General features: G+C 43.5%; 1 long non-coding RNA gene across 1 annotated transcript; it reads right to left on the bottom strand.

Moving 5' to 3' along the window:
- Window positions 1-26,412: 26,412 nt before the first annotated feature.
- LOC141130100 (uncharacterized) lies at window positions 26,413-47,085 on the bottom strand. Its single transcript, XR_012241993.1, has 2 exons — window positions 47,018-47,085; window positions 26,413-30,584 (listed from the first exon to the last, which is right to left on the bottom strand). It is a non-coding gene; the product is annotated as an uncharacterized lncRNA (long non-coding RNA).
- Window positions 47,086-72,089: the final 25,004 nt, after the last annotated feature.

Here is a 72,089-nt window from a genome sequence, read left to right as displayed (position 1 = left end):
AGGTTGGTACAATTTGCTGTTATGATAAAGATGGAATTTTCTTTATTATCTTCAAATTGTGCTCTGCCTCTCTAGAAGTAAATGCAGCAAAACGACATTCCAGTTTGTATTCTATTGTGCTAGTTTAGACTCGGTAACTCCATTCTGTACAATGGAACCATTCTAATAGGAACGACACAAGTCGATCCGACTTAGAAAAAGGTTCCTGTATTACTTTGGGGACGACTTCAGGCGACTTGCATTGACTTCTATACAGAAGTCGTTTTGCAAGTCGCCGCTGAAGTCGTGTGCAGGTCGCCTGAGGCAGTCGTGCTGCCCCAGTGTGAACCGACTCTTAGGTTAGAAGGGCTCATTCACACCAGGTGTGCTGGGACTGCACCAGGCCGCCTTGCATGGTCTAAGCTCATGACAAGGCAAAAAGGCTTAGGACTTAACCCCTCGCCGACCAGCCGCCACAGTTGTACTGCGGCAACATGGCTCGGCTGCCCAAATCGCCGTCATGTTACATCGGTAACATATTCGGCCACTAGGGAGCGCATGCGCGCCCCCTGCTCGCCCACGGAGCCATTGCGAGTGCTCGGCGTTCACGATCACCGCCTGGCTCCCGCAATCGCTCGGGGCACACAGAAAACCGGGATCTGTGTGTGTAAACACTAAGGATGAGCTCTGGCGTGTTCGCATGCTGCACGTGCCGATCCCGCCAGGAAGTCGGCATGGCGCAGCGCTAATCACATGCAGTGAGACATTTTCCCGATGTGCGGCTGCAGAGCTCGGGAAATGTCTCACTGCCTGTGATTAGCGATGTGCCGTGCCGACTTCCTGGCGGGATCAGCACGTGCAGTATGCGAACACGCCGGAGCTCATCCTTAGTAAACACACAGATCCCGGTTCTCTGAGGGCAGAACAGACAGATCGTCTGTTCATAACTAGTAAAAAAAATAAATAAATAAAAATTCCATAAAACTACCCCCAATTTTGTAGACACTATAACTTTTGCGCAAACCAATCAATATACGCTTATTGCGATTTTTTTTTTACCAAAAATATGTAGAATACATATCGGCCTAAACTGAGGAAAAAAATATTTTTTTAATATATTTTTTGGGGATATTTATTACAGCAAAAAGTAAAAAGCGTTTTGTTTTTTTTTTCAAAATTGTCGCTTTTTTTTATTTATAGCGCAAAAAAAAAAAACGCGGAGGTGATCAAATGCAACCAAAAGAAAGCTCTATTTGTGGGAAAAAAGGACGTCAATTTTGTTTGGGTGCAACATCGCACGACCGCGCAATTGTCAGTTAAAGCGACGCAGTGCCGAATCGCAAAAAGTGCTCTGGTCAGGAAGGGGGTAAAATCTTCTGGGGCTGAAGCGGTTAAATCACTAAAGGATTTCTCATGCAATATTTGGGTTATTTATCCAAATATCACATGCGATAATGAAAATGTTCACTGTATTACAGGTTTATGTGGTATTTACTAAAAAAAAATCTAACGTAAACAAAAACATTCTATTCAACCGCTTCAATACCGAGCTTGTTCACCCCCTTTCTGCCCAGGTCAATTTTCAGCTTTCAGCGCTGTCACATTTTGAATGACAATTGCACGGTCGTGCAACAGTGTACCCAAATGAAATTTTTAATTTTTTTTTTTTTACACAAATAGAGCTTTCTTTTGGTGGTATTTAATCATGAAGGGGCCAACCTGGCCCCCAACCCACTGATCCTGGGGCCCTTTACTCCCATCGTGATACCCTTTATTATGGTCCCGCAGCAGGCCACCTTCCTGTCGTCTTGGCGTCCCCCCACAGTGGCGGAGTGCCAGAGCCCAGTCATAAGTGCAACCCCGGTAGTTTTTTCTTTTTTTACCATTTATTTTATTTTTATTTATTTTTTAAAATGTTTTATTTATTATTATTTTGTTTACATTTTTTTGGGGGGGTGGGGGCTGGGGGCTTTGGTGAAATATCAGGGGTCTAAACAGACCCCTGATGTCTCACTTTTGAGACAGATAAAGGGACTGAGGACAGATTCATCAGTCCTTTTCTTTTCAGCCTCATCTGCACAGAATGAACAGGAATATCTCTGTACAGAGCTTCCCATTCATTCATAAACTCATGCACAGTGAACAGAGTTTACTATGCCCCAGCTATGAATAAATTAAAAAACAGAGTCAGTGATCGGTACCAATCACTGTCTCTTCATTAAAACAAGGGGCTGGTAAATGACACATTTACCGACTCCTTCCCCGCGCTCCATCCTGACAGTATCCCCCCCCCCCCAGCGGCCGGCGTGAGGTGGCAAGGGAAAACCCAGCAGCGCTGTGGTGGGGGGGCCAGGAAAAGACATAGGAGCCCCAAGGCAGAAGGACAGGCAAAGGAAGGTGGTGGGAGCGGCATATGGAGGAGCCGATGCCCTCCATTTCCCTCCTGCAGCTGCTGAATGTCTTTGGGAGGGAGAGGAAGGTTCAGCGGCTGCATGGAGGGATTTGTTCCTCTACATGCCACCATCCTCCTATCCAGGTGTACAGGGGGCGGGGTCACAATGGTGACCTCTGCAACCCCGTGACTCCTGTACGTACCCCCTCATGCATATGCATATCGAAGTACAATGCTGGATGCAGAAGTTTGCATCCAGAGCCATACAGCTGTACATATACGAGTGTTTATACAAGTACTTGCATTGCATTTTGGGATGTAGAAGCTTGCGTTTAGTTGACTGTCTAAAAAGTCAAGATTTATCAGGTGTAGTTCCCTAAAATGGCCACAAGGTGTCATCCTCGTTAGTTATGGAATAAAGCACAGGGTCCACTAGTTGTGAGGGGCAGTGTAATCATAGCCAATAGAGGTCCCCAGAGCAGTAGTGGGGTGTTATCCTTATGTTAGCCCTGCCCATGCCAGTGAAGAAGGACCCAAATATAAATAGTTCTGTAGGGAGCCCGCTTATAGTCATCATGGGAAGTGTTGGAAGGACCAAGCCACAGCAAAGATGTAATGTGTTTATTTCTATCTATTGGAGTTTCCCCTTAGGGGGAAGAAAAGGGAGGCAGGTGCAAGATTTTATTGGGACTACTCACATCCTCTTTACATAGGAAGCTGGACTCTGCCAAAAAAAACTAAAAGGTATGGGTTATTCGGCTTGGCTCTCCTCTTCCATATGTTCTCTCTATTGTCTGCAACAAACTGCTGGGATAAAGAAAGGCCCGAAATGCAGCATGGAATGCATAAAATGGAGGGCATACATGACAGTGGGAACAGTGGGGGGAAGGTATGTTTAAAATGGAGCCGAGGGGGAGGGACAGGAAGGGTGGGGTAGTATTTAAGGAGGTTAACCTGGGAGGGGTTAACAGAATTCCGGAGGAAAGTTCCCGCCCACCCGCCCCCTTTTTTGGATTAGGATCATGGTAGGCATGAAGGAAGTTGCTGTTATTTTCAACAGGTGGTGAAGGATGAATCGTCGTGGCAGTGGCGGGCGTTGGTCTGTAAAAAGGAAGGAAGATGGAAAAAGTAAGTGGGTGGATCTAACGGTGTTATAGATCCGGAGGTCTTTTGGTTCCCGGTTAACGGAGGTTAACCGGGAAGTGATAATGGGGCACTGCGGGAATTGTTAGTCTCTGAGCCAGCTTTTCGGCTTGAGGCATAGTTGAGATAGTTTGATAAGTACCGCAGTGCTGAGTGGGTGATGAACATCAGAAGGATTTTAAGTGATAGCGCAGACCAACGCTCTTTAGTTTAAAAAGTTTTCAGGGAATAACAGATGTTTTATTGTCGATTGTTTTTTGATAAAAGAGTTTTTTATAAAAAGTTAAAAAATATATATTGTTTTAATAAAGTAGGCTGTTACGGCCTTTTTTACTCCAAGTTTGGTGTGGTTTGATTTATTGGGAGTAGAAAGGTAAGAAGGGTATTAATATAAGTGTACAACATATGTTATCCATCAGTCATGAACTGCATTCAGTAAACAGTTGAAAGGCTTTTGTTGAGTGGACCCTTTCTGCTCCTAACCTGGAGATGGGAAAGTTATTTTGAAGCAGACAGAGATGGTTCTGTATGAGGCTTCTAATCAGGCCCATTGCCTTAAAGCCTGGAGCATCTATGGGATGGACTGCTAGGAAGGTGTTGGTTAGGCCAGTGGTTCTCAACCTCAGTCCTCAGGTACCCCCAACAAGCCATGTTTTCAGGTTTTACTTTACTTTGCACAGCTGCTTTAAATCAATATCAATGACATGGTATTGATAAGAGCTATTTTATCTAAGGGAAGTTCCCAAAGGATGTTGGGGGGCACTTGAGGACTGAGGTTGAGAACCACTGGGTTAGGCCAAGGGTGCCACCTCATCCCTTTAAAACTGAACACATATTAATTACACAGGTTCTGTGGCTGATTAGAGCCCTTTCACACTGGGGAGGGCGTCGGCGGTAAAGCGCTGCTATTGTAAGCAGCTCTTTACAGTCGGTATGCGGCCGCTAGCGGGGCGGTTTTACCCCCCGCTAGCGGCCGAGAAATGGTTAAAAACCACCGCAAAGCGCCTCTGCTGAGGCGCTTTGCTGGCGGTATAGCCGCGCCGTCCCATTGATTTCAATGGGCAGGAGCGGTGAAGGAGCGGTATACACTCCGCTCCTTCACCGCTCCGAAGATGCTGCTAGCAGGACTTTTTTTACCGTCCTGCCAGCGCATCGCTCGTGTGAAAGCCCTCGGGGCTTTCACACTGGAATGAAAGCAGCGGCACTTTCGGGTCGGTTTTCAGGCGCTATTATTAGCGCAGTAGCGCCTGCAAACCGCCCCAGTGTGAAAGGACCCTTAAGGAGGTGATAAACTCACTCGGTGCCTTATCTGCATGAAATTAGCCTCAGAACCTGTGTAATTAATATGTGTTCGGGTTTAAAGGGATGAGATGGCAACTCTAGGTTAGACCAAGCTGGAAGTCTCCCAGGGTGTACTCATGTATTTGCAGGTTCCAGTCGATACCCTGCAGAGGATCCTGTGTCCATAGTTCCCTGATAGACATAGGGAACCATCGTATATCTGGACGGGAATCAGTTAAGGAGTACTCGTGCTCTCCCACAACCAGGTTAGATGTATGTTTGGAAGACATGCAGCCCAGAATATAGCTCCCATTACATTACACTCCTAATGTACCAATGATTTAGAACACGGGACTCAAGGTAGGTGCCTGATATCACCATAAGCTTAGTTTACTACAGTAGTGCACAGCTGCATGTTTCCCCAAATGTTTGAGGTAATTGGTAAAAATGAAGTAGAACTGAAGAGTATAGATTTCCAGTTTTCAGCCTGCATGAGTTTTATGAAGGTTTCTTTCTCTTTATAATCTTTTGCTTAAGAATGTATACTTTTACAATGTTTAATACGTTGGGGTTTTTATCTTCTGGAGAGGAAGGGGAAAGAAGGTTGTAGAAAAGTCTAATTCCTTTTTTTCTTTTTCGGAACTTGTGGTACGTGAAATATTGCCATATATCTGTTGGAATGTCAAAGTCGTTAGAAAGGTTTATGTTTTTTAGATATGCACATTTACTGATTTTCCCCGATGTTCTTGAAGTGTGATGGTAGGTATTTATATCTATCATCCCTAGCAATTTGAATTCTAGGTAACCAGGTCCCGCTTACAGTGTGTTCCCACTTGGGGTAGGCGGTAGTAGGTTATCAAAACTCAGATAGTGTGTGGTACCTTAATCATTTTGTTAATATTCATTTCTTAATAACTGTTCTAGGCAACATGATAAGCAATACCAAATAATTGTAAACATTTGTTTTTGAAATTACTCTGTCAAAAACATAATATAAATTAAAAAAAAAATGCATACCTTAATTTGACCACAAAGTGGCAGTAGCTGGCTGGTGATGGAAATTGCTAACAAGCTTTCATATGGTCAGGGAAACATCTGCCCATCTTAATCAGAGGTCTTCACTCCCTTGTTGGAATTTTTCAGGAGAAAAAAATTAGAGCATGTGCAGTTAACACATTCTTCCCCTCTTCTAAATGAGGAGAGGGAAGAATAAGACTTCTTCCATGGAGATTTCCCAACTAATTGAAAATCTCTGTTGGCAATAACAAGCACTTCTGACAAACGGACTGGTTAGAGGCATCCATTCGTATCGAAAGCCAAAGACCAGGCAGGGGTTTAATTCTGAACATATTAGGACACTGATCAGGACGGGTCAATACTATCTGAGCCCATTTCACTACCTACAATCTCTCTCGTTCTCTTTTACTGGCTAACTTGATAGAACATTGTTTTCAGAAGCTCTGTCCTTACCAGTTAGGTATTATATTATATTATATATTATAAGTCATTTTTTGGGTTGGAGAAGGGAAAGCAAAACCTTAAAATCGTGATTTTTGTCCACAAGAATGGAGAGCCTTGGATGTTGAGTGAGAAGGCTCTCTACAGTTTGGGAAATGTGAAAATAACATTTCCTTTCTTTTTTCTCCTTTCTTTTATGGTGGTCTGTACAGTTGCAATGTAGCCAGAGGTGTAACTAGAACCTTCAGGGCTCTGGTGCAAGAAACCATAAAAGGCACCCTGACCCCCAGCCGTGGACCTTCCCACTGTTTCTGGTACCCTTTATGGTCCCACAACTAGACCCTTTCACACGTTCTGCAGCAGGCCCCCTTCCTGCCATCTTGGGGACCGCTCACGATGTAGGAAAGCCAGGGACTGGTCTCAAATGTGACCTTTGCAACCCTGGTAGTTCCGCCACTGGTGTCAGTAGATTTTTTGTTTGTTTATATTATTTTTTTATAATTTTTTACCATTTTATTTGTTTTATATATTTTTTTTACAAAATTATTTTTTTATTTTTTTTTACAATTTATTTGGAAGCCCGATGGGGGACTTTGGTGAAATATCAAGGATCTAAACCAGGGGTCTTCAAACTATGGCCCTCCAATTGTTCAGGAACTACAATTCCCATCATGCCTAGTTATGTCTGTGAATGTCAGAGTTTTACAATGCCTCATGGGATGTGTAGTTCCACAACAGCTGGAGGGCCGTAGTTTGAGGATCCCTGGTCTAAACAGACCTCTGATGTTCCACCTTTGAGACAGAGAAAGGAGATGGAGGGCACATCCCTCCATCTCTGCAGCCTCATCTGCACAGAATGAATGAACAGGTATAGCTCTGTACAGAGCTTACTGCGCATTCACAAACTGAAGCATAGTAAACTCGTCTACTATACCTTAGTTATGAATGGATAGAGTCAGTGATCGGTACAGATCACTGACTCTGTCCATTCAGAAAAAGAAGAGGCTGGTAAATGACACATTTACAGGCCCCTTCTTTCGCTCTCCAGCCTGACAGATCCCCCGCAGCACCTGCCAGAAGAAGGGAGGAGGACAGGAGAGCACACAAGGGCCCATGGGCAGCAGGACCTGGATAGGAGGGGTGGCATATAGAAGAACCAATCCCCTCTACTTTCTTTCTGCAGCCGCTGAATGCCTGCAGGAGAGAGACAAGGAGAAGCGGGCATTCAACAACTGCAGAGGGAAAATGAAGGGGATCTTTTTTTATATGCCACCGTTCCCTCTTATCCAGGTGTACAGGGGAACCAATGGGCCCCCGGCAACATGGGGCCGGGTTGCAATTGCGACCCATGTAGGTAAGCCCAGAATGTAGCGCTTCATCTAAAACAGACCATATGGTGCTTCCAATATACCTTAAAACTTTCTGAGATGGAAATGAGGGACACCTCTTAGCAAAAGTATGTAGGCATAGGACACACCACTGCCATGCCCCTGCCTTAAAGGAGAATTGTATTAAAAAATGATTGGTTAAACCCACGAGTGCTTTTTTACCACTACTATTCCCTATTATTGGCTTTTTGACATTTTCAAATGCAGCAATTTAGAAATCGGATGAAATGTTTAGCACTGGGAAACACTTTTTAAAAGATAGTGCATTTTATATACAACTATATAGATTAGACCAAACCGAGGGACAGATTTGGAGGAAACAGGGACTTTGTTCTGAATGAGGGACAGTCCCTCAAAATCGGGGACAGTTGGGAGCTATGCTCCAAGAGCAAAATCTGGCAGCAGTTTTTTTCTGGAAATTAGGTGCTTAGGACAGCATGAGGTCTAAGCATATCCTGGTACTTATTATTATTGGTATTTTTAAACCCCAATCATTACAATCGCATATAACATCTACCATGTAAATGTAATTTTAAAAGTTATTTCCAATATTTTTAAAATGGCAGCTGCACGCAAATATGTGGCCTCTCAGCAGGCGGGCTTTAGCACTGAAGTGCCACATACTTGCATGCAATAGTGCAAAAACAGCTGTGCTGAGAGCAGGCGCCCTGCGCCCTCCCAGGGTTAACGGTGGCTAATGGAAAGCTGCTTGCGATCGGGAGCTTTTCGATCATGTGACCGCCATGACAGCCAATCATGGCGGTCACATGACCATAAACCCCACCCTGCCTCCTGCTATTCTAAACCCCTTAAAGGGCCAGTAGGGGGCCGACTCCATAGTACCTGGTGATCCTGCCATAAGGGTATTTGAGAAGGTTCTGTTTCTGTCTCAGTTCTTCTCCCTTGGTCACCATGTCACTCCGATTTCTGATGGAGATTATAAGTGACTGTTTCAGAACACATTACAAAGGCATGGTGTATTATTGCCACCATAAAGACTCTGGGAAATGCCATGTATGTAGGACGTGTGTGCAAATAGGCTGCAGGAGATCAGTAACCCTGAGACGTAGTAAATCATGAAAGAATGGTGAAGACAATAATTTTATTTACAATAAAACATAGTAATTGTTTGTAATATACCATGTTTTAACAAACTAAATGTTGGCCAGGGTATGCATCTATTTTTAAAACTGAGGCATTTTGTGAACTGAATGGTATCCTTTCTCCAAATGGAGCTACCAATTCATGGTGTACACCACCCACAGAACTTGGAACTAGGCAGGGGTTTGCTTGGGAGGCACTGGAGAGACGCTCATCACTTTCCCAGCTTGGGGGTGACAACTTTTTTGAGGATGGCAAAATTGCCAATTTGCTTCTGTTGCACCAATCGGTTCTTTGGGATCAGGTTCACCTAGAAAACCTATAATTGGCAAACAGTAAAAAATAAATAATAAGGGAAAACTAAACCCTAAAAAAAAGTCCCTAAACTGTTGTGATGCATGAAGCTTCTTCTGAGGCTTGATCTGGTGCAGATGTTGGTCCCAATGCTGAATTCTTGTTCTTGGTTTTCTTTTTCACAAAACCAGGTGGATTTTTCCAAAATACTTTAATAGGCTTCTTTTTCCAGATTGACCGATAGTCTAAGTAATTTAGGATGGCTTCGTCTTTGGGGTCTACGTAGACCTGGTGCACCACCATGAAAGAGAGAATGATGAAGGCGAGGAACCCGATCACTACTACGATAAACACGTCAGCGTAGCTCTCGTCAGGGGTCCAGGGCTTGGTTGTTGTGTTGGTAATGACATTGATCGTCGTTTGTGAGACTGTGAGGCTTGAGCCCCAATCTGGTGTTACAGTCTGATCCATTGTGGTATTCCAGGGAGGCCCTGAAAACACAAATATGGGGACGATAATAGAAACATGTTTGAGTGTGTTAATATGGTAGGACACCATCACATACCTCCCAACATTTTGAGATGGGAATGAGGGACACCTACTAACAAATGTATGTAGGCATAGGACATGCCCCTTGCCACACCCCCTTAAAGGAGAATTAACCAAAAAAAAGGTTAATTAAATCCACAAGGACTTTCTTTTACCACTACCATTTCTTTACATGGCTTTTAAAATGTACAAATGCAGCAGTTTCGAAATTGGATGAAAGGTTTAGCACTGGGAAACAATTTTTGAAAGATAAAAAGTGCATTTTATATACAACTATATGGATCAGACCAGAATGAGGGACAGAGGGACATTGCTCCAAATCAGGGACAGTTGGGAGCTATGCCATCAGGATTTCAAAGTGTCACCACAGGACAAATGTTAGTGCGGGTGACAGATTCATGGACCTCTTGTAAACAAGTCCATGAATCTGAGGCACGCACTGCATGCAAAGGCGCAGCAAGACTGGAATGTCCATACTGAGCTTCTCGCGGCCCCTTCAGCTATCATGCAGACAGAGCATCAGGCAAGGATTTTTTAAGGCACCTTTCACACTAGTGGTGTGATTGGGTCCGCCTATCCGCCTGATCGGATCCTCCATTCTCCTCTATGGGCAGTCGGATGTAAACCGACTTGTATCCATTTACACCCAGCCACCTCCAATCTGATCCAGCAAAGGAAAAACAAACAGAAGGTAATCCGTTCCCCTCCGTCTGATCGGATCGGGTCAAAGTGAAGTTGGGTGTAAATGGACAGCCGGTCCTTGCCTCCTAAAACTGGGTCAGAGGAGCCTGATGGGGATTCACAGGTGCTTCTGTCAGTGGCGTTGCAAGGTGGGGGCGGGGGGTGCGGGCCACACCCGGGTGACACCCGCCAGAGGGGTGACACCCGTGTATAGCAGAACCGCAGCCGCTAACACCACCCTCTGTCTGTGCCCTTGTGATTGACAGCTTGCTATTGGCTATAGAATCTACCCACTGCCTTCTGTCAATCACAGAGGGAGCAACCTGATGGGGAACTAGTGTCTCTGCTTCTCCATCAGGCTACACTCACTGTCAGCATCATTAGTTGCTAGGAAGAGGTAGTGGGGACCAACATGCCGTCTACTACACAGTGTCCAGAGACAGGCACTCTATCTGTCTCTGTATGGCAACTTAGAGTTGGTCTTTATTACCTCTTTGTTATCTATGAATACAGCGCTACTTTACCGCTGACGCCTGGGGCGGCTCAGTGTGAAAGTGGTCTAAAAGGCCATACAGCCAGAAAAGTCGCTAGAACGTAACTGAATTCCCATGTATGACTTCTTTTAACATAATTTTTTCAGTAAATGTATTGCTAATTTAATTTAAAAAAAGTACTGATTTTTAAAGAAATTGTTTTCTAATTTGTGTCTGTGTTGCAATCGCCTTAGATTGAGGTAGTTGATTGCTTTAGCAAGGTAACATTTAGGGTCAGTACTTGTACACAGGGCCGTTTATAGTCGTTTCTAGGAGTTGAGTTTAGAAGCATTTTTTGGAAAGCAAAAAAATGCGTTCAGGGCGGATGTTCAGAGGCATTTGAAATGCCAAATGCCTGTAATAGCTTGTAAACGCAGTAACTCGCGTTTAGCTGTGTTTCGTTTACAGGCGTTTTTAATGAAGATGCATTTTTGACTATTTTGGAAAAAGAAAACCCGCTTCTATATGCAAACGCAGCTAAACGCGGCATGCAAACGTGTCAAAACGGAAGTTTTTAAACGTCAGTTACTATCTGTCAAGTTAGATCATTCAGGAGAGGTTTTAAAACGTCCCATGTACATGAAGCCTAAGGCTCGGTTCACACTGCAGCAATGCGGGACCCCTGCCAATCCACTGCGGGTTCCTGCATTGCATGTCTCCCGGCAGCAGTTCACACTGCCCTATGCGAACTGCTGGGAGTGTCAATTAAAAGTTAATGACACCCCTAAATCAGTTCGCATATCGCAGTGCGATCTGCAAATTCAGACAGGAATCGGATCCCATGGGTGTGAACACTCATGCGATCCGATTCTGCTGCGGACCACAAAAAGGGTCCTGTGTGAGTTTGGTAAAAAATGCGATGCAAATTCAGCCATACAACCTGTATGGCTGAATTTGCATCGCACAGACATCGCATGTGATTTGCACTGCAGTGTGGTGCGAATCAAATGTGATCTCGCACCACGCAGCAGTGTGAACCGGCCCTAAAGGTGAACTAACCCTATTTAAACCACAAGGCTTAGTCATAGGGCATACCAGGCCCATGGAGGTCGTGTTTACCATTCAACGTCAGACAAAGCTGCACAGTTTTTTTATCTGTATAGGCAGTTTTTTGGTAAAGGTGAACTAATCTTTAAGGCTCGATTCACATCTATGCATGTTGCTTTTGAGAGTTTCTGTAGTGCTTTTTGCTATGCTTTCTGCATTTTTTTTTATTTACCGCCATTTTGCCGCGATTTGTATTTTGCATTTTTTATGCTTTTTTTGGGAAAGTGGGGGGGGGGGATGGTATTGGGCAGATTTGAAAACGCAAACCAAAAAAATCAAAAAAGCGCCGTTTTGCGTTTAAAAAAGTCCCTGACCCTTTCCAAATAAGCAAAGGCACACAAATGCATTGATGTGAACCTGTTCCATAGGAACCCTATGTCCTGCATTTCTGCAAAAAGCATGAAAAAAACGCATTGGAGGCTAATGAAAGAGTGTAGATCATGGGTGCTCAGCCTGTGGACCTCCAGCTGTTGCGGAACTACAAGTCTCATAAGGCATTGCAAACCACTGACAGTTAACAAGTATGACTCCCAAAGGCATACCTCCCAACTTTTTGAGATGGGAACGAGGGACATCTTTTAGCAAAAGTATGTAGGCATAGGACACACCTCCTGCCACGCCCCCTTAAATGAGAATTATACAAATAAATGATTAGTTAAGCCCACAATGCTTTTTTTTTTTTTTTTTTTACCACTGCTATTACTTTATATTGGCTTTTGAAATTTACAGATGCAGCAATTTAGAAATTGTATGAAAGGTTTAGCACTGGGAAACACTTTTTGAAAGATAAAAAGTGCATTTTATATACAACTATATAGATCAGACCAAAATGAGGGACAAATGAGGAGAAAAGAGGGACAGAGGGACTTTGTTCCAAATCACGGACAGTCCCTCGAATGCAGGGAAAGTTGGGAGGTATGGCATAGGCATGATGGGACTTGCAGTTCCGCAACAGCTGGAGGGTTGACAGGTTGAGCACCCCTGGTGTAGATACTATTATCAAGTGAAAATTTAGGACATCGTTTAGATCGATGGTAATCTCTACCGCCCGAATGAAAAGCAATCTACGGTGGATTGGTTTTCATCAGATGGTAAAACAGCTGCCAGGCATATTTTTTAGCCAAAGAAGGATTTTGAATAAGAATGCCACTCAGCAATCGCTAGCTAAACATGTGGCTTGTGGTTGTGGTGCAGCCTCATTCACTGGAATAAAAGCACATTTTGGCTGCAGTACCGCCTGCCAAACGCAACCGCTTGTATCATTTTGGCGCTGCAACCGTGATCAGTGGCGTCACTAGGGTTGGTGTCACCTGGTGCGGCAAAACATGGTGTCACCCCCCCCCTTCTGTCTATCCTGCCTGGTGCCCTACAGGCAGCACACAGTCAGAGGGCACACCCCCAAACGTCCCCTGTAAATGATAGTATAGGGTGGTATAGGACAGGCTGTGGTGGCATAGGGCAGGTTGGGGTGGCATAGGGCAGGTTAGGACTCTATGTAGAGACCGTGTACAGTAACTTACAGCATGCCTGGAGATGAAGACACCCAGGGGCTGCTGTGTTGTCACCTTTTTTTCCTTCAGGCTCTAGTTACGGGATCAGCCAGAGTGATCGTTGCTTCCTATCTCGGCCACTAGGGGCACGTGCGCCCCCTGCTCGCCCACGGAGCCAATGCGAGTGCCCGGCGGTTGCGATCACCGCCAGGCTCCCGCGATCGCTTGGGGCACACTGAGAACCGGGATCTGTGTGTGTACAAAGTATGAACAGCGATCTGTCATCTCCCCTACACAGTCCCCTCCCCCTTCAGTTAGAACACACACTAGGGAACACAATGAACCCCTTGATCGCCCCCTAGTGTTAACCCCTTCCCTGCCAGTGACATTTTTACAGTAATCAATGCATTTTTATAGCACTGATCGCTGTATACATGCCAATGGTCCCAAAAATGTGTCAAAATTGTCCAACGTGTTCGCCATAATGTCACAGTCCCGATAAAAATCGCAGATCGCCGCCATTACTAGTAAAAAATAAAATTAATAATAAAAATTTCATAAAACTATCCCCTATATTGTAGATGCTATAACTTTTGCGTAAACCAATCAATATACCCTTATTGCGATTTTTTTTTTTTTTTACCAAAAATATGTAGAAGAATACATATCGGCCTAAACTGGGGAAAAAAATTGTTTTTTGTATATACTTTTGGGGGATATTTATTATAGCAACAAGTAAAAAATATTGCGTTTTTTTTCAAAATTGCTGCTCTTTTATAGCGCAAAAAAATAAAAAATGCAGAGGTGATCAAAATTTGTGGGAAAAAAAAGGACGTCAATTTTGTTTGGGTGCAACGTCGCACGACTGCGCAATTGTCAGTTAAAGCAACACAGTGCCAAATCGCAAAAAGTGCTCTGGTCAGGAAGGGGTTAGAATCTTCCGGGGCTGAAGCGGTTAAGATGGGGTAGTGTTACAGGCATTCTCCTCCGCACGGCTTGGTGCCTTGCTCACTCCGCTCTGCTGCAGCTCCGCAGCTCTGCAAGCAGAAGCAATATAGCACAGTGTGTAGCGCTGGGCAGCGGCCCTGGTGTCACCTCTCTGGCGGGTGTCACCCGGTGCGGCCCGCACCCCCATAGCAACACTACTGACTGTGATGATGTGTACTAACGTAGCCGCTGGCCATGTTAACTTGTGGCTCGGTGGTCGGGCAATAGAACCCTTGGCTCAACCGCCTACTGTTACCGCATCTTGGCCACCCTTGTAAACAAAGCCTAAGGCCAGCCATACACATTTGAATCTCGGCCGGTTCCTGCTGAAACCATTCAAACCATTAATAGGCAGGCTGAAAGTACCAAGTTGATGGATCAATCAACTTGGGTACAACCAGCCTGCAAGATTCGCTTACGATTATCGCAAGCGGCTGCTATAGCTATAGCCGCTAGTGATAATCCGTGTCTTCTCCCGGCGTGGACAGCTTCCCCTGCCCTCCCCTGCTGGGAGAAGACAATGGCCTGACAGGAGGGATTCCCGCATTAACACTGTCTGTGTTGATGGGGGAATTGAGCAAATTTCTCTCGAAATGCGCTCTGTGTGAGAGCGGACTTAGTAAAAAAATTAGAGACAAACCAGTAAAGTATTTTTGTAACTGGGAATGGTTATCTGGTTCTTCGCCATTGTGACTGTGGACGGCGTGATAGGGCCTTGTGGCCAGTCAGCCCTCACACTGGTCTAATAGAAAGGGTTAAAAAGGAACTAAACCCACCAATATAATTGCCCTCCTCCTGCCCAAAAAAAAAGAAAGTTCAGTAAATGTAATGAAATCCTTAATCAATCATACCAATGTCGTTGTCTGCAGTGTGTGCTATATTCAGGACAGTCTCTGGAGATAACGATCACAGTTGCCAGTGTGATGGCTCTCCACAAAATGGCCGCTGTCTAAGCTGATCACATGTTCAGCACCATGGCAACTGCAGTACCACAGGCTGAGGCCTCCTTCACACTGGCACTCCTGAATTCATCTTTTCTGAATGCAGGAGAAGTGATCTGAGGAGTAATAACAACTTTTATGTCTCCCAGATTACTTTTTCCTGCGGTTTATGTTCATGTTTAACCTCTTGACTGCCAGAAGATATACCCCCCCCCCTTCATGACCAGGCCATTTTTTGCGATACGGCACTGAGTTACATTGACAAATGCACCGTCATGCAACTCTGTACATAAATTTATGTCCTTATTTGTCCCACAAATAGAGCTTTATTTTGGTGGTCTGCTATAAAATATATCCAATAAAAAGATGTAAAAAAAAATCGAATTTCTTCATCAATTTAAGCCAATATATGTTCTGCTACATGTTTTTGGTGAAACAATCCCAATAAGTGTATATTGATTGGTTTTCGCAAAAGTTGTAGCTTCTACAAACTTTGTGATATATACTGGAGTTTTTATTTATTTATTTTTCTAGTGTTGGCAGATCAGCGACTTATAGCGGGACTGCGATATTGCAGCGGCCAATCAGACACTAACTGACACTGTTGACACTTTGTGGGAACCAGTGACACTAATACAGGCAGTCCCCGGGTTACAAACAAGTAGGTTTGTTCTTAAGTTGAATTTGTTTGTAAGTAGGAACAGGTACATTTTTTTAAGTGTAGCTCCAGCCAAAAACTATTTTTACGTTTTTTGGATAGGGAAGGGTTAACGCCTCTGTAGCATTTGTTTTGCTGTCTGTGCCTCTGTTCAGTAGATTTCACCTCACTTTCTGTCCCTGGGACAATTGAATTTTGAAATTTTTTGGTTGTTGTGGAAACAAGAATTGGCGGTGATAAAGATTTAGTGGAGACATATTTTTCCCCTGATAATTCTTACAGGAGAGAATTTCCCTTCCTAGGGGTAGATTTCCTCTCATTTCCTGTTGTCTCACTCCGTTTGTAAGTAGGAGTCATTTGTAAGTAGGATGCTTGTAACAGGGGACCACCTGTACAGTGATCAGTGCTAAAAATATGCACTGTCACTGTACTAATGACGCTGGGAAGAGGTTAAACAGCTAGGGTGATCAAAGGGTTAAATGTGTGCCTAGCCAGTGTTTTGGTGAACTGTATGTGCGGCTTTTACTAAGGGAAACGATGGATTTTATTCCCTGCTCTGCAGGGAAAGAAAATTCAGCACATCCCCGCTGACAGGATAGAGCTCTGCCACCCGGTGACCTAAACGGGGGACCCCGTACTCCTCTGACTCCACGGGGGCTTCAGAGGGGGCGTGGTCACCTGCCCTCAGTTATATAGGAACTGTCACCAAGAAGAAGCATCAGTTGGCGGGAGCCTCCCATGAAGGTGGAACGGTTGCAGCTCTTTTTTTTTTTTTCGGTCCGTCGGGCGGCGTGGATTTACATTGCGGGACATCTTTTTTTTTTTTTTTTTTTTTTTTTATTGAAGGACTTGTCCCAAGCTGCTTCTTGTCCTTTTTTTACCATTTTTTAACACTTTTTTTGTGAAATGGTAGGCCATTACCAATTCACATGGGGGGGGGGCGGGATCTGGAGGTTCCCTTGTTAAAGGTGGCTTCCTGATTCTGATAAGCCCCCCGCCTGCATACCCCCACAACCACCGGGCAAGGGTTGTGGGGATGAGGCCCTTGTCCCCATCAACATGGGGACAAGGTGCTTTGGGGTCAGACCCCAAAGCACACTCCCCATGTTGAGGGCATGTGGCCTGGTACGCTTCAGAAGGGGGGGGCGCTCTCTCGTCCCCCACTCTTTTCCTGCGGCCTGCCAGGTTGCGTGCGCGGATAAGGGTCTAGTATGGATTTTGGGGGGGACGCCATTTTTTTTTTTAATTTGGTGCAGGGTTCCCCTAAAATCCATACCAGACCCTACAGGTCTGGTATGGATTTTTGGGGGGACCCCATGCAATTTTTTTTTAATTTTTTGTTCGGGGTTCCCCTTAATATTCATACCAGACCTAAAGAGTCTGGTAATGGACTGGGGGGGAACCCTTGCCCTTTTTTTCAATGAGTTTTATCTATATTGCCGAGACCCGAAATTCATTACAGCCGCGATCAGTTTTAACTGACAATTTTGCCTTTAGAAATGTCATTTTGCTGTGGTACTGTTCTAAACACGGGAAAAATGCGCCACTTTACAGGCATACTATAGACACCCCCCAGGCACGATATTTAAAGGAATATTTCATTTTTATTGTTTCACTTTAAGCATTAAAAAAATGCTTAAAGCTCCCGAAAAAAAAAAAAATTGCATTGATACATGTTCCCTGGGGCAGGACCCGGGTCCCCAAACACTTTTTATGACAATAACTTGCATATAAGCCTTTAAAACATAGGCGTGCGCACAGGGTGTGCCAGGTGTGCCCAGGCACACCCTAATCACCCCATGCACATTAATGTTATCACTCTGTGTAGCAGCAGAAATAGGGGAAAGATCTCCCTCTTACTGGCTCTGCCATAAGAGAAGTGTTTATACTCTTCTCTTTCACTGTGCCGGCAGGGAGATTAATGTGCCGGGGTCATATATATGTAGACACCTGCACACGCATGTGTGTTTGAGTTTAAGGGTGCACACCCTAATGCAATAGGCTGCGCACACCTATGCTTTAAAATTAACACTTTTTTGATTTTTCATGTTAGTGTCCCATAGACTTTAATGGTGTTCCGACGGCTTTGGAATTTGCCCTGAACACCGCATATGCTCGGGCCGAATCGTTCGCCCATCCCTACTTTTCATCAAGCCAAAATCATACACTTTAGCTGCGCATAGCAATTTTTTTTTTTTGCAGTTTACACTATAGGATTGTAAAAGACCTGGGACACCTTTGGGTGCCTCAAGAAGAGTAGTATTGCATCGCATGTAGCGTCCCATGACGAACAGTGGGTGTGGCCAAATTGTGTTAATAATGGGAGAAGCTTAACCACTTCTATATCGGGCACTTCTATACCTTCATGCCCAGGACATTTTTCAGCTTTCAGCGCTGTCACACTTTGTACAAAAAAGGAGGGCACATTGAATCCTCTTCCCCCCTTTCTTGTAATATTTGAATTAGGGATGGAAGCACGCAGCAGCTCTAAGAGCCCTTGCACACTGGGGCGGGGGGCGGCGTCGGCGGTAAAACGCCGCTATTATTAGCGGCGTTTTACCGTCGGTATGCGGCCGCTAGCGGGGCGGTTTTACCCCCCGCAAGCGGCCGAGAAAGGGTAAAATATCACCGCAAACCTCTGCAGAGGCGCTTTGCCGGCGGTATAGCCGCGCCGTCCCATTGATTTCAATGGGCAGGAGCGGTAAAGGAGCGGTATACACACCGCTCCTTCACCGCTCCGAAGATGCTGCTGGCAGGACTTTTTTTACCGTCCTGCCAGCGCATCGCTCCAGTGTGCAAGCCCTCGGGGCTTTCACACTGGAATGAAAGCAGCGGCACTTTCGGGGTGGTTTGCAGGCGCTATTATTAGCGCAATAGCGCCTGCAAACCGCCCCAGTGTGCAAGGGCTCTAAGTTGATTTACCTTCTTTACCTCATGAATTCTGCAACCAGCTGGTCCCATGTTAGCCTTTCCCATGTACCTGTTTACTTTTTATAAGTTATTAGAGATATATATATATACCTCTAGCGATTTGTAATTTTCTTCTACTATTTTTCATTAGATACAACAACCAATTATCCAATCAATCAGTCTTGGTGGTCGTGCTGTGGTCTTGTCGGGCCGACTGTCTCTTATCATGTTCAGAGGCTGCGATGCGCACTGCAGGCCTCCTCCCTCCCTCCGCTGTTTATACTTGAGGGGGGGCGGATCCACCGTCACTGCGCATCAACGTCACGCCTCCCACTCGGGACTCATCCCCCACTGTGCACGCAGACGTGATGTTGGTGGGTTGTCTTTTTGTTGGCGCCTATATATACGGCCCCCCCTGGGTGGGCTAGGCACCCATGATTTCACACAATGGACTCCCTGCATCACCTTGGATTCTGTTCCTCCTCTCTTCCCAGTACCAGGTACTCTGGTTCTTAACAGTCACCCCCCTTTTGTTTCCTCACCTTCCTCTCTTGGATCCTTAGATGGTGTTTTTTTTTTTTTTCAGTGTCACCCTCACCTCATCCCTCTCCTCTCTCACTATTTGATGATTATTTTTTGGTTTCACCTTTGCACTTCCACTCTGCCCCACCAGGTAGGGCTCCATTCTAATCATCTCTCATCATTCGCTTACAGACACCCCAATCGGTTGGTTCACATACCATCCCCCATTGCACCATGGATGGGCCTAGACCCACAGCCACCCGGGGATGCTGTGTTTTGTTGGGCGCCTTCGCTGGACATGCCCCCACCACAGCTTCCCACCATGATATCTCTGGGTGGCCTGCAATTCCTAGCATTACACCACCAGCACATGATTTTCTGTATGTAACATGTGGTAGGGGGGTCCCCCCTCTCTCATATTGGTACATGACAGAATATTTAGACCCAGTCTTTTTCCAATTTATATATTTTTTATTATAGATCTACCACGTGCCTGCTCCTGACGAGTGGTTATACACCATGAAACTGAACTTTTATATAATCATGTTTATTTATATCTATCTTGACTGGGAATCGCAAGGCCATGGGCCATGCAGGCAATACCTTGTAATTATATTTGTATATATATACATTTTTGTGGATTCTGGTGAATTATTATGTTATGCAATTGATATCCATATTATTATCATGGTTACTGTGGGATTCACTACTTTCCTATATATATTATGTGTCTAAATCAGTGGTTTGTACCAATAAATATTTATCTATATGTCCATCTAATTACTCAGTTGCTGTTGCGTGCTTCATTCAAAGTCCCACCCTTTTGCCCTCCTTTTTTGTACCAATTGATAGGGATGGAAGCGCGCGGCCTTACCAGGCCATGGCTTCATTTAGTCCCATATTCCTCTTCCCCCCTCCCTTGTAATAGCTGTCACACTTTGAATGACAATTGCGCGGTCATGCTACACTGTACCCAAACTTAAATTTTTATCATTTTTTTCCCACAAATAGAGCTTTCTTTTGGTGGTATTTGATCACCACTGTGGTTTTTATTTTTTGCTAAACAAACTAAAAAAAACCAAAATTTTTTGGGGAAAAAAAAGTTTTTCTTAGTTTCTGTTTTAAAATGTTTTCTCCTTCACTGATGGGCACTGATGAGGCTGCACTAATGAGCAATGATAAGGTGGTACTGATGGGCACTGATGAGGCGGCACTGATATGCAGCACCAATGGGCACCGATAGGCGGCACTGATATGCAGCGCTGATAGGCAGAACTGATATGCAGCACTGATATGCAGCACTGATGGACACTGATAGACAGCACTGATGGGCACTGATAGGTGGCACTAATAGGCAGCACTGATGAGGAGGTACTGACAGGCATTACTGATGGGCATCTAAAGGACACTGACAGGCGTTACTGATGGGGCACTGATTGGCACTTTTATGGGCACTGATTGGCACTTTGGGCACTGACAGACGTTCCTGATGGGGCACTGACTGGCAGCTGATGGGCACTGATTGGCATTGTTGTGGCACATCTGATGGGGGCTGTCCTGATAATCAATGTGCTGATTATTAGCGCAGACCCCCCGACAGGGAGAGACTTGACAATCGGCTCTCCCTCTCAGCGCGAACTGAGGATAGCCGTTTACCAGCACTTCCTGGTTCACGCTGTGATCAGTTGTGTTTAGTCAGTCTGTACCTCAGTACACCCCCCCCCCCCAGGTCAGCATACCCCCCCCCCCCAGGTCAGTCTTTCCCCCAGTATAATCCCCCCAGGTCAGTCTTTCCCCCAGTATAATCCCCCAGGTCAGTCTGTACCCCAGTACATCCCCCCAGGTCAGTCTGTCCCCCATTACATCCCCCCGGTCAGTCTGTCCCCAAGTACATCCCCCCAGGTCAGTCTGTCCCCCTTTACATCCCCCCAGGTCAGTCTGTCCCCCATTACATCCCCCCAGGTCAGTCTGTCCCCCATTACATCCCCCCAGGTCAGTCTGTCCCCCATTACATCCCCCCAGGTCAGTCTGTCCCCCAGTACATCTCCCCAGGTCAGTCTGTCCCCTAGTACATCCCCCCTGCAGGTCAATCTGTCCCCCAGTATAATCCCCCCAAGTCAGTCTGTCCCCCAGTATAATCCCCCCAAGTCAGTCTGTCCCCCAGTATAATCACCCCAAGTCAGTCTGTCCCCCAGTACACCTCCCTCAGGTGAGTCTGTCCCCCAGTACACCCCCCAGGTCAGTCTTTCCCCCAGTATAATCCCCCCAGGCCAGTCTGTACCCAAGTTAAAGTGCCCTCCCCCCCCCCCCTCAATATAATTAAAAGCACTGGAAGCCGGCTTGGCGGAGAGGGGGATAGGAGGACTGGTACTGCAGGGCTGCTGCCAGGTGGACTGAAACCCGGACACAGGATCTAAAACCCAGGCTGTCCTGGTGAATCCCATACAGGTGACAACTCTGTTTGACTCAGTGTTTCAATACAAAATCTCCCTTGGCATTAAAAAAAAATACACATTTGGGAGGCAGTAGGAACCTGCTGTTGTACCGCAATCCACCGCAGATCACTTTTCAGAGGGCAGTAAAAACGGGCACTCATGTGAAAGAACCCTAAAGCTGGTTTAGTTTGGATATGTTTACGTGCATTTAGAATTTGTAATCAAATCCACAGAATTCTATTTGCTCTAAATGCTGCTAAACTATCCACAGCTAAACACAGGTAAACGCACAGTGTGAATGGCACCACTGAAAAAATCATTACATGCATTATTATGCCTTAAAAATTGCCTCTAAATGCAGTTTTGACGGTGTCAGTGTGAATGGGGCCTAGGATCGCTCCTTCTACTAGGGGGCAGGCGGGTAAGAGGGTATAGTTCCACTTTAAAGTATATATAAAGCTATTTTGTTCTTTTATTATTGGACAGAGTAGGGAAGGATTGAAACCCTGTCAGGTTTTTTCTTTCTTTTCTTTTTTTTTTTTTTTTTTTGTGCCATAGTATACAATTGGGGAGCTTTCCCTTGACTTCCTGTACACTCAACAGAAAATTCATATTCCACCTACAGAGACAACATCGAATGTTAGGGTCCTTTCACACTGAGGGCCAGTTTACACCTCATGCAGTCTAGTGTGTTTTTTTTTTTCTGCATCAAAAACTCATGGAAAGTAGGTTATATGGTTTCCAACACCAGTGCAGACAGTTCCAGGGTGTGCCAGAAAAAAACATGCTGTATTTTTCCTGCACTGTACTGGAACGCAGTAAAACGTAGCAAAAACGCACCGGAATGCACTGGAACCCAGTATAGTGTGGGGAAAAAATAAGAATGCATCAGGAATTGCATCAAAAACGCACTGGAACACGTCAAAAACTGGTTAAAAAAGCGCATGCAGAAACGAATCCAGAACAGATCTGGAGTGCGTTTTTGTGGTGCGAACCAGCTCTGATACGTTTTTCCCGCATTTTTACCTTGCAAGAAAAATGTAGGAAAAATGTTTCCCTTTTAAATTCTATGGAACTTTTCACACCATTGCACTGTGGGTGCAATGCGTTTTGAAAAGTTGTGCATGCTGCATCTTTGGTGCTGTTTTGAAAACTGCGCCAAAAATGCAGCTTTCCATTGAAATGAATTGAAATTGAGCTAAAACCGCACCTGCAATTATCATTTTTGGTGTGTTTTTGAGTCACGTCCATTTTTCACAGGTGTAGTTGGCCCAAAAATGCACCAGAAACGCAGAGGAAACGCATCTCAAACACAGAAAATTCTTGGTAAAAACACATATGCAGTTTTACCATGATTTTGCTTCAGAGCAGTGTGAAAGGGGCCTTAGATTTTCTCTCTGTGACAGTGGTGACCAGGACAATGAGGATGAGAAAGGATGAGTGGATTTAGGCTCCATTCATACTACTGCGTTTTTTTCATGCTTTTTGCAAAAACGCAGGACATTATTTCTAACATGGGTTCCTATGGAACACGTTCACATCAATGCATTTTTGTGACTCTGCGTTTTTGGAAATGGTCAGGAACTTTTTTTTCCCACAGCATGCAGCGTTTTTCTATGTAATAGACTTCAATGGACTTCAATTGACCCGTATCCAAAATGCAAGTACTGCGTTTTTACTGCATTTTTACTGTGATTTTGCCACGATTTGCCTTTTGCAATTTGTTTTTTTTTTTGCCTTTACAGTCACTGTATATAGCTGGTTGCTAAGGAGCGGACTGGGAAGCCGGCTACGTGTCCTTATCCCTTTCATGACCAAGCCTATTTCTGACATTTGTTGCTTACAAGTTAAAATCTGTATTTTTTGCTAGAAAATTACTTGTAACCCCCAAACATTCAACGATCGCGGCGATACCTCACATGTGTGATTTGAACACCATTTACATATGTGGGCACGACTTGTGTGTATGTTTTTTTGCTGCTTAAGGTCCAGGGGACGGGGGCTCTGCTTTAAAAAAAAAATGTCTTACTTATTTTATTTATTTTCATTTTGTTCACATTATCACTTTTAAAAAAATGTTTTATCACTTTTATTGCTGTCACAAGGAATGTAAACATCCCTTGTGACAATAATAGGTGGTGACAGGTACGTTTTATGGAGGGAACGGGGGTCTAAAAGACCCCAAATCTTTTCTTTGCACTTCAAAGTATTCAGATCACCAAAAACAGTGATTCTGAATACTGTATTTTTTTTTTAAATGGCGCCATTGGCAGCAGAGTAAACCAGAAGTGACATTGTGACTTCGCTTCCGCGTTTACACTAAGGAGACTGGATCAAGGCCGTTCCCGGCTTCCTTCAAGTCTCACTCTAGCCGGGGGAAGTGCCAGATCGCGGATCGGGTCTCCCGGTGGGACGGGAGGCCCAGGAAAAGCGGTGCATAGCAGCGGGGGCGGGGGAGTCCTCTCTCGCTCCTCGGGGATGCCAATCTGTGCCCACAAATGATGCCAATCAATGCCCATCACTAATGCCTTCCAGTGCCTGCTTATCAGTGATGCCCATCAGTGCCACCCATCAGTGTCCATCAGTGCCACCCATAAGTACCCATCGGTGCAGCCTTTCAGTACCACCTATGAGTGCCCATTAGTGCTGCCTATCACCGCCCATCAGTGTCACCTATCAGTGCTGCATATTAGTGCCCATTGGTGCCACATCATCAGTGCACATAAGTGAAGGAGAAAACATACTTGCACTTGTTTATAACAGAAACAAAGAAAAACTTTTTTTTTCAAAATTTTTGGTCGTTTTTTATTAGTTTAGCAAAAAATAAAAACCCCAGAGGTGATAGTTACATGGTTAGTAAGGTTGAATAAAGACCCCAGTCCATCCAGTTCAACCTGAGTGAATGTGGGTGCATGTCTACAATTGTCCCTATCCCTGAACATTGTGTCTCATTAGGATTGCTCATCTATTATTATTATTATTTTATTTGAGGTACCCATATAGCATTGTGAATTTACGCAGAACTCCACACATACATCGCACACTCACATCGGTCCCTACCCTCAAAGAGCCCACAATCCAAGGTCCCCAACTCCCATTCATATACTAGGGCCAATTTTTTTTTTAGACAGAAGCCAATTAACCTACTAGCATGTCTTTGGAAAGTGGGAGGAAACCGGAGTACCTGGAGAAACCCACGCAGGCACAGGGAGAACATGCAAACTCCAGGCAGGTAGTGTCGAGTGATCAAATACCACCAAAAGAAAGCTCTATTTGTGGGAACAAAATGAGAAAAATTTAATGTGGGTACAGTGTTACATAACCGCGCAATTGTCATTTAAAAAGGGACAGCACTGAAAGCTGAAAATTGGCTTGGGCAGGAAGGGGGGAAAGTGCCTGGTATTGAAGTGGTTAAAAATGTCTTCTTTCTCTGTCTTCTTCCTCCGGTCGTCTTCTTTTTTCTCCGGTCTTCTTCGTCTGGTGTTCTTCTTCCTCCGCCGCCGACCTGAGAATAAAAAAACGGCCCTCCCCCGACACTGCATCCCAACGATCTGTCCCCTCTGATGTCGCACATTTCTTATAAAACGATAGGGCCTGGCCATCGGGTGGCGTCAACCAGAGACCCCGCCAACTTGTGACATCACGGACCCATCATGCCCTGGGCAGTGACGTCACAAGGGGCGGGGTTTCTGAATGATGTAATTTGCCCGACAATTACATAAGAAATTTTTTGACGTCAAAGTGAACAAAGTGAGATTGGCGGGACTCAGCATCGGAGCAGGGTCGTTTTTTTATTTTCAGCACCAGATAAAGTAGACCGGAGGAATAAGCGCGGGGAAGAAGACATTTTTAATGAAGGACTGTCTCTTGTCTTTTGACACACTACAAGACTTTTTTTGGTGAGTGGTTAGGAGTACAATGTACCCCATCCACAATGTACCCCACCCCATACCGCAAATCGCAGTAAAAACGCGGTTAAAAAATGCGGAAAGCACAGCAAAAAGCCCTGCAAAAATGCTCAAAAGCAACATGCATAGATGTGAATCGAGCCTTACAAGGGAAATTTCTTGGGGGATGTTTATATTTTTTAATAAAGAACTTGCCAAACATTTGGGCATCTTTATTTCTAGGCTACAACTATTTTTGAATGAGTAGAAGTACTAGGTACCCCATACTCATTCACGTGGGGGGGATGTTTGAGGGCCCTCTTATTAAAAGCAGCTTCCAGTTTCCTATAAACACGACCCCCCAAAACACCCACAGAACCCCACAACCACAAGGCAAGTGTTGTGGAGAAGAGACCCTTGTTCTCATCTGCATGGGGACAAGTCACCCCCCCTCAAGTTGGGGAGGTATATGGCTTGGCATGGTTCGGGGGGGAAGAATAGGGACACATGCCTGTCCCCTCGCCCCTCCCTTGCCAGCCAATGTGGACCTCACACATTTTTTGTTGTGTTATGTTTTTTTTTTTTGTGTGTGTGTGTGTGTGTGAAGTACTCACTTAAAATCTATAGAAAAGAAGGAGACCTCTACCATGTCAGATCCAGAGTATGGTAGTCCCATCCCTGATGCACTTAAACAAAAAGAAATACCCCCTAAGTGGGACTTTCAAAGACTCTGATATAAAAATGAATGACTTTAATAATAATGCATATTCAATACAAATGGATAAAAAGACGTATAACGTCTGTACAGTACATACATAATACACAAAAACAGAACACAAAAAAGATCATAGTATACAAAGGAACATCAATACTCTCCAATGGGTAGTGTACCCTGATACCCGACGCATTTCCAGTCTTTAAAAAAACACCTTCATCAGAGTGAAGTATACTCAAATAAATGTTAATTCAATTTGAATGATTCCATGTTCAAAACAGGAGGCAACTGTTTCAGTAATCACAAAGGCGGACGCCAGAGCAGGATAACTGTCATGCATAAAATGTAATGCGTTTCCAAAGTATGTATAGCAGTAGGTGTGCTTGACAACGATCAGGCTCCACCCGAGGACGGTAGCAGCATATATAGTATCACCGGGATGGGACCGAGATGGGATATCACTAAAGCTACAAATGTAGTTCCTCCATAAGCCAATAGGATCCGTGAGTTCCTGGTCTCATATGTCCCGTGGAAGGCGAGATCCTGCGTGAAGCGTGGTGTCTCTGTGTCAGTGCCTGCATGTGTTGTGTTTTTTTTTGTGTGTGTGTGTGAGGTACTCACTTAAAATCTAATCTATACCAGACTCAATTTTTCTCTTTCATTCTTACTGTGCTACAGCAAAAAGGACATTTGAAAATTTTAGGAAATTAAACCATTTAAATTGCTGGCAAATGACTAAAACCAAAAAACGCACAAATCTCTCCAAAGAAGACTTTTAGTGGGGGGGGGTCTGTGTGATTTTTTTTTTTTTTTTTTTTAAAGCTGGCATTAACAGCTGTCAAAGCCATTTGCCGGCAATTTTAAACCGTTTTTCCTTTGTAAATGTCAGTGCTATAAAGAATCACTTCCCCCTAGCTTCATGGAATGTAAAAAAAAAATATTTTTGAATTGGTACATGTTCCCCAGGGCAGTGCCTACCTCCATACTAGTTTTTTGAAACTGGTAAATCGATGGGTATAATTCCGCTTTAACCCCCTCCGGTGAGCTCTAGCACTCATCTTCTCAGTTTGGCGCTCTGGTCTGTGGGCTGTCATTTAGCATCATCAAGTACAATGCAAGGCTAATAATCCTGAATTGTACATGAAAGAGGTTGAACTGTGAACACAGTCACGGCACCTCAGAGAGTTTGATTTGCAGGACTGGTTGCAGCACTAGAGGGACCTTGCCGGAACATCCAAGATAGAGGTGCTTTATGCACCATATTCTTGATCCCCTGGAATTAGAGGTTGAGCCTTGCAGTGCAGGTGAGCACCACTGGAAGAGCAGATGTCTAATTCTTGGAGTTGGACTTTAAAGTTTTTGTAGACCCCAATCATTACAATCCCACATAAGATTTACCATGTTAGTGTAATTTCAAAATTCATCCCCAATATTTTTAAATCAGTAGCTTTGGTTAAAATAATAACTGGTCATCCTACCATGATGGTCCTTGTGCAGGCTCTGTTCCTATCCCCCGGTTGTTCTTCTGTTGGGTCACACTGTCACACAGGCTTATGATGGAGACTATAACTGACTATTTCAGTACACATTACAAAGGCATTATCCATTGTCATCACCATAAAGAATCCCACCCTGACAAATGCCGTGTATGCAGAAATGTCTGCAAAGTGGCTGCAGGAGATCAGTTAACCTGAGGAAGCAACAGAACATGGAAAAAAAAGGCAAAGACGAGTATTGCATTTTAAAAATTGAAAATATTTATAAAACATAGTGGGGGTTATTTACTAAAGGAAAATCCACTTTGCACTGCAAGTGCACTTGGAAGTAAAGTCACTGTAGATCTGAGGGGGACATGCAAGGAAAATAAAAAACAGCATTTTAGCTTGCACATGATTGGATGATAAAATCAGCAGAGCTTCCCCTCATTTCAGATCTACCCCTTAGATTTAGAGTGACTGCACTTCCAAGTGCACTTGCAGTGCAAAGTGGATTTGCCTTTCCTAAATAACCCCCACTGTTTTAACAGGAGCTCGGATACATGCTTGTTTGTACAAAGCTGCTGACACATACAAGCATACCTCCCAACTTTTTGAGATGAGAATGAGGGACACCTATCAGCAAAAGTATGCAGGTATAGGACACACCCCTTGCAACGCCCCCTTAAAGGAGAATTGTACAAAAAAACAAAACAAGATTGGTTAAACCCACAAGTGCTTTTTTTTTACCACTACTATTATTTATGTTGGCTCTTGGAATTTACAAATGCAGCAATTTAGAAATCAGATGAAAGGATTAGGCTGGAAAACACTTTTTGATAGATAAAAAGTGCATTTTATATACAACTATATAGATCAGAACAAAATGAGGGACAAATGAGGAGGAATGAGGGACAGAGGGACATTGCTCCAAATCAGGGACAGTCCCTCGAAATCAGGGACAGTTGGGAGCAATGCATACAAGTTTGGAAGTCATTTGGAGAGGAATCCTATGCTTATTGCTTTTATAGTTTGGTGCGCTGGAAGCACCTAAAATGTGTGAGTACCCTGATGTTATGTTTTCTAAATACATTTTTAAACTAGCGATAATGCACTATCCAGCCTCTTTCTTGTTTTAAAATTGAGGACAACTTCTCTGGATTTTCCTGTGGGATCCTGCTGAGCCAGTTTCACTAAAGCCGCGCACAGACGGGTGGACTTTTCAACCGGACTGGTCTGACGGAACGAATCCGTCGGACAATCCGACCGTGTGTGGGCTTCATCGGACCTTCAGCGGACATTTTGTGTCGAAAATCAGACGAACTTTAGATTTGGAACATGTTTCAAATCTTTCCAATGGACTCGAGTCTGGTCGAAAAATCAGTTCGTCTGTATGCTAGTCCGACGGACAAAAAAAGATGCAAGGGCAGCTATTGGCTACTGGCTATGAACTTCCTCATTCTAGTCCCTTCGTACGTCATCAAGTTCAGTCCAATGGACTTTCAAACGGACTTTGTGTGTGGGCAAGTCCAGTCTCGTCCGAAAGTCGGTCGTAACTCAGTCGAAAGTCTGTCGGATGTTTGATACTGAAAAGTCCGCCCGTGTGTACACGGCATTAGAGCCCAAGAGTGGTTCAACTGCTTATGTGGACCAAACTTAAGTGTGCGGTCACACTGTTGGAGGTGAGCGCATTCACGCGGGGGGGGGAGCACGTGTGTGAAGTCACCCTCTTCTGATCAGGATTATCATCACTAGAGTCACTTTTTGGACAGTAATACGTATATACCCCAATTTGCACTTTTGTCTCTGTGGATTGATGAAAATTGGACACTTGATATTAAGGAATAATACTAATTTTTTTTCACTGTGAGCTTGCTTGTTACACATTTTTTTTTTTTTTTTATGTTCATGGTTACATTTTTTAGCAATATTGATTTTCATTGTTTATGGCACTATCTATGCATTTGTAAGGTTTAGCATCACACATCGCTGCATTTTTTTGTTTCATCGCAAGCTATAACTGGCAAAGAACAAAAACTGAAAATGGTGACCCTACTCAACAGTTAGATTACTTGTTGATTTTTCAGTTTATTTACATTATATAACGTTTCTGGCAAACCCTATTGACTGATGTCTTGATGGGGCAAAATAATTCTCTCATTTCTTTCCTGATATAGGTTGAGAGATAAATGTCATATTTAATTGTTTAAAAAAAACAGGGCTGTTTTAGTACTAGAGTCATGAGCATTTAGAATATTGTTGAGATGCATATAACTGCTTCTGAGGCTTGAACCGGCCCAGGTGCAGAATTTTCGGCATTCCTTTCCATTTTCTTTGGTTTCATCACAGGTCCTTTATGATGTTCACTATCTTGATTGCTCTTGGTTGTCTCAGAATAACCCTGGTTCACATAATGAAGTGGAAGAAATTTTTTCAAAGATTTTTTTTTCTTGCTTGACCGATTGTTAAAGAAATCTGTAAGGATTTCTTCCTCTTCTTCTGGTTCCGAGTAGATCTGGTTGATTACCATGGAGGAGATGATGATAATGGCGAAGAACGCAATCACTACTATTATAAACCAGCCTGCGTTGGTCTCGTCAGGGGTCCAGGTGTAGATTGTTGTCTGTGTAAGGAAGTCGATGTTCGTTGGTGAGACTTCAACGCTTGAGTCCCAGTCTGGTGTTACACTCTGATCCATTATGGCATTCCAGAGAGGTCCTGGAAAACACAAATATGAGGGAATTATTTGGAAAAATACTTGAATTTGTCAACATTGTTGGACACCATGACTTGCTTTACCAAAACAGTTTACTTATTGAAAGTATTCTTACATTTTTAAAGAATTTGTCACCTTAGATTGCAATATTACTGTAGAAAGGTCTTATTTTCTGTCATGGCCAGCCCAATATGGCAGTTTGGAGGGGGAAAGGGGGGGTAAATGAAATGTTCCGTCCCTATAGCAATTGTTACATTTTTCTTTAATTCTTATATAATCTTGTTGTGGGAGAATAACAGACCTAATCGAATCCAAATAAGTAAACAGCAAAATGGCCTGGTTTTTTGGTAGCCCGGAGTCAGGTTGTGTTCCAAGATACCAAAAGAGTGAGATGGTGGACTCGTTTTCTATCGGTTGGACCTGTGGTTGGACTTATTACTGATAAAATTACAAGTACATTTTTCTATATGGTAAGGCAAAACTCTAAATATAACATTTGGCCATTTTAATAACTCTGATGAGCGGCACTTTACCGCTAACGCGGAGCGGCCCCAGTGTGAGAATAGCCTACGTTTTCCTTAATATTAAGTTTGGCCTTGCTGGTTAATTTCTTAAGTATGCTGAACCCCCAGAGATCTTTAATAACTTTATTATTATTCAGGTAGGTCTCCACTCCTCAGAGGTTGTCTGCTCGGGATTACACCGTGTCAGTGGAGAAAAGTGCTCGCTATGTCACCTTGTGTAGGTAATTCAGTATACGCAGAGGCCCGCCAAGGCCCATCCTGGGCACTTTGACTGTCCAGTTTCACCTACACAGAGTGACAGGGCAAGCACGCTATAAAAGCGGCAGATGGTAATGGGGGGGGGGGGGGGGGGCAGGTCAGCTTTTGCAATGGGGCCAACAAGCTTCAAGCTACTCCTCTGAATGTAGGGCCCATTTTCCTAATGACCCCTGATGGCTTGGTTTTTAGAAGGGGTTCCCTGAGACCTGAAGATTATTTTAGGGGTTCCTCCAGGGTAGTAAGTTTGAGAAAGGCTGCTTTAGAGGAGGCCTCCACAAAACTGGTATATGCATTTTGGGTAGAATCGGCAACCAGCCTTTGTATCTTTTATGAAGCTACTTGCTGCTCCCATGGGCCTTCCCCTGCTATAATTATGAGGCTAATCCAGTCTTTCTGCTTCCGATACGTTCCCTATGAAGCAAAGTGAAGACATGAGGGTAAAACTGGCCATACACTGGTTGAAATTTGTCCAGTTCAACAAGGTGTGTGGGCTTCCCCACTTGACAGAAGTCGATAGTTTAATCGACTGGTCAAAGAGACTTATTGGAAAATTTTCCATTGATCCATCAGGTGTCCCTCTCAGAGTACAATATCCCATATATGGCCAGCTTTAGGCTGATAATTAGAGGCGTTTAGGTGAATCAGATGCTGGGGTTTCACCATAAGAATTCCCAAGAGCTACAAGAAGATTGTATGTGATTCCACCCACCAACATCCACTCAAAATTAAAGTATGAGTTATTTGGCCATTATCTTTAATTTGGTGTTACCATTATAAATTATGTCAGAGTATAAAGAAAATAATAGGATGGAAAAGGATCTGGGGGTCCTAGTAGATAATAAGCTCAGCAATGGCACGCAATGCCAAGCTGCTGCTAACAAAGCAAATATTGGCATGCATTAAAAAGGAGATTGACTCAAGAGATAAAGCAAGGATTCTCCCACTCTACAAGACTCTGGTCCGGCCTCACCTGGAGTATGCTGTCCAGTTCTTGGCACCAGTCCTCAGGAAGGATGTACTGGAAATGGAGCGAGTACAAAGAAGGGCAACAAAGCTAATAAAGGGTCTGGAGGATATTAGTTATGAGGAAAGGTTGCGAGCACTGAACTTATTCTCTCTGGAGAAGAGACGCTTAAGAGGGGATATGGTTTTAGTTTAAATGCCATACTGGTGACCCCACAATAGGGATAAAACTTTTCTGTGGAAGGGAGTTGAATAAGACACGTGGCCACTCATTAAGATTAGAAGAAAAGAAGTTTAACCTAAAACTACGTAGAGGGTTCTTTATGTCAGAGCAGCAAGGATGTGGAATTCCCTTCCACAGGCGGTGGTCTCAGCAGGGAGCATCGATAGTTTCAAAAAACTATTAGATAAGCACCTGAATAACCACAACATACAGGGATATACAATGTAATACTGACATATAATCACACACATAGGTGGGACTTGTGTCTTTTTTCAACCTCACCTACTATGTAATACACAGCAATATCATACCGATAAGTTTTCTAACCCTTCCTTGCTTTTTCAAAAACTTGCAAGAGAGTTTTGCGTTAAGATACACTTTAATCAGTTCCTGATCACCTGCCGCACATATACTGTGGCAAGGCGGTTCTATTGCGCAAATTCACATACCTGTACTTGATTTTGCCGCTGGAGGAGTGATCGCGTGCTGATTGGCCACAGGGGGAGTCAGTCAGTGGGCTCGGTGGACGCGATGTCCGCCGGCCACCCGAGATCGCTCCCCACGGAGACAGAACGGCGGTCTGCCGATGTAAACATGCAGACTGCCGTGCTGTCAGGCATGGACACTGTGATCTTGTGTTTCTGCTAATCAGGAACACGGATCACAGTGTCCATGCAGTGAGCCCCCCCCGCCACAGCAGGAAAGCACAATTAGGGAATACACTTAACCCTTTGATCGACCTTTATGTTAACCCCTTCCCTGCCAGTGTCATTTATACAGTGTCAGTGCATATTTTTAGCACTAATCGCTGTAATAAGGTCACTGGTTCCCAAAAAAGTGTCAAGTGCCAGCTAGGTGTCTGATCTATCCGCCGCAATGTCGCAGTCCTGCTAAAAATCACTGATCACTGCCATTACAAGTAAAAAAAATTAAAATGCCATAAATCTATCCCTTATTTTGTAGGCACTATAACTTTTGTGCAAACCAATCAATATACGCTTATTGGGATTTTTTTTTACCAAAAATATGTAGCAGAATACATATTGGCCTAAATGAAGAAATTAGATTTTTTACATTTTTTTTTTATTGGATAGGTTTTATAGTAGAAAGTAAAAATATTGTTTTTTTTTCAGAATTGTCGTTCTTTTTTTTGTTTATAGAGCAAAAAATAAAAGCCGCAGAAGTGATCAAATACCACCAAAAGAAAGCTCTATTTGTGGGAAAAAAAACACATCAATTTTATTTGGGTACAGCGGCGCACGACCACGCAATTGTCAGTTAAAATAACGCAGTGCCATATCACAAAAAATTGCGTGGTCATTAAGGGGGTAAAACCTTCTGGGGCTAAAGTGGTTAAAGTGTATGTAGCCAGAAGCTGGTTATTATGCCTGCAATTCAGAGACATTTTGCAGTGTTATTAATGTGGGGTTGGCGCCCTCTTGTGTTGGCTGGACTCTGTGTGTCATTTCCTTTTCTTTTGACAAAACTTAGTGCAGAGCAAAGCACTGTGGGATGTGTAGTTCAGAACGCTGAAGTTTCCATTCCAGCGAGAGTAGTTTGAACTACAACCACCAGATTGCTGGGAATAGAAGAACAGATTGTTGGGAGATCATATAAAAAGAGCTGGAGAGGCCTACATTGCTCTCTTGGGACCCTGGTTTGAATCTGTCAGCAGGAAGCTCTGTGTCATTGTGAGCTGCTGCTGAATTGTGGCCTACACATCAGGGAGCCGTTCAGCTGCACCCAGAGGGACCTCTGCGGACGGCATCGTTTCTATCCCCCAGCAGACCGGAGGCTGATCCAGGTTATCCAGCGACGTCTGCACTTCAGATCCCGGTAGGCCACGGCATAGTGTGGTGGACTCCAGACACCGTTTCCCAGAGCCGGGATCCAGAGGGAGTTCCTGAAAGATTCTCATTCATCGCCTGCATTGTTCCAGCAGTTTTTGTATCCAGTGTAGTGAGCGGGCATAGCCCATTTAGATTATTTAGAACACTGCATACAGACATCATTTACTCCGCCCAGTTTTCTGGTACTTGTGGTGCCACTGGAAGCCAGTTCATATATTCTTTAGAAGACTGTATGCAGACATCTATGCCCTGTTCACATCTTTGCTACTTGTGATCTGACCAGATACAACACAGTTAAAATCATACAGGAAGAGTTTAAAGTAAAATAAGAATACATAGCAGATCCACCAAATCTGTTATACACTATTGCTAAGGATCACCTTGATTACATTATTACAAAGCTAGCTGAAGACTTCCGGATTTCAAGGAATAGCACATTTTTACCCTCTCTTCATCTGCTCAAGTGACTAAAGTTGTTTTAGCACAGAGGGTCTGCTCTTATTTCTCTAGAACTTCATTTAAAGGAGCCAGCCAACTTGAACACAATAGTTGCATATTGTCTGTCATGTTGTAATATTGTTAATGGCCTGTAGGTTGTGGAAACATTGGAAATAAAGTGCTAGTTCCCTCCCCTTCTGCTGACCTGTTCACATAGGTTTCTGTGATTTGGGTAAGGTCAAATTGAATTTGAGTCATACTGTGTACTCGGTGTTTCCTTGCTACTGAAGGGTCTCAAGTCACTAAGTTTGCCTTGCCGTTTACATATCAGGAAATACAGTGCAGCACATCCATCCATGTCAGTAAATGCCTGAGAACTTGTGAATGTGAATGTGTGAGGAGCAATGCCTCATGGGACATGTAGTCCTGGGCAGGAAATGAGTGGTTCTAAAGACAGATGTTTTTTTTACCTTGCTATAGGGGCACCCTATATTACACATTGCAGCTTGCAGGCAAGAGGAGCCAGAAGTGTCGGTGGGGGACCCCAGAAGAGAAGGATCGGGGCTGCTCTGTGCAAAACCATTACAGAGCAGATACGTTTGTTGTTTTAAAAAAAATCACTTTAAAGACTCTGTGCAGGGAAGATCAGCATCTGAACCCAGAGAAAGTGGAAGTTTATAGACTGGAGGTTATAGAAGGCATTACAAATACATGTAAAGTAAACGTTTACCAGTATTGTGCATTATATTTTAAATGATTATATCCATAAAAAATGGCTTAGCTTTTAGTACTACTTTAATATAAAAGATTTAGATCTCCCTTCCACCCTTCATATAGGTTCATGTCTGACTCCTAGTGATAATGCCCATATATGCCACTTCTGGGTGTATTAACTAATTTATATATATGTGTGTGTATATATATATATATATATATATATATATAGATATATATAGATCTATCTATATATAGATCTATATATATCTATATATATATATAGATATATATATAGGGCTGCAACTAACGATTATTTTCATAATCGATTAGTTGCTCGATTATTGTTTCGATTAATCGATTAATAACCTTAAAAAAAAAAGTGTGGTGTTTATTTAGTTAATATTTAAAGTTTAAAAAAAAAAGCTATTTATTCTTAAATATCTCTATGCAGTGGTAAATATAAACAACGAACTATATGGTTAGGGAGCAAAATATTGAATCCACTCTGAGAATAACAGACAGAGATATACTGTATATACACTATTAGAGGAGATATACTGTATACACTATTAGAAGAGAAATACAGTTTTTTGGCCAATTTGTTGTTGGGCAGATTAAAAAATACAAATTGCTGCAAAAACGCATTACATGCTTTTCTGCAGCTTCTCCATTGAAGTATATTGAACCGAAAAAGCACCGTTTTGCGTTAAAAAAAAAAAAAAAAAAGTCCTTGACCCTTTTCAAATACGAAGCGGCTGAAAAAAAGCATAGATATGAACGTGTCCCATAAAAAACACAAAGATGTGAACCAGGTCTAAGACGTTTAGTAACATAATGGGGTTAAAAAAAACTAAAATGAGCCCTTTATAGTACAAAAAAAGCAAATCACTACTGTAAGGGGTTCATTTTTTTACTGTAGAACTGTGAAAGTAATATTTACAGTAGCGATTATTTGCTCTTTTTTGTACTATAAAGAGCTAATTTTATTATTTTTAACCCCATTATGTTACTGGCCGATTAATCGATTATGAAAATAGTAATCGATTAATTTCATAATCGATTAATCGATTAGTTGTTTCAGCCCTATATATATATGATAAAAGTAATATATATTATTACTTTCACTGTTTCACAGTATAAATGAACCGCAGCGATTATCTGCTCTTTTTGTACTATAAAAGGGATCATTTTATTTATTTTTTAACCCCACGTTGACAGGTAATACAAAAAAAATAAAAAAAAGTATGCTGCTGCTACTAAATGTGTTAGGCCTAGATCACACCTATGCATTTTTTGGTACTTTTTTGCAGAAACGCACTACAGTGTATTTAACATGGTTTCCTATGGGACACATTCACATACTATGCTTTTTTCAGCCACTGCGTATTTGGAAAGGGTCAAAGACTTTTTTCAACGCAAAACTGTGCTTTTTTTTGGTTCAATAGACTTCTATGGAGAAGCTGCAGAAAAGCATGTAGTGCGTTTTTGCAGCAATTTGCATTTGTTAATCTGCCCAAAAACAAATTGGCCAAAAAAAGCATAAAAAATGCAAAACGCAAAGCGCAGCAAAATTGCGTGTGCAAAAATGCATGAATGAAATAATGTCATTTGAAAATTTCACTTGGTTTTAACATTCAGTTTTAAAATGAATGTAATTTCTGAATGAAAACCACAAACACTGTCTGAAAATTCCTTTGACCAAGAAGTTTTCTATTCTGCTCCTTCAAATTTTCCCATTACTGTGGTCGAAAAGAATGTTAATTTGACCCCACTAACGATTAGAAAATAATTTTTTTGGAAGGAAGACGTTGTTTTTGTATGGCCAGCATATAATATATTACAGTTCTGTCTGAAAATCGGCAAAACAGTCTTTAATTTTTTATTTCTTTAAATAAAAAATTTGATCTCTGAGTCTGATGATATTTACCAGATTCAACCTCTAATATTATATACAGTATATCTCTTCTGTCTGTTCTTCTCAGAGTGGATTAGAGATTTTGCTCCCTAACCATATAGTTGGTTATTTATATTTACCAGTGCATATAGATATTTAAGAATAAATTGCCTTTTTTTTATACTTTACATATTAACTAAATTATACACCACACTTTTTTTAAGGTTATTATCCAATTAATCGATTAATCGAAACAATCGTCCAACTAATCGATTATGAAAATAAACGTTAGTTGCAGTCCTATAGCAGTTGGTAAGATGACTGAACCCAGGGTGTCAGAAGTGATGGAGGATTTGAAGAGTCGGGCAACCAGTGGAGTACAGAGTCTATTAGCAGCCCTTATGAGGGTAGTGTTACATGTACAGTGGATATAGTCTACACACCCCTTTTAAAATGTCAGGTTTCTGTGATGTAAAAAAAAGATTAATCATTTCAGAGCCATTTCCACCTTTAATGTGACCTATAAACCTCAATTGAAAAACAAACTGAAATCTTTTAGGGAAGAGAAGTAAAAATAAAAAAAAATAAAAAATAATGTGGTTGCATAAGTGTGCACACCCTCTTATAACTGGGGGTGTAGCTGTGTTCAGAATTAAGCAATCACATTCAAGCTCATGTTAAATAGGAGTCAGTACACACCTGCCATCATTTAAAGTGCCTCTGATTAACCCCAAATAAAGTTCAGCTGTTCTAGTAGGTCTTTCCTGACATTTTCTTAGTCGCATCCTACAGCAAAAGCCATGGTCCGCAGAGAGATTCCAAAGCATCAGAGGGATCTCATTGTTAAAAGATACCAGTCAGGAGAAGGGTACAAAAGAATTTCCAAGGCATTAGATATACCATGGAACACAGTGAAGACAGTCATCATCAAGTGGAGAAAATATGGCACAACGGGGACATTAGCATGAACTGGATGTCCCTCCAAAATTGATGAAAAGATGAGAAGTAAACTGGTCAGGGAGGCTGCCAAGAGGCCTACAACAACATTAAAGGAGCTGCAGGAATATCTGGCAAGTATGGCCTGTGTGATGACAACAATCTCCCGTATTCTTCATATGTCTGGGCTATGGGGTAGAGTGGCAAGACGGAAGCCTTTTCTTACCAATAAAAAAATCCAGGCCTGGCTAAATTTTGCAAAAACACATCTGAAGTCTCCCAAAAGCATGTGGGAAAATGTGTTCTGGTCTGATAAAACCAAGGTTGAACTTTTTGACCATAATTCCAAAAGATATGTTTGGTGCAAAAACAACACTGCACATCACCAAAAGAACACCATACCCACCTTGAAGTATGGTGGTGGCAGCATCATGCTTTGGGGCTCTTTTTCTTCTGCCGGAACGGGGCCTTAGTCAAGGTAGAGGGAATAATGAACGGTTCCACATACCAGTCAATATTGGCACAAAACCTTCAGGCTTCTGCTAGAAAGCTGAAAATGAAGAGGAAATTCATCTTTCAGCATGGCAACGACCCAAAGCATACATCCAAATCAACAAAGGAATGGCTTCACCAGGAGAAGATTAAAGTTTTTGAAAGGCCCAGCCAGAGCCCAGACCTGAACCCCTTTTGGAAATCTGTGGGGTGATCTGAAGAGGGCTGTGCACAGGAGATGCCCTTGCAATCTGACAGATTTGGAGTGTTTTTACAAAAAAGAGTGGACAAATATTGTCAAGCCAAGATGTGCCATGCTGATAGACTCATATCCCAAAAGACTGAGTGCTGTAATAAAATCAAAAGGTGCTTCAGCAAAGTATTAGTTTAAGGGTGTGCACACTTATTCAATCATATTATTTTATTTTTTTTATTTTTACTTCCTTCCACCTAAAAAATTTCAGTTTGTTGTTCAGCTGAGTTGTACAGTTTCTAGGTCACATTAAAGGTGGAAAAAGTTCTGAAATTATTTATCTTTGTCTCATTTTTTTACATCACAGAAACCTGACATTTTAACAGGGGTGTGTAGACTTTTTATATCCACTGTATGTATAGCCATTTTTAAATTTTGGATAGGGTAGAGAAAGGTTAAAACCCCAGCCAGATTATTTATTGTTGCTTGCATCCCATTTGGGGTGATATCCCTTCACTTCTTGTCCTAGAGGTACAGCCTTTCCATCCCTTGAAAATGTACTTACTGCAGACTTTTCACCTCCCCCCCTCCATTGCTGCCATTATGATGCTAGTCTAGTCTCTCTTCTGCTGTCGCATTTCCTATGAAGCAGAGTAAAGCATGAGGCTCCCTATGAAGAGAGTTAGAGAAGTTTAGATGGATCAGATGATCAGGGTTTACCTTGAGAATTCCCAAGATGCCCCCTTTTTTTTATCCCCCAAAGTAAACAAAAAAAGTACATGTGAGCACACACAAAGAGGTGCATTAGGTTGTATCATGGTCCCTGACTCTTCTGACAGGGGCTAGGCATACTCAGATCCACCTAGCTATAAAATCTGATGGACCCCGCTTCTCATGATCAGCCAAACCGACCAACGAGTACTGGGTGGGGGGCTCTCCCAAAGAGAGGCCTTTCAAGACAGGGGAGGAAGAAAGCTTGAGGCCACACAACCTCCCCCTAGACTTCAGGACATGTGATAAAAGGCCCACATCCTATCATTCATGAGTAGAAGGAAAAACACCAATAGAAAGTGCAACGACAAACAGGTGGAGAGTGACTAAGTAGGACTTGATGGAGAAACTCTACAAGATGAAGGTAAATATACATATATCAAATTTCAGCCAGTTCTGCAGGGGACGTCCAAATTTTGATCCATGTATGGGCAGGGTGGTTGTACAGTAGTCAACTTCAGTACAACTGCTCTGTTTAAAAATTTCAGCTTGATCAGCACCGCTGGTCAGTGTTCCGATCAGTGTATTCTGACAGCGGTGAAGTCTCCCCACTGTCAAAATACAAAGGCACAGTGGGAGGGTTTCCTCATCCACCTCAAATGTCTATGGGCTGTCTAACTCCCCTCTTACAGTTGTTATCAGATGTCCTTATTGGAAGGTTTACCCTTACCTCTTGTATTGGTGACAGCTCTAAAATTTTGGATTTCCCGTCACTTTCTCAGTGACAAAGGAAAATAGAGATGGTGATTATCTCCAACAGGGACACCAAAAAAAACCCCGACAGGGGTTCATACCCTTCCCTAAAACTTCTCGTATAAAACTTTTTTTAAAAATTGGATTTTGGATACACTGTAAAGATACATTAACATTTTTTCATTGATGTGCATTTTGGTACATGCTAATATATGTTAGCAGGTTGCAATGCCATTAATTTTTAATGACACCCCAATACACTAAGGCAAGGCTCGACAAATCCCAGGCGCCAGGTCGCAATTGCAACTAGCAATTGTGGCCTGGTGCCTGGGCTTTTGGCACCAGCCATGAGCATAGCATGCCAGAGCATAGGAGTTGCCAAGCGATTGGCTGCGACACACACCAATCGCAGGTAATCTTCTTACAAGTCCCTCCTCCTTTGACCCTATTGGCCGTCAACCTAAACTGGCCCTTAAATTGAGGAGTGAATCTGCAGTGACTGTGTATGGGGACAGCATGGGATGCCCGGAGATCGTACTGAAGCTGCAGTATACCTGCTCTCTGCACATCACAGCACGGCTATAGATAGGAGCCGGGAGTTACTGAGGAGGGTGAAGGTAACCGATGAGGGCCGGGGCCTCCACACCCTACAACTTCAAGCATGCTGTGCATGTGCTCGGGACATGGAAACACTGCACACCTGGGCACAATCAGTGGAGGCTCCTACACACGTGACTTCAGGGAGCCCTTCTAATTGGCACATTGTGTGTGGGGAGATGACAGCCTGGCAGCCATTCAGGGCTGAGCTGTGTGGCACTGGCACAGGAGTGGCAGTGTACTGTGTGTGATCAGGGGGAGTCACCTGGCAGGATCAGGCACTGGCAGGGAAGGGGTTCATGCTCCTTGTCTACCCTGTGAGGTCACTTGTCCTATCGTGTCCTACTCACAGGAGATAAGGGGCTGGTGTGAGAAGGCAGATGATTGATCCTTCATATGGGGACTTTACTTCCTCTCATCACCCTCCAACTCAGCTATATTATCTACACATCCAGCACTGCTGCCATCAGTCCCTAAATATGGTGGTCAGTGTAGCGCCCTGGTGCCCACATGTTGGCTCTTTGACACTTCTTGTGTGGCCCTTCAGGGCCCCTGCAGACAGTAGTCTGTGTTTTTTATGTGGATGCTTCATCAAACAAGTAAAGTCTTTGGGTATAGTAGTGACCTGTTTAGGTGGCTTTTTTTTACGTATCTTACTGTTTTTAGTGCTGGCCATCCCTCTCCTCTTTTAATGTTTATTTCCCTTGCTGTTCTCTTATAATGGATCTTACTGAGAGAAATCAAATGTGCTAGAAGTCATCTTGATTGAGGGCTTCTCTTGCCTGCTCTCACTGTCACTGCCCGCCCACCTCCGACATCATCTTCCTAGTTTGACAGCTGGGTGCTGGGGTTGCGGTTCTAGGGGCCTCTATTTTGCAGGCTTGATCTAGTGCAATTCCCTTACCACCGGTGAGTGGACAGGGAGTGTGGGGCTTTTGGCTGCATTGTCTTCAGTTTCTCCCTGTCCTACCACACAGACAAGAGTGGCATGAGAATGCGCATTGTGACCCCGGTCACCTGATCTCCCATCGCTCCCTCCTTGCTGCGCTGTCCCTCCCTAGCAAGCCACTGCCAGTTACATGCATATGGTGGCCAGGTGACGGTCAGGCTGGAATGCTGCCTTTCTGCCTTGGGCCTTTGTTCTACTCGGGATGGTCCGCGCACTTTCCACTGCGTTTGGACACCACTTCTGTATAGGTAGGACGCTGTCTATGGCAACAACCTTGTAAAATTTACTAACTGTAAATGTATCCAACTCCGCTTTCCCCACAATCACTCACTGTGGGTCTTCACTCAATGAGCTCCCAGTCTCGCTCACTAGACTTCAGATCCAATAGCCACTGGATCCCCTTCAGCTCTTCCACTTTTAGCACTCAGTATCTTCCTCAAGCGTCACCCCCGCTTCCCTGCTGGGTCCCTGGCTTGGCACTCACAGATACTGTTCAAGCGTCACCTCCGCTGACATGCTAGGTCCCTGACTTGGCACTCATTGATGCTCCGCAAGCATCACCTCTGCTGTCCCGCTGGATCCCTGACTTGGCACGTGCTGAAGTTTTCCCACTTCTTCGCCGTCCCTGGACGGTGAGAAGTCTGCTCTGGTACTTGCTTCAGCTTACTCAGTGGTCTCCGGTAGCAAGGTGGATGGTCCCTTAGTGGCGACAGTTTTTCCTCTACCTCTGACCACAGCTGGTTCCTCGGCTGGCGGAACCGTCACTTCTGGTTGGACTACAAGCCTGCAGTCCCATCCCTAAGCTGCTTTCCTGTTCTGGATAGGACAGCCCAGCAGCCAGGTGTCCCCGGGATAGGCCTCAGGCTTATGACCTAGCAGCCCGGGGCAGCATAACACACGTCTGTCCTTGCTATGCCCTTGTCTAGCCTAATGTCACCAGCTACAATGCCACCTGGTAGTGCAGCAATTTCAGAATTAGGGGGAAATCAATTGATCTCCTAACAATTTTCTAAGGCAACTATCGCCTGGCATTTTAATAGCAACCTTGCCTAAACTTCAGGGTGGGCTATATTACCCAATTCCCAAGACAGGCAGTTCCTGGCGTCAGAGAGGTGTGTTTTTTAATTAAGCCCTGCTTTGGGCAAGCAGCGATCTGGCACTTCGATCTGGCACTGAAAATTTGTCAAGCCCTGCACTAAGGCAATTCAGTTCCCATGCCCATGTGTTTAAGTGTACATTGACGCACTAGAGCTTCACTATAGCAGACAGAATCTGGAGCACATGGAGTTCATGCCAACCAGTTGGCCTCTATCTTTCATTTTCAATACTTAACTGAACAAGCCAAAGATAGAAGCTAACTGGTTGCCATGTACAGCTGCTTCAGATTCTTTAAGTTTTGATAAATCCCCCCATTGCATATATGGGGGATTGAGCTGAAAGCTGTTCACACACTTGGGTCATATCATGTTTTTTTTTTTTTTTATCTTCTACATTGTTGAGTATTCCAAGATGTGGATCACATAACATAAAAACGTCTTTATTGCCTTTTATCCTTTGCTGGGGCACAATGCATCTATCACCTGGATTGAGGCAGTTAGTTATCTAAACCTTTTAATACTATTATGATTCTTGCATAAGGGAATGTTGATTCTGTCATAGTATTACTAATCCCATTGCATTGAAATCTTCAGCTAAACCAGATCGGATGTCACTGAGGCTGAAAATCATGGGTACAATTTCACCACATGAACAGGCAAGTTAAAGGATTAATCTTAATGAGGAAATGCAATAAACACTGATCATTGCTATGCTACACACGCCATTTTATCATTTTTTGGTATATATAAATTAAGAAAAAAATAAAAAATACTTTTTGGTCGGACTTTAAAGGCAGATGGGACACTAAGATATTACTCGGTGTCCCATCTGCCTTTAAAGTCCGACCAAAAAGTATTTTTGTATCAAACAACTTTATTTACACAGATGTCGCCAGGAGCTGGCTAATGCTGCCTGCATTGTCAGGAGACACCGTGCAGCGTCGCTGCTGTGGAGCTGTTCTCTTCTAGTGTTCAGCTGGACTCTGTGTTGTTATATCCTGAATATAGAGTGGCTGAGTTCTATGAGAAAAAGCAAAGCATCTTGGGACGTGTAGTCCATGGAGCCAAGATCCGCATTCAGCTGGACTGGTTTGAGCTACAAATACCAGCCGGCTGAAGAGGAAGAACAGAATGCTGGGAGAGGTGATAAAAGGCCTGTGTGTGGGTGGGATCTCTCTCTTGGGACCCCAGCCTGGAAACTGGTAGCGAATGACTCTGTGTTGGTGTGTGCTGTGACCGAGTCGCAGCCTGTGCTGCGGAAAGAGGGAGAGTCACTACATGCGGGTGCAGGAGCATCCATTGCCAGCTACTGTACTTCTATCTGACCAGCGGCGACCCCGCTTCCACTACCCAGAGTCGTTGGGACTGGTGAGCGAGCACTTGCCCATTCCTTTACTACAGAGACACTGCATGCAGACATCACTGTTTGTTCCTTTGCTTAAAGTGGAGTTCCACCCACTTTTACAACTCTTCAGCATCCCTTACTAAACTGTGCACTGTAAATGAATTGGATATTTTCTTATTTTTTTTCTCAGCACCTACTGTATATCTGCTGTATTCATTTTTCACTTCCTCCTCCCTGGCCATGGCTCATCGCATCATTTCCTGCTTGCAATGCTTTCTGGAAAGGGGCAGCAACTTCCTCTGACACTTGCTATGGAAACCTGACCTGAAACCTATTACACTGCTTGTGCTGCACTGAGCATGTGCGAGATCTGCAAGGATGAGATCCAGGAAGAAATACAGTCTGGCTTCAGATGCCCACACTTAAGTTGGCCACGGCCTGCTGTAAGTTTATAAAATAACAAACTACTGCTATAAACTAACAAAACAGACCTTAGTTTACAGACTAACTTTACTAGAATACATTAAGCTTGTGTATTATAGGGGTATTTTTATTTAAAAAGTATAATTTTGGCTGGAACACCACTTAAGGCCTGTAGGACCTGTTACACAAACTCTTTGTGAAGCAACAGCGGCGCTCCTTTTCCACAGGACACCATAAATACCCTTTGCTACACATTGCCAGTTAAGGTGTCACCAGGCTATTTCACCTTCTCCTAATTACCAGGATATCTCAAGTACTCCATTTAAAGAGCTCGCTAAAGACCAAAGGCTTCTTTCTTCTCTGAGAGACTACAACATATCTTCCTTCCCACTAAGGGGCTGTTCAGTTAGTAACAGAAGTACAAGCACCTACACCCAGGACTCTATTTACTGGCTGAGCGGATTTAGGTATTCAAGGGTTAAGAGCTCTATTAATGTAAGGACATTGTTGTATTTTGCTGATCCATTTGGCCTGTAGTGTTGAGGCATAGAAGGGGGTGGTTTGAGACACAAGAGCGGTCACCCCTCTGCCCTCCTCCTGCCCGTTCACATAGGTTGAATAAAGTGTTGCCTTAAAAGTCTTTATTTTCTACAATCAGTTATTGCTTCTGTGTCACTGTTTTATATCATTGCCTTATTTCTTTGCTACTGTAAAACTTCCACGGGGGTTTAGTTTATACCACTGGGGATTAAAGCTTATAGCCTTTGTGTGTGTGTGTGTGTGTGTGTCTTTAACCACTTCAGCCCCGGAAGATTTTACCCTCTTCCTGACCAGAGCACTTTTTACAATTTGGCACTGCGTCGCTTTAACTGACAATTGCGCGGTCATGCAATGCTGTACCCAAACAAAATGTATGTCCTTTTTCCCCCACAAATAGAGCTTTCTTTTGGTGGTATTTGATCACCTCTGCGGTTTTTATTTTTTGCGCTATAAACAGTTTTGAAAAAAAACAATATTTTTTACTTTTTGCTATAATAGATATCCCCCATTTTTAATTTTTAGTTTTGTTTTTTTTTTTGGTTTGTTTTATACAAGTTTCTTCATCAGTTTAGGCCAATATATATTCTTCTACATATTTTTGGTAAAAAAAAATCACAATAAGCGTATATTGATTGGTTTGCGCAAAAGTTATAGTGTCTACAAACTATGGGAAAGATTTATAGCATTTGTATTTATTTACTAGTAATGTCGGTGATCTGTGATTTTTAGCGGTATTGCGACGGACAGATCAGACACTTTTGAATATATGGCTAAATATAGTAACCAAAATAAAGATAAAGTCAGCACTCACCACATCCAAACCAAAAGAAAGCATTGTTAAGATCTACTTGACAGTGATAGGAGGTCCCAACACTGATAGGAGGTCCCAATAGAGCCCGTCTAGAGCTTCACAGTCTTTAGAAATGAACATTGTAGGCAAATCTATCCAGCACCAGACCCTCAATGCCACAAGTTGTTTAGAGGGCATGGCCAATAGAGATACCATATAATAACTGAGTAAAGACAAAGCCAACAATCACCAAATGCAAACCCAAAGGTTTAATATATTTTCCAGTATGACCTCATTAAAAGTTTGAGGTTGGTTTTGGTGAGTGAGGGCTTTCTCTTTACAAATGGTCTGTCTGCTGCTCTGGACTTTAACTTTCAGTGTTCCCCAACACAGTACCCCCTGGGAAACATGTCCACCACACCCCCTTCTTCCACTATGTCCCTCAAAATGACTTGCCATGGGGGCAGCATACGAGTTGCCATGGCAGACATTTTTCTATAATTGTAAGGTATCCTCCTAATTTTTTTCCAGGAATTTTGCCCACTATGTGTAATCATTACTAACAACCAATCAAAATACCTTTTTCAGGGGGAAAGAATGGTATGAAATAGATTCTGGTTGCTATTAGTTATCTGCCCTTGACACATTGCTGCTTGACTAATTTATGAGTTTATTTGGCATAAATTAGATTTATAGAATAACCTATAGGATAGAAAGAAGAGGACACATGATAAATACTTACGGCTGAAGGAAGCTCAGCTGCTCTCTGTCACTCTGGTGCTTATTACATCCAGGCTTTTAGTATAATGCAGATATGCAGAAGGCAGCAAGGAGTGGCCATATAGCTATTTGTAAAGCAAATGAAAAAAAAAAACTACACAATTTTTTGTGTTAGGGTAATCTGATCCTTGTGAATTCTGCAAAACCACATATTTTACTAAAATGCCAAGCATCTCGTGTAGAGTCACTAACAAGTTTCTTAAAGTCTATGTAAATCCAAAACTTGCTAAATTTTGCTTTGGATAGAATGTGGAAGATTAGAACCTCTAGCAGTTTTCTTTTGACATTGGTTTCCTCACTAGGGAAGCTTACCCTCTAATTGTCCTCTTCTCCTTTGTCTCCAATAGAGAAAGTAATGGGAAATCCAAAAGAAAGAGGCAAGGGTAAATCTTACAAAGGAAACACCTCCATGTAATAGTGCTCAGCGCTGGTGATTGGCACTCAGTGCAGTACCATGGGAAAAAGTGGAGCCAACCACATCCATCCCATACCCAGAAGTATGAGGAATTTTGCTTTCTCCACCGGACAACTTTTTACTCTGCCCTGGATTAGACATGTGCGGTTCGTTTCGTCTGAATAAATATTCAGACAAATTTTTCATTATTTGGAAATTCAAATGTATCCGAATGCTCAAATTACAGTATAAACTGTCTACCAAATGCTCCGAATAACTAAACAAAATTCGCCCGAATTTTAGAAATTCAAATCAACTTCTAATAAAATTTTACGTCGAATTCCAGTCATATTCGACCTGTAAACATATTTCTAAAATCAAAGACTGTGTGTGTTATTAGAGTACCATTTTGAAATAATTCTGTTTTTGTTAAGCCAAAGGTGGTTGAAAGAGTCATTGTAATCATTTGATGAAGATTTTTCTGTTTGTTCACTTTGCCACATTCGAATCGAGAAAAAAAAAGTTTAGTTTCAACAGATTCAAAATGTATCGATTCGCATGTTCCAAATCGAAAAAAAAAGGTAAATTCGAAAAAGACATAAAAGGAATTTTGAACACGAATCCTGAATACAAATTGAATGAATCAACGGAACTTAACTAAACTAAATAACTAGATTAACTAATCTAAATGAAACAAAAAAATGTTTTCGTCATGCACATTTTTACCCTGGATAGCTTAAAGCTGAAGTTTAGGTATGGCAATTTTTGCATAGTTACATAGGTTCAGCTTAAATCAATGTATGTACCTATGCTCCATATCTATGGTATTCCTATGGGAGCTGGAAATCACCAGGGGCGGATCCAGAGTCCAGTCTCGGGAGGGGCACTGCCAGAAAATATTTTTTTTTTGCGGGCAATTTATTGGGAAATGCCTGGTGTTGGCGCTTCAATCATCACGGCACCATGGTTGTTATGGTGTCAGGATGATTGAAGAGCATTATTTATATTATTACATTGTAATATAAAATGAAATGGTTCAACTCACCATAATTCAGAATCAGTGGGAGCCCTGAGTGTGTCACTTGCCACGTCACCTGCCACATGTTGCGGATTGTCCACTTGCCACGTCACCTGCCACACGTTACGGATTGTCCACTCACCACTTCACCTGCCACATGTTGAGGATTGTCCACTTGCTATGTCACCTGCCACAAGCTGTGGATTGTCCACTTGCCACGTCACCTGCAACACGTTGCAGATTGTGCACTTGCCACGTCGACTGCCACACATTGCGGATTGTCACTTGCCACAAGTTGGGGGCGGAGAAGGAATAATGCTGGCATCTGCCACTGACAGTGGACGCTGGACATTTTAACTAGTCTGTCTAAACTATCTAAACTATATCTAACTCTATCTGTCTAAACTCTGGACTGCAGCAACAACTGTTCCCCTATTTGAGGCTCCAGCTCCTGTCACGTCGGCTCTGAGACTCGAGTCCGACATGACTCACTGATGTCACTTGTCTGAGACTCAAGTCCGCCATGACTCTGACGTCACTCGTTGCTAGACGCCAGGCAGCCCAGACGCTAGCAACGAGTGCAGGGAAGAGGCTCCACCCACCTCCTCCGGCTCCTGGTCAGTGCGGCCGCGCCGTAATAACACTAAACGAGTCTCTCTCTCGGCGCCGCTGATTGGCTGATGTGAGAGAGAGACTCGGGCAGAGCAAGTGCAAGACTTGTCAGTGTGGTATTTTGGTATTTTTTTGGGGGGGGGGATTGCCCTGTTGCCCCCCCCGGATCCACCCCTGGAAATCACTGAAGAAGACACCGCTACTCCAGTGATCTACACTAGCTTCGGGGTCCTGTGTTGAGCAGCTTTCCTGCTGCATTGTAAGCACAAGAGGTTGGCTTCTCTACACGGGCGCCTTTCAGGGAACACTTTTTACATTTCCTCAATCAAAGCCAAGCATTTCCTGATTGGACAAGGTGAAGAGACGGGGTGGTGACGTCACAAGTCCCACTTCGTTCAATCAGAGAACATTTTGCGGGGAATTTACTAAAACTGGAGCACACAGTCTGGTGCAGCTGTGCATAGTAACCAATCAGCTTCCATGTTTTATTGTCACAGCTTAATTGAACAAGCTGAAGTTGGAAGCTGATTGGTTACTGTGCGCAGCTGCACCAGATTCTGAGTGCTTCAGTTTTAGTAATTCTCCCCTTTGCATTCATAGAAAAAATGCAAAGTGTTCTCTGAATGGCACCCGAGTCGAGTGGGTGACCTCCTGTGTTCACAATGCAGCAGGGAAGCTGCTTGGCACAGAAGCTGGAATCTAGTGGAGATATCTGGAGTAGAGGTGCCTAATACATTGATTTCCAGCTTCCATGAGGAGCCCACAGGTATGGCACATACATACTTACATCGGTCCAATGTTACTATTTGAAAATTGCGATACCTAAACGTCATCTTTAAAGTGATTTGAAAGGCTCCGTTTTTTTTAAATTAAAATAATAAACATGTTAATTTTACTTGCCCTGTGCAATGATATTGCACAGAGTGGCCCGGAACCTCCTCTTCTGGGGTCCCTCTCCAGTGCTCTAGGCGTCTTCTCTATTATGTTTGCCCCCATAGCAAGCTGTTTGCTATGGGGCAGATGTGCGGTCCCGCTCCCAACCCGGGCTATGTGTCCATAGACACATACAGCGTGGCTTGGCCCCACCCTCTGCTCCTCCCTCATCTCTGTTACATCCTCTGAGTGCTCCCGGTCAGCTGTCTTACCACTGGGCTTGTTGTGTATTGCTGAGCTTCCATTTCAATACATTTCTGTTTCCTGCATCTGGACTCTGAGTGTTTTCTGCCCCACGCTGCACCTACCCACACTCTCTTGTCTTTCTGCTCTTATATATGTTTTTCTCTCCTCTCCTGTCCCCTAGGCTGTTTCTCATCCATCCCTCCCTCAGCCCCGCTCTGGGGTTAGGGGTACGTTAGATTTTATTTGATTGCAGGAGTCTTCATGAGGTGTTAGTTTCATTAAGGCTGCAGGGCTGACGATTTTGTATGTAACCCTTTTACACTATGTGACCCTTAAAGTGGCTGTAAATACAAAAAAACAAACTGGATGGGGGAAGAAACCTTAAGGGCACCAACAAACACTGTTAGATTTAGATAAATAAAAAAAAAAGGTTTTATTAAATACAAACATGTTTAAAATTCTAATTGGAGGTAAAACACCATGAACCTAGGAGTTCAAAGCTACAGAAACAAGTAGTGACATATCCTATTCAAATTCAACATAGCATCACATTGATACCCCAACGTTTCGACTACAGGAAGTCTTCTTCTTCAGGGGTTTCTTTGTGGAAGAATGCAATGAATAGGCACTAAAATACAAAGGTCAGTTAGTAACTCCTTTTCTAACAAAAGAAATAATGTATATTTTTAGAGACATATAAATCAAAAATCAAACACATGAATATTGCTTACAATGTTTATGTAGAAAGAGCAGATACGGATTCCAATAACAGCTCAATACAGAACCAAGAGTCAGGAGACAATTCAAGGGAAGATTTTCCTAGTATATAAGAAATTCTTAATTAGGGTAAACATTCATCCCACAGCTGACCAAAAAGGAGGTCCACACCCTGGGGAACAAATGGTACAGAACCTAGGGGTGGCAAGAAATAGCAGTGGGGTGCACAAAAAGGGTTTATTAATATTTATGTTTTCCAAACAAAAAGAAAACAAAATTAGTAAGTATACCCAAGGTACTCACTTGCTAGTCCTAAAAGGAGTTATACACAGCTCAATATAGAAAGCCCCAGAGGTATTCAGCACAGTGGACAAAGAGGCATGAGGGAAATATTCTACTTCCAATTTTCAACACTGGAAGTAGCCCCAGAGGTACCCTTGAAGGGGACAGCAGTGCAATCCCAAAGGGAAATAGTTGCCTGCATAGAGATGTTTACAAGTGGAAGCACTTATTTTTGGTTATCTGTAGCCTCTGTTTAACCATGTAACCCCCCCCCCCTTTTTTTTCTTCTTTCTTTTTCCTCTTTATTCATTATGGCGGACTCATATTTGAGTGACTGGGACACTGTCCAATCATGAAAAAACCTTTGATGACAAAATGAAACCTGAAACTGGTGAGAACACCCATGCGATCCGATTCCAATGCAGGAAAAAAAAGTCCCTGCACTATTTTCCTGCGAAGCCAATGCGAGTTCAGCCATACAACTGTATGGCTGAACTCGCATTGCACAGACATCGCATGCGATCGGCACCGCAGAGCAGGTGCGAATCACATGCGATGTCTGTGTTCTCACAACCCAGGCTTAAAGCGGAGTTCTACCCAAAAGTGAAACTTCCGTTCATTTGTCTCCTCCCCCCTCCGGTACCACATTTGGCACCTTTCGGGGGGGGGCAGATAGGTGTCCACTTCTGGGACACAGGGCCGCGGTGAATTGCGTCAGTGGCTCAGCTCCCTCCTTCTCCCTCTCTCCTTCGCCCGCCGCAGGGCCAGTAGGGGAGCGCAGCAGTGCCTCGCGTATGCGCAGTAGGGACCCGGTATGAAGCCGTAATGCTGCACTGCCGAGTTCCCGTACCCGCAATGGCGGCAGCAGCGCCCGACAGCTGATGGAAACATCAGCTGTGGTGCTGACATCGCTGGACTCCAGGACAGGTATGTGTCCTATTATTAAAAGTCATCAGCTGCAGTATGTGTAGCTGCTGGCTTTTAATTTTTGCAGGGGTGGGTGGACCTCCTCTTTAACCACTTAAGGACCAGCCACCGCAGTTATACTGTGGCAGGTGGACTCCCCTGGGCAAATCGCCATAGCTGTACGTCGGCCGCTTTAAGAGCTGTAGGGTGCGCGGCCTGACTCTGGTGCTGATGCACATGGCCGACGGGCGCAATGCCCGCCGGCCACCCGCGATTGCTCCTGACAGATGTAAATTGACAGTTCTGTCAGGGGAGGAGAGACAGTTCTCCTGTTCCTACTGTTTAGGAACAGCGATCAGTCTCCTCCTCCTCCAGGCAGTCCCAGGCCCCCACAGTCACCCCCTAATGTTAACACCTTCCGTGCCAGTGACATTTATACAGTAATCAGTGGCTATGTAGAAAATATATATCGGCCTAAACTGGTCCTTAAGTGGTTAAGGTTGACTTTACATTAGGGATACAGCGATACCGGTATCAATACAAAAGTTGTACTCGAGTACTCAAAACCAATACAAAATGAATGGATGCAAATTGTACTGCAAGGTATTGCATGCGATTTGAACAGGAATGCGGTAAAATTCCTGTCCGAATCACATGCAGTTTCCTGCACCGCTCCTGGTGAACCCAGGCTGAAGTCCCTATGACAACCCTGGATTCACACAGGAGTGGTGGAGAAACTGCAAGCAATTCGGACAGAAATCACACTGCATTCCTGTTCAAATCGCATGCAATTATTTGCAGTGCAATTTGAGCCCATTCATTTTGTATGGACGCAAATCGCACCACTTGACTGAAAGTATCGGTACTTGTACTTGTCATTTTTAAAAGTGTAAAAAAACAATAAAGAGGAAAAAAATGTATGCCTTTAGAACCACTTTAAGCATTTTAAAAAGCTTCATGAGAATCTTGAAGGCTTTTCCACTTGCTATTCCGTTGTCTCTAACCTGCCCCCATCTCTGCAGTATGGCGATAAGTTTCACAAAAAACACATTGTAGCATTTTTTTATGTTGTCATTCTACATAGCTCACATTCAGTCCTTCTGATGCAAATCTTTCAGTGCAGATTCCTTTTTCATAGAAGAAGATTATAGTTTTGCTGAGATTATGAATTTCAGAATGTCACAAAGTATGCCTGAATAAATCATTTCTATCTGATGTCCCCAAGCAGAGGTATTTTAAGCCACTATGATCATAGTTGTTTTTGCACTGCCTTAACACTGAGACTATCACTAGCAAAACCACTTCCTGACCACCTAACTAGGAATTTATGTCATTATTTTTACGTTAAATACCAGGGTTTTGGCTGCAGCTAGATGCCATGACCCCAGTATTTTCTTTACCCTTAGGGAGCCAGTTTTCAGTAAAAAGTGGTCCCTGCGGCGAATTCGGCGGGAGAAGGGGGGGGCACCTATCCCACCGTTTCCTGAGCTTACATTACCAATCGCTGAGCCCGGGAACCCTCCTGTGCCGACAGTGTCTTCCCATAGAGATAAGTGATGGCAAGATGGCCACCGCTCATCTCTTTGCCTTTGAAGGACCGGAGCGACGTCATGACTTTCGGTTCTCAGGCCATGTAAACAGGTTTTTTTTTTTTTCCTTAAAGCAAAAGATTATAAACATTTTTTTTTTTTGATCTTTTGTTTTTAAGGGTAGAGGAGAGATTTGGGATCTTTTAGACCCCAGATATCTCCATAAAGAGATGTCATGCTATATTGTCAATAAAAGTGACCACAATTTTTTTTTTCAAAGTGACAGTCTAAAAATAAAAAAAAGTAATAAAATAAATAATATATTTTTTTTTAAAGGGCTCCCGTCCCCGCATGCTCATGCACAGTACTGAAAGCATACCTAGGTCACGCCCATGTGATGTAAACTATGTTTGCACCACACATGTTGCCGCAAACGTCTAAGCGAGAACAATAATTCTAGCACTAGACCTCCTCTGTAACTCTAAACATGTGACCTGCAGAAATTTTTAAAGCGTCGCCTATGGAGATTTTTTAAGTACTGTAGTTTGGTGCCATTCCACGAACACACGCAATTTTAAAGCATGACATGCTAGCTATCTACTTACTCGGCGTAACATTATCTTTCTTTATACAAATAGATTGGGCTATAAATTATGTTTGTTTTTTTTTTTTAATCATTTTTTAATTCATTAAAATTTATTTTTTCCCCAAAAATGTGATAAAACCGCTGCGCAAAAACCGTGTGAAATAAAAAATTGCAACGACCGCCATTTTATTCTCTAGGGCAGAGATGAAGAACCTTGGCAACCCAGATGTTTTGGATGTTTTGGACTACATTTCCCATCATGCTCAACTACACTGCAGAGTGCATGAGCATTATGGGAAATTTAGCCCCAAAACTTCTGGAGTGCCAAAATTTGCTATCACTGCTCTAGGGTCTCTGCTAAAAAAAAAAATATATATAATGTTTGGGGGTTCTAAGTAATTTTCTAGAAAAAAATACAGATTTTTACTTGTAAACAACAAATGTCAGAAAAAGTCTGGGTCCTTAAAGTGATTGTAAACAATCACCTCGTAAAACAACCCATTCAGTTTAAAAAAGAAATGAAATGCAAAACATTTTTGTATAGATAGAAAAAAACATTATAAATACCTTTCTTTTTTCCCCTTTTTTATAAGTGATCACATTCCCTCTGTTCTCAGCTGCATAAGAGCTGGGGGGAGGAGAAGCAGCAGTACACTGAGCTTCCCAGTAAATGGCTGTGCAGCGGGGGGCATGTCTGTTAATTGGAGGAGAGTACACAGAGTTCCCAGCATAGCTAGAGAACTGACCACGGTGTGCTCTTCTGCTTACTGTGGTAAATTTTTAATTGGAAAGTGAGGCCCGGAGCGAAAGAAAAAAAAATAGCGAAGGGCAGGCATGACAGTGATGAACAGGGGACAGGGCAATTGAAGAATAAGAGGGCTTACCTGATTGGGGGGGCAGCCAGGGAGGAGGAGGGGTTACAGGCATTTAAGGAGATGGTCCCACTCCAGTGGATCACGTGGCAAGGTAACCAACTTCCCACCCACCCTCCCTGTTTTTTCTTTAGGTCTCTTTTTTTTTTTTTTTTTTTCCACAGCAAGTGTGGGGCTTCAGGATGTCGTGGCAGCTAAGATAAGGAAAGGTTCCGGACCGATCGGTGGTATGGGTCCCTCTGGTGTATTCCAGTTAACGGTGGTTTGGCTGGAATTTTGGTTAATAGGTGTCTCCAAGCTAGTATGTTGGCTGGAGAGACAATACATCCCAAACAGGAGGGGACAGAAAAGAAGTGGGGCATATCCAATGACAGTGAACATTTACTTGATAATATAAAATGCAATTATTTATTGATTAAATATAAAAATAAAACATGAAGGTAGACAGAGGTAACAAACACTGGACTAGCCCAAATTGTGTAATGATAAGCCACACTGGACTAGCCAAAATTATACACTAACATGTGGGACATAGACAACATATAACAAATAAGACAAAACTTCCGGACGCCAAGTGAATCGTTGTCAGTTGTGCTTACTCGGAAATACCAATGCCGCGTACACACGAGCGGACTTTACGGCATACTTTGCCCGGCGGACTGTTCGATGGACTTTACGACGGACTTTACGAATGAACAGACTTGCCTACACACGATCAACCAAAGTCCGACGGATTCGTACGTGATGACGTACGACCGGACTAAAACAAGGAAGTTCATAGCCAGTAGCCAATAGCTGCCCTAGCGTCGGTTTTTGTCCATTGGACTACCCTGTTTCCCCGAAAATAAGACCTAGCGTGATTGTCGGTGATGGCTGCAATATAAGCCCTACGCCCCAAATAAGCCCTACCCTGTTTCCCTGAAAATAAGCCCTACCCTGGAAATAAGACCTATAAGGACTTTAACTAGGGCTTATTTGTCAGGTAGGGCTTATATTGCAGCCATCACCGACAATCACACTAGGTCTTATTTTCAGGGAAACAGGGTAGCATACAGACGAGCTGACTTTTCGACCGGACTCGAGTCCGTCGGAAAGATTTGAAACATGTTTCATTTCTAGGTCTATTGAACTTTAGGGGAAAAAAAGTCAGCTGGAGCCCACACACGATCGAATTATCCGACGGACTCCGGTCTGCCGGACCAAGTCTGCCGTAAAGTCCGCTTGTGTGTACGCAGCACAAGTGTGTAGCAACAGCTATAAGTAGAACAACCTGACACCAACCCCCTGGGGGCTCGAGCCATGGGAAAGGATGGGTAAAGGGTAGAGGGAGAAGGATCATAAAATCCAGTCATATCTGTATATAGGGGAAATGCTGTAGTACAGCTGCTGTAAAGTCAGTAATGCCGTAGCCAGTAGATCCTCAAAGCAAAAATGTCCATCAAAATTCCAGATTTCTATATAGACTTGTATAATGCCAGATTGTGGATATATGCTAGTGTGTTAACTCCACTATAGGCCTTGGCTTTGATAAGTAGGCATTTAAATAGCAGTGCACGGATGATACTGGTATATTGCATGGACTATACATTACTACTCCTCATAACGAGTGTAGGGCCAGTCAGCATGATTCATCCTCCAGAGCAGTGCTGCTACACTTTGGCAATGTCTCGTAATACCTGGAGATACCTTCCTGTCCGGTGTCATGTGGGCACACAGTGCTGCAAAGCCAAAGAGATCCTGCTTCCACTATTCCTCCTATGGAGACTGGAGTAGATCTGTGGGGAGAGAAACCTCCCTTGTTAACTCCCGTCAGCCTTGAACAGGCGATCGTAACCCATCACTTTCACAAAGGGTTCGCAAAAAGGGATGTTGCCGTAGCGTGGCATCCGAGTGGAAGTGACATCAACGCGTTTCATAATGCTGATGCGTAGCTTCGTCTGGACGTTAGGGCGGCGTACGAGAGCTCCTTTTATCAATGTCCATTCCTCAAATACGCCCGCCCCATAGTAAAAGAATTTTAAAGGAGAAGTACATGAAAATGTAGAGTAGAGGATCTTATTTCTTTTGTTGAACTTAAGCATTCACATTGCCATTTCTTCTTCTCTATTTGCTTTCCCAAATACAGGGACATTGTTGGATCGACAGATATAAGGTATCTAACAAAAGCATTTCAGATATACAAAACAGTGTCATATATCCATTGTTCAAATTATTCAGCATTACTTGGTCACTCTATACTCCGGCAGCAACCGTGCTGAAAACATGAAGGGACCTGGGGGTATGCTTCAAAGATTTATATAAACATTTTTTATATATGTAGCACCTTCTACCAAAGGGTAGGTGCTAGTAAGCGTTATATTACTAGGGTTTGTTCAGCACAGGCAAATTTAGGCAGGCTTATGCTGCATGCTAGGCCTGTCTGTTTTGATCTGGGGGCTGGGAGTGGTCAAAGTAGCAGTGGGTGTGATCACTTGTGCTCCAGTTCTGAGGCGCCTCCCCTTCTTCCAGGGAGAATGTTCTGGAGGAGAGGTTGGGCCGAGAGCTGAAGTGGCAGGCAACTCATATGGGAGCCCTGACCAATCCCTATCTGGTGTTGGCAGGGCGCAGGCCTCCTATATGAGTTGAGGTCACATGCCACTGGGGAGGAGAAGTTGGCTGGGTGAAGTGAGGAATGGAGTGCTAGACAGCCGCAGGAGGACACCCCCACTTAGGGGGGGGGGGTAACGATCTCAGGAGGAAGCCCGGGGAGAGCTGTGAAGGAACATTGCCTGTACACGGTCATTGGCAATGTCTCTGTCACCACACGGTCGATGGAAGGGAACTCCTGGATCAGAGGGGCAGGAGAAGCTGCCGGAACGCATGGTCCGGACAAGTTCCTCATCAAGGACTCAGGGCTGGAAGGTAGGTGAGTGTTACCACAGTGGATGGCTGGAGGTGCCAGGGAATCTTTGACGGAACTCTGCTTCTACACGGTCATTAGCAGAGTCTTCATAATGCACTCGGTGGATGGTGGGGAGTCCTGGATCAGAGAAGAGACTGTGGGGGTCTGTGTCAAATCAGTGTGGCCGGAGGGCACATGATTTGCAAGTTGGGCTGGCTGGGAGCAGTAGTCCATTTCCTAGAAGACAGGCTTTTCGTTTTCAAACGTTTTTATTGTAGGAAAATATAACATTTGGGTGTACAGGCACTGTAGTGACATGAGTAACAATGGCTAGAAAGCCCATAACAGAGAAATGATATTTCACACACAGTGCGAACCATAGTTCACATAATCGTACAAAATGAGCCCATAAAACAGAGGTAATAAAAAATAAAAAAGGAAATAAAAAGACAAACTAATAAAGGAAAAATAGGAAAACAGAAAGCATACAGTTGTGATAAATGTGCATTTCTAATAAATTGAGTTTACAGTCAGGGAGTACAAAACAATGTGTCCATTACTGTAAGGATCAGATATGTTGTGAGGGCCCTGGAGTATCCCCTCTGCGTGTTCTTACTAAATAGAATTAATATTTGCATTAAAGGGGGTCAGCTGTGGGTTCCGAGGGGTCCTCCAGTCTGCTGCTAAGCAGATGAGCTGTCCAGATGTTCCATTTTCGGTCAAATATAGGCATGGAATCTAGGAGAGTATGATGTATTCTCTCCATAGACCTGATAGACTCCATACGGGAAATCACCTGTGACCAGGATACTTGGGGGCGCTTCCAGTTTAATGCTATTGCCCATTGAATCGCACTGAAGAGTGTATGGATTAATAGAAGACAGGCTTTTAACCTACTAGGCCTCCGGGGAGAGGTTCTGCAGGCCTCAGGTCTAGTAGCAGCGAGCCACCAGAGACAGTAGAGGGGCTTATTCAGAGTGAGTTCATACTACCCAATAGAAGAGGATGTGTCATACTTCAATTAGCAACTACAAGTTTGTGCAGGAGGAATCAAGTCTGTACAGGAGGAAGCAAGTTTTGGGCAGGAGGTGAAGAGGTCTAAGACCATTGCTTTTACACGGTCAAAAGTGATGTTTTTGTCCCACACACGGTAATGGATGGGGAACTCTTAGAGACAGCAGTCTGCATGGAGATGCAGGAGGAGTAACAGTCTGCATGGAAATGCAGGAGAAGATTTATACTTAGTCTAATATGCACATTCAATCTTCAGGCTCTAACTTTGTTCAAAGTGTACTGAATTCTTTAAATGTGATGGCAATGATTAATTCCATTGGCATCCCATATCCCTATCCCTATCCAAGTTGTACCCCCCAATAAAACAACAAAAACAAAGCTTGCAAATGACCGTTCATTGTCTCTGGAAAGGATGCATTAAGTCTGACAGTGGGGTGATTTGGCGGATTGTTTGTCAGTAGTGCTAACACCATGGCTACATATATATCTTTGAAGTAGGGATGCACCAATACCATTTTTTTACAATGAGTACAAGTACCGATACTTTTTTATTTTAGTACTCGCCGATACCAGTTACCGATACCTACCGCAACTGTTTTGTTTTACCTTCAGCTGTCAGCAATGGTACAAAGCATTGAAAAAATATTTACAAATGAAATAAATTGATTTTTTTTTTATTTCAATGTGAAATGTGTAAATATATGTTAATATATATGTGTAAAAATATTCACTAACAAAGCAAAAAAAAAAAAAGTTTTAATTGTTTATCGTTTATAAAATAGAAGTGAACAAAAGAAAAAAGAAGCAGGAATATAAAATTTAAATGGAGGAGAATAGAGAGTTAATTAAGGCTGATTAGAGCAAATTAAGAGTTATTAAGGGTTTAAACAGAGGAACATTTGTTCATCCCTTTGATCTGCAGATGAAGAAACAGAAATATACAAAAAGAAACAATGGGTTTAATTCACTGAAGGCCAATCCACTATATAGAAATCCGGAATTTTGATGGACATTTTTGCTTTGAGAATCTACTGGCTACGGCAATACTGACTTTACAGCAGCTGTACTACAGCATTTCCCCTATATACAGTTATGACTGGATTTTATGGTCCTTCTCCCTCTACCCTTTACCCATCCTTTCCCATGGCTTGAGCCCCCAGGGGTTGGTGTCAGGTTGTTCTACTTTATAGCTGTTGCTACACATTTGGTATTTCTAAGTAAGCACAATTGACACTGATTCACTTGGCGTCCGGACGTTTTGTCTTATTTGTTATATGTTGTCTATGTCCCACATGTTAGTGTATAATTTTGGCTAGTCCAGTGTGGATTATTATTAAATGATTTGGGCTAGTCCAGTGTTGGTTACCTTTATCTACCTTCATGTTTTATTTTTATATTTAATCAATAAATAATTGCATTTTATATTATCAAGTAAATGTTCACTGTCATTCGATAAGCCCCCCTTCTTTTCTGTCCCCTCCTGTTTGGGATGTATTGTCTCTATAGCTCTTACAGGGGCTGAATGACAGACACTACATTATATATTTAAAACATGCTAGTTCAAGCCTCTTCTTAACACGTGTTTAGCTATGTCGGCTGGAGGCCTGTTATTATAGTAAAGGTACTGCAGTGCATTCTTGAACATATGTTAGTTTAGGGTTCCTGCAAAGACCATTGTGAGTAGTGACTGATGGATTTTTGGTTTAACAGATGTTTTTTACGGTTTATGTTAATTTAAGTTAATTTGTTTATAAACGACCTGGAGGATGGGATAAACAGTTCAATCTCTGTATTTGCAGACGATACTAAGCTAAGCAGGGCAATAACTTCTCCGCAGGATGTGGAAACCTTGCAAAAAGATCTGAACAAATGAATGGGGTGGGCAACTACATGGCAAATGAGGTTCAATGTAGAAAAATGTAAAATAATGCATTTGGGTGGCAAAAATATGAATACAATCTATACATCGGGGGGAGAACCTCTGGGGGAATCTAGGATGGAAAAGGACCTGGGGGTCCTAGTAGATGATAGGCTCAGCAATGGCATGCAATGCCAAGCTGCTGCTAATAAAGCAAACAGAATATTGGCATGTATTAAAAAGGGGGATCAACACAAGCGATAAAACGATAATTCTCCCACCCTACAAGGCTCTGGTCCGGCCGCACCTGGAGTATGCTGTCCAGTTCTGGGCACCAGTCCTCAGGAAGGATGTACTGGAAATGGAGCGAGTACAAAGAAGGGCAACAAAGCTAATAAAGGGTCTGGAGGATCTTAGTTATGAAGAAAGGTTGCAAGCACTGAACTTATTCTCTCTGGAGAAGAGACGCTTGAGAGGGGATATGATTTCAATTTACAAATACCGTACTGGTGACCCCACAATAGGGATAAAACTTTTTCGCAGAAGAGAGTTTAATAAGACTCATGGCCACTCATTACAATTAGAAGAAAAGAAGTTTAACCTTAAACTACGTAGAGGGTTCTTTACTGTAAGAGCGGCAAGGATGTGGAATTCCCTTCCACAGGCGGTGGTCTCAGCGGGGAGCATTGATAGCTTCAAGAAACTATTAGATAATCACCTGAATGACCGCAACATACAGGGATATACAATGTAATACTGACACATAATCACACACATATGTTGGACTTGATGGACTTGTGTCTTTTTTCAACCTCACCTACTATGTAACTATGTAACTATAAGTTGATTTGTTAATAAAGAGGCTGCTATGGCCAATTTTTACTCCAACTATGGTGTGGTCTCTATTAATGGGATTTAATGGTACAGGTTGGATGGAGTATGGGGTTGGTCTAACAGGCAGTGGTGAAGGATGGAACATCTGGTCCACCAAATGGACACCAGGGATTTCACATAAAGGAAGCAATACAAATCACAGGATACTTTCTCATACAAGTGTAGCACCCTACAGTGTGCTAGGTGTGAGAGAGAAGTTTTTTGGCAGTGTAGGCAAATTTATGCAGGCTTGGCTGGCAACCAGGCCTGCTTGTTTTTGTTTCTGGGTTGGCAGAAATCCAGGGAGAGCTGGATGACTCACAGGCAACATCACTGAGACCTCCAACTGATTCCCAGAATGTGCTTGAACCTTCTAGAAAGATAGAAGGAGAGGTGAGGTGGAGCTGTCTGGGGTATTCTGAGGGCCCTGGCCAATCCCCTACTTAGATTGGCAGGGAAATACTCAGGGTCAGCCCAGCCAGGGAGGAGTTTTTTGGGAGGAAGCTGGAGATGGAGTGTTAGGCTGTTGGTGGCCTTTGACGGAGCTCCCCAGTCTGGGAGGACAGGAGGCACAGGAGCAAGGAGAGGACAGCAGGAGAACACTGTCAGCCAAGTCTCCAGGAGGAACAACAAGTTGCAGCCAAGAGGGCTAGTGAGTGACACACAGTCAGGAGGACTGGGAGGCACATCTGAGAGGACTGGGTGTAAGCAGCCTGGGATGGGTGCAGAGCCAGTGGAGTGTACAGTGGTGGCACGAGCAGTGGAAAGAGGCAGCTGCAGCAAGGAGGGCTGGCAGGGCCTGAAGAGGTGGTACTGGGATCAGTAGCCATGTGCGACAGCTAGCACTAGGATCACCATTTTTACCACATCATAGGGGCCTGTGGTCTCTGCCTGCAAAGGGCATTTTTGCTTTGGGCCTGACTGAGCCAGTGTCAGGCCTGCAATTCAGTGCTAGCTGGACCTGGGAGTGATAGTCTGCAAGCAAGTTTGTGCTGGAGGAAGAGAGGAAGTTGTATATACCAGAGGTGTATATAGTTCTCAGTCCCTATATTGCTTTTACAATCAACTGGGCATCCCATATTGTAGAATATAAGAATATTCTCTTGATATTATGTAACTTATATTGATGAGAAGAGTCCCAAGAAAGTCCTTTCTAGTTCTTATGTAAAAACTCAAAAATGGATTTAATAATAAAATAGCAAAAATATTACAAGAACAATATTAAAATGTAGAATGTAAAAATAATATCAATAATGCAGATGTGTTGCTGTGTAAGAAGCTAATGATAGCTTCCCTTGTGTCTAGCAGTCTGACCTGCAAACCTTTGTTCATCTACTTTTACTCCTAAATTCAGACCCCCACCTCCTCGTAAAATGTGCTGGTTTCGTCTTATAGTTCCACAAACTCTAGTGACAAATGTATTTCAGCCTAACTCCCTCCCCTCACTGAGGATCTATTGAAATACCATACAACCTCTATTCACAGCTACACTAGCATTCCATAAGAATCCCTGGGGAAATGGGCATCTTTGTATACCATATACCTTATACAATATAACTTTACATATCATATAAATCAAATAATATTACACATATCACTGTATCACTATATATATATTCCCCATAAGAAATAATGGAAACTCAGATAATCCGTTCCACAGCCACTGCTTGTCTATGCAGCACTGCATGTGGCCAGAGGTGTGGGGGCACCGGAGACGCTCGGAGACACTCTGGAATGTAGTGGGGGTCATTTACTATAGCACCGATAAATGATCCTGCAGTCCCGGAAAATAGCGCCCATTTATGGCCAATTAAGACTTCAACTCTCAGAAACTGGGCGCTAATGCAAGTGGAAAGCAGCACTATTGCCGGCAAACATACCTCTCAGATCACCTATCCGGGATTAGTGGAAGTCAATAGGGCTCGAACCTGCAAAATCCAAAGTTCTCACTGAAGGCTTATATGCATGTTCTTTGCCATAAAAAGTGTATAGGGACCTGGGTCCTGCCCCAGAGGACATGTATCAATTGGAAAAATGTTTTCAAAATGGACATTTTGTGAGGAGCAGTGATTTTAATAATGCTTAAAGTGAAAAATTAAAAATTCCTTTGACTATCGTGCCTGGGGGGTGTCCTTAGTATGCCTGTAAAGTAGCACATCTTTCCCGTGTTGATTGAATGTTCATTCTTTGAATTTTCTTCCGGAATGGTGGCGGGAGCGGCGGGGGAGAAAGACCAGAGGTCGAAACGGGGGAAGAAGAAGATGGAGAAGACCGGAGGAAGAAGTGGGGGAAGAAGCAGCTGGAGGAAGAAGGAGAAAACCAAAGGAAGACTGGAGGAAGAAGTGGGGGAAAGAAGAAGACATTTTTAATAAAGGAATTGTCAAAAACCGGCTATTGTCTTTTGTCACATTTCACTGCTTTTTTTGGTGAATGTGTAGGAGTACAATGTACCCGATACCCATTCACATGGGGGGGGGGCCCTTGTTAAAGGGGGCTTCCAGATTCTGATAAGCCCCCCCACCGGTAGACCCCCACAACCACCGGGCAAGGGTTGCGGGGATGAGGCCCTTGTTCCCATCTATATGGGGACAAAGTACTTTGGGGGAACCCCAAAGCACCCTCCCCATGTTGAGGGCCTGGTACGGTTCAGGAGTGGGCGGCGCTCCAATAAAAATTAAATATTCCTTTAAATATCATGCCTGGGGGTGTCCTTAGTATGCCTGTAAAGTAGCTCATCTTTCCCATGTTTAGAACAGTACTGCAGCAAAATTACATTTCTAAAGGAAAAAAAAATATTTTAAAACTGCTCGCAGCTGTAATGTATTGTTGGATCCTGGCAATATAGATAAAAATCATTGAAAACAAACGGCGTGAGTTTCCCCCAGTCCATTACCAGGCCCTTTGGGTCTGATATGAATATTAACCACTTAAAGTGGAGTTCCACCCAAAAGTGGAACTTCCACTCATCAGATTCCTCCCCCCCCTCCGGTGACACAGTTGGCACCTTTCAGGGGGGAGGGGGGTACAGATAACTGTATATTACAGGTATCTGTACCCACTTCCGGCATAGATAGCCGCAGAATCTGCGGTTATTTACGCCACTTCCTGCTCCCTCCCCGCTGCCTGCTGGGAAACACACGGGTCCCAGAGGCAGCAGGGACCATCCGTATTGCGCTGCGCGACTCGCGAATGCGCAGTAGGGAACCGGGAAGTGAACACGGCTTCACTTCCTGATTCCCTTACCGAAGATGGAGGCGGCAGCACCCAAGGACGGAGAGACTGTTCGGCCTCGGGTGCCGACATCGCGGGCGCCCTGGACAGGTAAGTGTCCATGTTTTAAAAGTCAGCAGCTGCAGTATTTGTAGCTGCTGACTTTTTAAAAAAAAAAATTTCGGCGGCGCTCCGCTTTAAGGACCGAGCCTCTTTCTGAGATTGGTTGTTTACAAGTTAAAAACATTTTTTTTTGCTAGATTACTTAGAACCCCCAAACATTATACATTTTTTTTTCTAACACCCTAGAGAATAAAATGGCAGTCATTGCAATACTTTCTGTCACACTGTATTTGCACATCGGTCTTACAAGCGTCCTTTTTTTCGAAAAAATACACTTTTTTGAATTAAAAAATAAGACAACAGTAAAGTTATTCCATTTTTTTTTATATTGCAAAAGATAATGTTACGCTGAGGAAATTGATACCCAACACGTCACGCTTCAAAATTGCGCCCGCTCGTGGAATTGCGACAAACTTTTACCCTTAAAAACCTCCATAGGCGACATTTAAAAAAATCTACAGGTTGCATGTTTTGAGTTACAGAGGAGGTCCAGGGCTAGAATTATTACTCTCGCTCTACCAATCGCAGCGATACCTCACATGTGTGGTTTGAACACCGTTTTCATATGCGGGCACTACTCACGTATGCGTTTGCTTCTGCACGCAATCTCGTCGGGATGGGGAGCGTAAAAAAAAAAAAATTCTTATTTTACCTTTTTTTTTTTTTTGTTACACTGTTCTTTTAAAAAAAAAATGTATCACTTTTATTCCTATCACAAGGAATGTAAACATCCCTTGTAATAGAAAAAAGCATGACAGGATCTTTTAAATATGAGACCTGGGGTCAAAAAGACCTCATATCTCATATTTACACTAAAATGCAATAAAAAAAAAGAAAAAAATAATTTTCATTAAAAAAAAAAAAAAAAAAGGCCCTTTAAGAGCTATAGGCGAAAGTGACGTTTTGACGTTTCACTTGTCTCCATGTCAGGCTAGGGAAAGGATCCAATCACCTCTGCCGCTGCCGACGGCTCCGGTCTCCTGCCACCGATAAAAGTGATCTTGTGGTGAATCCGCCGCAGAGACCACTTTTATTTTGAAGCGGACCGCCCACTGAAGAGGATACCGGGGTTATGGCAGCTAGCCATCCTCAAAGTACCTACGTATACCAACGGTGGATGGTCCAGAAGTGGTTAAGGTAAACCCTGCATCAAAATAAAAAAATAATTGCGTGGAGGACCCCCCAAAATCCATACCAGGCCCTTCAGTTCTGGTATGAATATTAAGGGAAACCCTGCGCCAAAATTTGCATTTACAGAGACACATCTCCAGCTTTGCAGCCCTACAGCTTTCCTTGGCCCTCTTATGACTCACCCCCTCGCCCTTCCTGGCAAACTCTCAAGAGAGTGAGAGAGAGAGAGCTGTGCATGATGCCATAAGCCAAGGCCAATGACCGGACAAAAAACAGGAAGTGGGCTGTATAGGGTATTTACTGGCAGAAAAAAAAAATTTTTGATATCCAAAGTTAAAAGAAGATTTGATAGATGAAAAGTTGACAAAATGACAATGACAGTTATCTTGACATCTTTCAAGATAACTGCGTCCATTGTGGTGATCGGTGGTCTGACACACCGCAACACCGATCTCGGTAAAGAGCCTCTGACGAAGGCTCTTTATCACGTGATCAGCCCGTGTACAATCACGACTGATCACAGTGTAAACAGGAAGAGCCGTTTATCAGCTTTTCCTCACTTGTGTCTGACAGAAGCGAGTAGAGGAGAGTCGATTGGCGGCTCTCCTGACGGGGGGGTCTGTGCTGATTGTTTATCAGCACAGCCCCCCCGCGGATGCCCACACTGGACCACCAGGGATGCCGCCAGGACCACCAGGGATGGCGAGCACACATAGATGACCAGGTATGCCCCCCATGGCCACCAAGGATGCCACACAGTGCCCTAAAAAATGCCAATCAGTGCTCAGAAATGGTGCGAGTCATTGCCTACTACAAATGCCTGCCAGATGTCTCATCAGTGATGCCCGTCAGTGCCACCCATGAGTGTCCATCAGTGCAACCTATCAGTGCCCATCCGTGCCACCCATAAGTACATATCGGTGCCGCCTATCAGTGCCCATCAGTGCTGCATACCAGTGCCACCTATCAGTGCCACCTTATCAGTGCAGCCTCAGCGCCCATCAATGAAGGAGAAAACTTACTTATTTACAAACAGAAACAAAGAAAAACGTATTTTTTCAACATTTTCGATCTTATTCTATTTGTTACGCAAAAAATAAAAACCCCAGCAGTGATTAAATACCACCAAAAGAAAGCTCTATTTGTGGGAACAAAATGATAAAAAATTTGTTTGGGTACAGTGTAGCATGACCGCGCAATTGTCATTCAAAGTGTGACATGGGACAGTGCTGAAAGCTGAAAATTGACCTGGGCAGGAAGGGGCGAAAGTGCCTGGTATAGAAGTGGTTATGTTTCCTTGGCCGACCACTGCATCTACGGTCCTCGACGTTGCCCGATCAATGGTGTCGTCAATTCTGAGAAATACGGGCAGATACTTATCCATCATGCCATACCATCAGGGAGGTGTGTGATTGGCCCCACATTTATTCTGCAGGGGAATAACAACGCCAAATATACAGCCAATGTCATTAAGAACTATCTTTAGTGCAAAGAAGGACAAGGAGTCCTGGAAGTGATGGTTTGACCCCCATAGAGCCCTGCTCTCAACATCATGGAGTCTGTCTGGGGTTACATGAAAAGACAAAAGGATTTGAGGCAGCCTACACCCACAGATCTATGGTTAGTTCTTCGAGATGTTTGGAACAAAATACCTGCTGAGTTCCTTCAAAAACTTTGTGCAAGTGTACCTAGAAGAATTGATTTGATTGAATCTTTCTTCTGATAATTTACTTTCCATTTTGTTAATTGATAAAATGTAACTATTAACACTTCTATTTCTGAAAGCATTCTTAATTTACAGCATTTTGTTACAGCTGCCTAAAAATTTTGCACATAAATATATATATATATTATATATACACATACATATATACATACACACAATAATATATAATTGGTTCATTGTTGTTTAAGATACTCACCGAAAAAATCCACCCTCACATATCCAACTCCTCTTCTTTGACTTCACTTTTTATTCTTTCCTCTTTTTTTTCCTCTGCTCTGCGTCTCGTCCTTTGTCGGTGGCCAATCACCTCTCTCTCTCTCTCTCTCTATATGTTCTGATTTCCCATCAGGCTTTGCACTGGATGGAGACCCCTTCTCTAGTCTGTGCTTGTGTATACATGGAGTAGATATCTGATGACTTGTAGCTCACCCCTTCAGCAAACAGCAAAGATGCTCATTGTTAGACTGGTCATACTGGGTGATGCGAAGATGATTACACATGATGACAGGTTGATATTTCAGGAGTTGCAGTCATCTACTATTATATCTTGTACTAACTGGAAATTTTCTACTCCAGTAGCTATATTTGTTAATGGATTGTACAGAAATTGCTCCACTAACAGAATGATTCATGAAAAGAGGCAGAAACACAATCATGGTTTGTAATTTGTTCTGTCCTCGTTTTGCCTTACATTTATCTTTGGACATGGACAGCTCACTAGGTGTTGCAGAAACGCTGGCAGAAATGAGCGTTTCTGCCCGCCTTTTCAGAAATGCACTAAAAATGCATTAAATTGTGCAATGTCCAAAAAGTGGAAGCATTTCCAAATGTTGTCATTTGTCATGCCTAGGGAAGCCCATTCAAGTGAGTGGGCTTCCCTATGCTGCTGAGCAATAAACGTGTCCCAAAAAACGCACTGAAAATAATAGGGCTCAAAGCCAGCAACAGAGCTAAAAGGACGCAACTGCAAAGGTAATTGGGAAAATCTTATAAAGTAGGTGGTGTTATTTTTTCCCATAGCATGTTTTTCATTATAATCTATTTTTGGTAAAAAAATTAAAAATTCAATCAAAATCACACATTTATGCATTTCAAGTGCAGGCAGAACTCCAAATATATTTTCCTGACTGGCACCTCTCCAAGCCAGTTACTTTTTCCTCCTGTTCTTAATTCAATAAGTGTTAAGTGGAGTCAGTCAAAATTAGGCTTATTCAAGAATCTAAATAATAATTTGCTCTCTTATTTAATCTGAACCACACACTTCACCTTGAGTGTCAGGGGTTAGAGGTAAACTGATGTCTGACAGTTGCTTGCTTGCCAAGGGCCTGACCTCAGAAATTGTCCACCAACTTCTTGTTATGGTGCCCCTGGCAGGTGATGTGGGCTAACTCGAGGTGCCTAAGTGGCAGTTGGTCTTCACTTGAGGTTGCCACCTCATCCCTTTAAAACTGAACACATATTAATTACACAGGTTCTGTGGCTGATTAAGGTGGTAATTAAACTCACTTGATGCCTTATCTGCATTGAATTAGCCTCAGAGCCTGTGTAATTCATATATGTTTGGGTTTAAAGGGATGAGGTGGCAACCCTAGCTTCACTGGAGCTGTTGATGGTGGAGTTGGCCAGAAACCCTGGTGGTCCCGGTTTTCTTCACTGGGTCGGAAAGGCTACAATGCAGAGAGGGATCACAAGATTGTAGTGGTCAGGTCAAGCAGAGGTCTTTACAGGTGGCAGGTGAGATTAGTTATATCCAGGCAAGCAGCAGGCGATAGAGTAGTCGGGTCAGTCTGGGTTGGCAACAAACAAGCAACTGCCAGGTATTATAGCACTTTTAATTTTTAGGTGGCTGGTGATAAGACACAGCATCAAGGATTTCAAAGGCTGGAGCTTAAAGCATAACTTCCCCCTATATGTCCTCCTCCCCATCCTCTGTCACATTTGGTACATTATTTTTTTTTGTTGGGGAGCATGCACGTAGTTTTGATAGGTACCCGCTCCCACTTCTGCTTGGATTGGAAGTTCAGCTCCCCTCTCTTTGCCCACAGTTTTCTGGAAGACAGGTCCCAGGAGGCTACTGGACCATTCACAAAGCGCAGAGCGTCTCGTACATGTGCAGTGGTAAGGTGGCTGTGAAGCCGCACAGAGTAATAGTTGGCTTCCCTTAGTAAACATGCCAGTGCTGGGGAACCAAAGACCAATAAAGAACCAGTCTAGGTTAGGACGACACTGGATCCTTGGACAGGTAAAGGTCCTTTATTAAAAGTATTCGTAGCTGCTGACTTTAAATCCAAAGACCAATAAAGAACCGGTCTAGGTTAGGACGACACTGGATCCTTGGACAGGTAAAGGTCCTTTATTAAAAGTATTCGTAGCTGCTGACTTTTAATTTTCTCTTTCTAAGGTGAAGATATTCTTTTAATACCCTTCCTGTCAGAGGAAACGCCCAGCATCCTTACTGGGAACTCTGGAACTCTGGGAACTCTGGAAGTCCTGGAGGAAGAGGAGGTCATAGGAATCTTAGATATCCTAGCAGGGAACATGTGAGGAATGCTGGAAGACCCGGGAGGGATTCTGCAATTACTGTAACACTGCTGTGCATGAGGTCAGGCAAAGCATTTTGAGATTTTTAAGTGAATAGAAATTACATCAGACTACAGAGATAGTATAATGAGTTGGAGGAGAGACATAGCTCCTCCCTCTCTCTTAGCAGAGATAGGACCATCTGATTCAGTTATTTAAGTGTAACTAGTGTGCTACTAGTGTGAACATAAAATATGTTTTGGCTCATAGTTAAATTGTGAGTCTTAATTGGGTCATGGGTTTACTGCGGGTCAGGCTGGATGACTCATACAGGCAGGTCTCCGGTGCCTCCCTCTGGAGATTTGGAGAAATTTCTAGAAGCTGAAGCTGGAGGGCTGAGGCCAGGAGGGTTGGTTTGCATACTTAGGAGAGCTTGGCCAATCCACAGGCAGTGGGACTGGCATGTTGGATGAGCCAGCTCTTAAATATGGATGAGTCAGGCCAGCAGGGAAGTCGGGTGGAGGAAGAAGTGTTGAGGTGACTGTCGGTGGCCTTAGAGAAGAGCCCCTGGTCTGGGGGGCGGGTTATGGGGGAGCGCTGCCTCAGGCTGGGGCTCAGGCTGGCTTGGGAGAATCCTTTAAAAGGAATCTAACCCAAGAAGCAGCGGGGAGCAAGGAGGACAGTGTGAGTTCATCAGCGCACTCAGAGACTTACACGAGGAGAGACTGCCAGCCACATGTAGCAAGCCTTTCTGGAATATTGTGTTGTATGTGTTGTACTTAATCTTTCCTTTTCCTTGCCCTGGGAGCAGCCAGGTGGGCTGGGGAAGAAGCAGCCAGGTCATTTTCTGCAGTCAGTAGAGCTGAGATCAGTGTCTACAGGGGACTTGAAGATACTCTGGAATGCAGCCTACAACACTTTGTGCTACTTTCTAAGTGTAGCACCCTTCTAGGTAGGTGCTAGAAGAGAGTATAGTTTTGGTCTTTCTACTTACCAGGAAGATGGTCAGGTAAAACTTAGCGTGCTCTCTGCCTACCAGGGAGCAGGATCTATTGGTTAGGTCTGCTTATTGTACTCAGGTGCAGCTCAGCTTGTTCTGACTGTCCCCCACTGGTCCAATAGGGAGGCATATTGGACAGTGGGAGGGGACATGACAAGTGAGTGCATAGGCTTTGTTACAGCCCTGGCAATTGGCAGAGGAAAAGTGCTGCATTGCATGTTGGGATACTGTATATAAAGCCAGAATACATGTGCTCAGAGTTTGTCGAGCAGTGGGAAAGAGTCTAGGAGGGAGGGGGTGGCTGCCCTCTCCGCCGCGGAGGCGGTCGTGTGGCCCTGGGTGGTCAACCCAGGGGCCTAGAGAGAGAGAAGCTGAACCCAGAGGTCCTGCACAGCCGATTGGAAGGGAGACACCAGGAAGGATCTGATTGTGCCTACTGTGAGTACAGATCTGTGTCTTTGGGGCCTGTCGAGTGAGGGCCACCCCCTTCAGCTAGAAGAGTCAGTGGACGGGTGTCAGTAAAGGGGATGCTAGAGAGTGCCCTGAAGATAATGCAGTGCATCAAGTCTGCTGCTAGTGAGATTAAGAAGTTTAACCCTTCCATACCTGTGGCTGTATGGTCAAAGCAGAGGTGACTGCTTCTACTACCAATCCAGTGAGGCC

This window comes from Aquarana catesbeiana, linkage group LG02 (genome assembly GCF_042186555.1).
Source record: "Aquarana catesbeiana isolate 2022-GZ linkage group LG02, ASM4218655v1, whole genome shotgun sequence".
Classification (NCBI taxonomy): Eukaryota; Metazoa; Chordata; class Amphibia; order Anura; family Ranidae; genus Aquarana; species Aquarana catesbeiana.
The sequence above is the reverse complement of the archived record's forward strand: the minus strand, read 5'-3'. Positions and strand labels throughout refer to the sequence as shown.